The 63,059-nt window shown below is 45.5% G+C and overlaps 1 protein-coding gene across 4 annotated transcripts; it reads right to left on the reverse strand.

Moving 5' to 3' along the window:
* Nucleotides 1–54,215: 54,215 nt before the first annotated feature.
* On the reverse strand, nt 54,216–60,341 carry TMEM100 (transmembrane protein 100). 4 transcript variants are annotated; one of them, XM_016207197.2, is made up of 3 exons: nt 60,177–60,341; nt 56,288–56,443; nt 54,216–54,804 (listed from the first exon to the last, which is right to left on the reverse strand). In XM_016207197.2, exon 3 carries the CDS (start codon nt 54,737–54,739, stop codon nt 54,335–54,337), a length of 405 nt encoding a protein of 134 aa, XP_016062683.1. In that variant the 5' UTR covers nt 54,740–54,804; nt 56,288–56,443; nt 60,177–60,341; the 3' UTR covers nt 54,216–54,334. The 4 variants fall into 4 exon arrangements, with proteins under 4 accessions (XP_016062683.1, XP_016062682.1, XP_087681761.1 ...); XM_016207196.2 differs by lacking the exon at nt 60,177–60,341 and adding an exon at nt 60,066–60,146; XM_087825635.1 differs by lacking the exon at nt 60,177–60,341 and adding an exon at nt 59,700–59,793.
* Nucleotides 60,342–63,059: the final 2,718 nt, after the last annotated feature.

Raw genomic sequence — 63,059 nt, forward strand, 5'->3', positions numbered from 1 at the left:
GGAAGGGCTGAGAAGCACTAGGTTAGATGACCCTCTCTGGATAATATTAAGATAACACACTGATATTATAGCTCATGTAAACGATAGGTCTCGATTTCTTTATGAAGATTTCCATTCCTTAAGACCCCAGATAATCACAAGTAGAAAAACATGCCAACGTGAGGAAGGGCTGATCACAATCAAATTCTGTTGTGTGGGTGTGAATCTCGCGGCATCATGGGGAGCTCCTGCAGCTTCCAAAAGATCTTTCATCTCTCACAAGGGGTATCCAAGGAATTTGACATATACTCATGAGACAATATTGATGGCCCTTTTAAATGCAGTGGATATAAGCTCTTTTTCTAGAAGATAAATACTAGATATGTCCAAAGAGAAATGAGACCTTTCTTCTATTTCCTGGTCATGCTCCCTGAATTCTAAATGTGGTGTAAAGAGATGTTCAGAGCCAACATTAAAGGCATGAGCTGACATTGGAATCGCCTACTTAAAATTGGGACTATCGTGTCCACGCCATGGGTGGGAAGCGTGGGCAGCACTGGATATTGAGTGAGGGGGAGGCAGGTGCTCCCGGGGGCCCAGGTGCTTTAACCGTGGCAAGTTCCCAGTGTTGTGCAGTGGAGAGAGAATGGGCATAAAGACAGAGCTGGGAATAATTCCTGGCTCCGAGTCTCCCTAGTTTATACATCCTGTATCATCCCCTTCCCTCAGGAGTGAGTGGGATGGCTGAATATTATGGGAAATCACTCCTGTGGTCACAGTATGCTATACGGCACAATTAACCTTCGGAAAGGGAGATCATCCTCAGCATCGCTGATACGTTCATTTCAGACTGTGAGACCCCGAGTGGAGACCCCAACTACACTGTGCCTGGACTTCTAACCTACAGAAATGATGAAATAAGTAATAGCTGTTGCTTTAAGTCACTAAATTTGTGATGATTAGGTATGCAGTCATAGGAAGCGAATAGAACGTAGTTTTCATCTAAGCCATTCCAGGTTTGTTTTCTTGTCAGTCTCATTCCAGGTTTTAAAGGGTCTTTCAGAATTATGGGATTTATTCCACTCTCCCAGGTATAATAGGTATGTACCTGTTTCCATGCGTGTCTTTCCAAAGAGTTAGTAAGTTCATTGGTGGTAGGGTCATTTTTTTTTTTTTTAATATGTCTTACTGATTTCAGAGAGAGGAAGAGGGAGAGATAGGAACATCAATGATGAGAGTCATTGATCGGCTGCCTCCTGCACGCCCCCTACTGGGGATCAAGCCTGCAACCCTGGAATTGAACCTCGATCTCCTGGATCCTAGGTCGATGCTCAACCACTGAACCACGCCGGCTGGGCGGCGGTGGGGTCTTGTTCTCTCACTGTTCTTCCTCAAATGGTCCAGCGGAGCGCTCAGTACATATTTGTTGGGTTGAGCCTTTGTCCAGCATTTGGCCACCATCAAAGCGTTCCCAGCCCCGATCTCATTGGATTCTCACGGGGACTATGACATGGAGGCAGGGTGGAGGAGGGAGCCGACGCTCACGGAAGAAGGGAAACTCTCTTCACAACTCCCAGGCCCGTGTCATTTAGCCACCTTAGTCCTTCCTCCTTGATGAGTGTTAGGATATGAAGTGCTTGTACTTTGAGCAGAATTTTGCTGCAAAGGAAGGAACTTGAGGGGTCTGACGGAGCCAAGGCAAAGGGAGTAATACCCAGACCTTAAGTCCCAGACCTCACATTTTCCAGAGCTTTGAGGGGGTCACATACTTGTTTTCTACGCTCTATTTTTGAAGGACAAGGCAATCAAGGAAAAGGATCTCTGGCTTTATAACAACATCAAAATGAGAAGCACACTGTCTTATGGAATTATTTCAGAGGCGATAATCACATTAATATCTTGGCAGCTCACTGTGTTCGGAGCTTATTAAAAATGTTAGGGGTCTTGGCATTTTTGAAGTTGCCCCTGCTGGTCCTCATGGCCACTCGAAGATTCAGGACTTGAGGTTGGACATTTTGTGTTTCTTTGTGCTAAGACCATATGGAGCCTCCAGATGTCAGCATAATCACCGCCTCATTCATTCATTCATTCATTCATTCATTCATTCATTCATTCAAGTAAGTATTTGAGTGACCACAATGTGAAAGGCACAGTATTAAGCACCAGAAATATGGCAATACATAAAAATAGACATAGTCTCTTCTCTCGGTGAACAAATCCTGTCTGGAAAGCTGTTCTGGATTCCCACGGAGAATTTAGGAACTTCTACTCTATGCTCTTATTTACTGTACATATGAGACGGATCCATTATAATCTGTATCTCATAGTATAAAAGTTCTTTTGTGCCCTTGGTTTATAGCTTCGCTAGGTCAGCGAATGTACACTTCCTTCATTGTATATCTAAGATATTGTGCCTGCACAAAGAATGAGCCCCACAGATAGCTGATGAAATAACTCAGTCAAGGGAGAATTGACTCCTTTGGGTACCATATTTGTAAGTGATTGTCTTTGGAATTTACCAAACTTCGGGAGTCTGAGTAAGCTCCCTGCATTGTGTGGACCACAGTAGACATTCGATACGTATTGGTTGAATACATGCATTCTTCACAATCAAAGACATGTCATTTGTCCCAAATGGAATAGAAATCCTGATGGGACATCATTCCCAAAGGAGAAAACTCAACTACCCAAATCCCAAACAGGCCAAAGGCTGGTTGCCTAAGTCACCCCCGCTTTTTTTGCCTAGGAATCTGCAGATGTTGCAACAGCTGTTTATAATTTCAGCCCAAATCCCAAATTAGTAAGGCTAAGTGTGCAAACCAGCCAGCCATTACTCCTGGCCCCTTAAAGCATCTTAAAAAAAAAAAGTCAATGCGACATTGACACTGGTGGAGGCTTTAAATAACCACCCGCTCTGACCCTGGCTCTTAAGCCCGGCAGCCCCTACGCACACTGTGTCCCTGGCTCCCTGGGTAGCAGATAACTAGTCAACACATCCTAGGAACCCCTTTTAGACCTCAGGCTCCGTTAGCAACAACACAACAAACAGTTGAAAGGGCTTCCGGGTGTAAGCTGCTGGCCGCTTCGAGAATTGTTGCTAAAATAAGGGGGGAAAGCTGCAGGTGTTCCCAGCCTTCAGAAGCAGGAGAGACTGGGGCGCGTCAAGGCCAGGCGCGTGGAGCTGGGCCCGAGTGGAAGTCCCTAGGAGGAGAGCCATGGCTACTCTGCGACGGCTGGGCACATAAGGGAGGCAACCGATCGATCGATGTTTCTCTCTCACGTCGATGTTTGTTTTCTCTCTCTCTCTCCCTAAAATCAATAAAAACATCTATTTTAAAAGGGTGGTAAATGGGCACAACTGCTTTCTTTCCTCTCATAGCTCCTGCAGATATTTTACACGCACTGAGCATCTCTAGCGGAGGCACCATTCCCATCAGCATTTAGTCCCCTTGTGCATCACCGACGGCGGATGCAGTGAGTGGCCAGCAGGCTTCTTTGTCCCTTGGTCGCTTAGTGCCAGGACGCATGATAGCACGGCTCTGGGGGTGGGAGGGTTCAAAGGCAGGAGCTCGGGCCTGACTGAAGGAGGCTAGTTATCCACTTAGGGTACTCGCCTTAGCAGAAACCAGTCCCGGGAAGGCCGCTGCTAGGCCCCTCTGCCGGACTGTGCGTGGAGCGGTTCATCCTTAGTGAACCCGCGGCTGCTTCCCCCGGGAGGCTCCGAGCCCGCCGGGGCTGTGCGGAGGCTCAGGATCTAAGCAAGGGGTAGATTGCAGTGCAATTTAGGGTTCAGGGCTACTGCTGGCACTGCTCCCTCTACGTCAGGGCTTTGCGGGCCACTTTGAAACTAGCCACGTAGTTTTGCACTTCCAACAGTAAAATGCTTTATGAATAAAATTTTAACTTAAAGAGCACAAGCCTTATTAATACATCATGGATTTGGAATTTCCCATAATGGTGGTAAGAATAGGAGCACCGCTAACATGCTACTCGGCACTTTCGATAAGAACATTGATAAGCTCTGCTTACGAAGGTCATGAGGCGAACGTTAACGTGGTGGGAAGGAGGGAACGGGGAGGCAGGGAACGCAGGACCGGGTTTCTAATCCCAGGCCTGCCAACAGCCAGCCCTGAGCACTTAAACCCCGATCTGTTTCCTCATCGCGCTGTGAAAACAGGATGACAGTCGTTGTCCTGCCAACAGTATAGATTTGCAAGGTGGATCTAAGGAAATAGAGGACTTGGAAAAGCTTTGGGAAGTTAAAACAGTTTTTCAGAGAAGAACAATAACATTGGAGTTATCTGAGCCAGAGTGGCGAGTCCAGGTGACTGTCCTGTAGCAGAGTTTTTTCAAAGCGTGTGTCACGATCACGGCAGACAGACCTTGCCCAGGCCTTGTGCTTGGACGGGCCCTGCGATGCATCCAGTGACAACATTTCTAAGCGGTCTAGACAGAGTGCGGGGAGGAGAAAGGTGTGGCACTAGACGATGGTGGGGTGTAGATGCCTCTGAGCATCTCAGATTTCCCGAGATCGCTGGTTGGTCACTGGAGACATTCCTGTAGGATCTTCCAAGGGTGTTCACTGTAACAGTGGGATGCGCCCTGGGAATCACAGACCGTAGGGACCTCCCTGAAAGAGACCTCGCAGTTCAGGGCACTCATGCTGGCCACAGAAAACAAGCACTTCAGTCCATTTCTCCTATGGGCTTGAAAAGGCTCATGTGGGTACAGTACCAACCTTGGCTTTCTCAAAGGCAGGTCCTGGAGGGTCTTCCTTTACTAATCCACCAATTTTCTGTTACCTGTAAGTAAGGGTCCTGCCCATGCATGCCCATCCTGTGCCTTATGTGTGGGGATGGTATTTCACCCTTGAACTTGGTGGAATTCCCCTCCGGAGGCTCAATGGCTCATCTTCGGGTGGGGAGAATGGGCTTCTCTGGGTACCGCTCATTTCTCAGGAGCTCAGCCACAGCAAACACATTTCACAAGATGTACAGTAGGCCCGTGAGCAGAACTGAGGAGAGTAAAAGAGGTCAGGGGAGAGGGCCTTGTGACTGAACGGGATAAACAGACTCCTTCACAAGCCTTCTGTATCAGTCCTGGTTCTGGTAGAAACAGGGGGCACCCTCAAGGGGAGCAATTGAGGGAAATTTAATAAAATGACTATTTATTAAAGGGTGGGTGAAGCTGAGGGACATCATCAGGGAATGGGGAAATAGGCAAGAGCTAACAATAACTGGGAGCCATTCCCATGTCTAGAGCTGATGGGGTAAGAGGAGAGAGTGGTTACCTGAGCTCAGAGAGAGCTGGAGGAGAGAGACGTTCGATAGGAGCTGAGATCTTGGGTGGAGGCACCCAACGACTAACCCCCTGACCCAACGACGGACCAGGGAGTGGGGCTGTGACTGCTGTGACCTCAGGTTTTCTCACCCTAGCCTCCAGCTAGGCCTCCCCATTGGCTGAGCCCAACAGGACAAAAGACAAGGGCAAATGCAGAGGCTGCCTGTAGCCCCCAGAGGGTGGAGAAATGTCTTAGACAGGAGCATGGAAGATATCCAGCACTCGTTTCTTAGCTACAATACCCCATTTTAAAACAAAACACTCAATCGAAAACAAACGTAACAGTGGGAAGAGCATAGAGTCACCAATGAGAGGGGAGGGGAGGGGAGGGAAGGGGAATTCTAATCCCAGCCCTGCTACTCACTTGCTGAAAAGTCTTGGGTGGGTCATGCCTCCTCTCCGTTGTTAGCGGTTTCCCTTCCTCTTTCTCCAGGTAGCATGCTGATGAAGTGAGTTCATCAGTACAGATGTGTGGTGAGTGTGAGAAGGTGGCTTGAGCCCTTTAGTAATCAGAGGAGGGAGTGAGCAGCCATAGATGCCATAATCTAGAAAGAGGGAGGAGATGGGGACACTGAGATTCTTCAGAACCTTGTGGAGAAAGCTTCAGAGCAGAAAACCAGAATCCCGGGAATAAGCGAAGCCCTGAGACTCTCCCCTCCTCCATTGTCCAGCAGAGCCTGGGGGATGGTCGCTGCCAGCTGCAGATGTGAGCGTTGGAGCGAGAAGACAGGGGGGCTGTGTTTATACCCGAGTAAACGGAACACTGACTATTTTCATTTAGTGGTTACTTGCTGTTCTGGCCCAGTTGCCAGAAAGCATATTCGCTTCAATGACCATGTGTCCCAGACAGAGACTCTGTCTCTGTTTGCTGCCCACCCTTTAGAATGGAGGGTCCAGAGAGTGCGGGGTGTGCTCACAAGTAAAGGGAATATTCGAGACGGTATCTAAGAGTGAAGTGCTGACCTAAGTCACGTCTCAGGAGAGGAGTACGGGAGCGGAGCATGAGATAAGTAGAGGAGACAAAGGCGGAATATGCATTGCATTCCCTCCCAGGCGACGCTAAGCCAGGCCCGAGAGTGGAAGGGCAGACAGGTCACCGCTGACGTGGGATTAGGTGCATGGGGCTGCCTTCATTTCTTTGTCCTGGTACTCAGGCCAAGATTTGGAAGGGACAGAAGTCAAGTTCTGACTTGCTACGTTCAGAAAGTTAGAAGCCCAAGGGAAAAATAGTAGACAAAGCCAAAGGAGTTAAAATTTAAGATGTTGAGCATCTCAAGGTCCTGGTTAGATATAAAGTATTTTTTAAGACATATGCACTGAAATCTTTTCTAATTTGCTTATAGTCAAAAAGGATTCAGTAATACTCATTTGTATTTGCTTGCTGGCAGATGAGCCAGTAGCATTTTCACTGTTTTACGGACAATTAAGGTGGTGATACATGAGGCGAAAGCCACTGTAGTCTCTGACCACATTATGATCCATTTTAATTTCTCGAAAGCCAAGATATTTTGTAGAGGAAGGAAAGAATGCAAATATATAAAAAGGCAAGCTCAAAAGCATGGCAGCTGGAGTTTCTTGTCTTGATCATAAGTGAGGAATTTTCTGGTGATATAAGGAAAGCCCTCACGTGAGTAGCAAAAAAAATGCTCAAGGCTCTAGATATGCATGGTAACAACCAGAGGAAAAGAGAGGGGGAAAGGTGAAGAACCATGAGGCTAAATATTGAAAATCAGAAATCCAGTGAAACAGTACTGATGACAAGTTCAAGACCACGAGGGAAGAAAGAGGTCAAGCAAGACAAAGGGCTCGGCCCGATAGACACATTCCAGAGTGCCCAAGAGGTGACAGGAAGAAAGGGTGATGTTCTTCTTAAAAAGAATGGATAAAAATCGTGCCAAGAAATAATCTGCTGATGACCGAGAGCCTTTCTTCTTTCCAGAACTTGTCTAAGGTCACAAAGGGAGCAAAGAGAAGGGCAAGGATGATGTCATCAAAGGGCCACCTTGATGGAGGGCAGAGCCCACAGTTCCAGATATGAAAACCAGGACCTGACGGTCCATGAGGATGCACTTCAGGGGATGGATAGGGCAGAGTTTTGATGGAAAGGGGTATATATATTGTATCAGTTCCCTATTACTACTGCAACAAAACCCCAGTGGCTTAAAACAACACCAATTTATTATCTTATAGTTCTGGAGGTCAGAAGTCCCAAATGGGTCTCCCTAGATTAAACTCAAGGTGCTGTCAGGAATGCGTTTCTTTCTGGAGGCTCCGGGGGAGAATCTGTTTTCTTGCCCTTTCCTGCGTGTTGGAGGCTTCGTGACCCTTCTCCACTCTGACGTCTTCTGTGTCATAGCTCTTCCTCTGACTCTGACACTCCTGCTTTGTAAGGATGGTTGTTATTACAGTGGAACCGATTGCTCCCCCTGCTAAGATCCTTAGTCGCACCCGCAGCGTGCCCTTTGCATCTAAGGTAATATAGGTATCCCCAGGTTCCCAGGGGTCAGGATGTGGACATCTTGAGGGGCGGGGGTTAGTATTCTGTCTACCCCAGTTTCCTATTGCTGCTGTAACAAATTACCACACATGTAGTGGTTCAAAACAATACAAATTTATTTTTTTTTTACAGTTCCAGAGGTCAGAAATACAAAATGGACCTCATGGTGTTGGCAGGGATGCATTCCCTTCTGGAGGCTCTAGGAGAGAGCCTTGCCTTTTCCAACTTTTAGAGGCTGCCCACGTTCCTTGGTTTGTGGCTTCTTCTGTCTTGAAAGCCAGCAATGCTTGGTTCAATTTTTCTCACATTACATCACTCTGACACTGACTTTGCTACATTCCCCTTCCACTCATAAGGATGCTTGTGATTACACTGGGTCCGCCCACATAATTTAGGATAATCTCCTATCTCAAGGTCAACTGATTAGCAACCTTAATTCCTTCTGCAATCTTAAACCTTGCTGAAGGATGATTTTGAGCCAGAACTTGCCTGTGCAGCCAGCTACTTTGGTCAGCAAGGTGTTTAAAATTACTTAAATTAATGTAAGTGCAGACATGAGTTATGTCATGACCGGTCAGCAACATTCAGACATGGAAACACATGCATACTCATGACCGATCAGCGAGGTGTTAATTTTTCTTTACCATGTAACCTAACTTATTCACAGGTTCTGGGGATTAGGACATGGACATATTAGGGCTAGGGCAGCAGGGGGCGGGGGGAGGAAGAGCATTATTCTGTCTATCACATATACTATCTCATTTGAACTTCAAACCAACCCTGTAGAATGCTCTATAGGATTTCTAGGTAAGGAGGCAGACTCAGGGAGCACGAGTGCCTTACCCAGGGGCACAGCTATTCTCACAAGCAGACTTGGACTTGACCTCAGTTCTCTAGGACTTCAAAACGTGGCTCTTTCCACTGTACCACCGAGAATAGTGGATTTTGAATATGACTGGAAATATGGAGCATCTATCTGAGACTTAAAGACTGGTTTAAAGAAGACACATCCTAAGGAACAGGCAGGAAAGATTGTCTTACTGAGGAACTTCTAAGAAATCATGGAGAAGGGAAAAATTATAAGGGAAAAAAAAAAGCTTTTCATGGACAAAATTTAAGACCAGGCAAAAAGAACTTGGTGCCTTGTGGGCTCTGAGGTTTTTGATGATGTCATATGCCAATGTGGATTCAGAGAAAAGTCTTGTGATCAATATCTGCAAATTCCTAAGCTTTGGGTTTCCTTTCTTTGTTAGTGCCCGACTGCTATTTTATTTAATGTTGATGATTTAAATATATTTTATTATGTCTGTAAGAAGTCTCAGTTCCTTTTCAAAACAAAGAGGCATGAGTATATAAACCAAGAAAGTTATAATTGGGAGAGAGAATGTGAATGTACATTGATATTGTTTCATTAGCACGTCTGGGTTCAATAGTCATGGGAAGAAACTGAAGTCACAAAGGGCAAGAGAGAAAGCTGGCCAGTGGTCTTCCCCATCTGGGTGGTTTTTAGGTTTATCAGACCACAAAGAAGTGGCTTGTAAATTAAGGACAGGAATGAGACATACACAGGTTTGTCCCACACACGACATAGAGAATTCAATCTTTGTGGCAGTAACAGCATTTAAAACACAAGGGTTCTACCAGAGAATGTAGGATATAAGCTCTGTGAGAACAAAGCTACCGTCTATTTTGTTCCCCCCGGGTGCTCCAGGTCTAAAGGATAAACATTTATTTATGGACAAAAGTGGCTTTAAAAAATGCAAGCACACAAGAAATGAGGGGAAAAAATAGAAAGACCATAGAAATAAACTTTAAGAGTGTAGGTGCAAACAATTGGAGAGCAAGGCCGTAAAGAAAGCAGAAGAAAGCCGGCTGCTCAGAGGTTTAGGGATCACTGTTGGAGAAAAGACCCGGTTTGTTGATAGCATTGTTCTGTGGTCACATCCTTTGCTGGGATATTTCCTTAGGGCCCCCGCGGGCAGGAACGCAGCCTGGCCTGGCGTCAGCCTGTGGTTGTTCGTTCACTCCAGCATGAGCCCGGGGAGCAGGCACATTTGAGGTGTGACATCGGTGCAGAAAGACTCGGAATACGCCCGGCCCGGGGCAGCTAGGAGATCAGGGCTGCTAAGGAGGGACCGCAATTTGCAGGTAGGAATGCCTGCGGGGAAGGAGAATTCCTCTGAACTTTACAGGTTTTAAAAAGGGAAAGATTTATATTAGCTGGAGAGGAAGGTGGGTGGAGCAGGACACAGGGTACAAAACTCCAAAGCTAAAGTACCCGAAGTTGTCTTCACTTGGCTATTTGAGATGTGCATCTCCAATATCAAACCTTTCAGAAGAAACAGCCAGATAGGATTAAATGGGAGGATGTCTACCCCTTTGGAAATCGTACGTTTTGTATGAATATAAATCAACTTACATTTGTTGGTTCTCAGTCGGTCCTTGCTGACTGGAGAGGGGCAGAGACAAACTCTGGGGGTGCTCGACAAAGCCCTAGGCAGCGATGCTGACTGACATCTAAGAATCTGTGCGTGTTGTGTTTATGCGTGAACTTTTTTGTGAGTTTTCATGCCACTGAAAATCCTAAAAGGAAGCCAAGCACAGAAAACATCATTAAAACAACAGGAAGGTTCTAGCAGACCGAGGGGAATTCAATGTCAAGACTCTCGCGTCACTTTAACGCAACGGCATGAGGCCTGTGCGTCACAGCCCCCTTATCTTGCAGCGGAGTGAGATGCTCAGGCTCTTTGGCTCTGTCGTGTTCAGCCTGCTTTGTTCCCACGGCCTCCAGGCTACTAACCTCTGCTTAGTCTTGTACGTAGACATGCCAATCATTAGAGGAATTCTGCTTGGGGCTTGAGTTTTACAGGCCCTCCCATTTCCCCTTCCCTTGACATAAAAGAAGCCTAAACTCTGTACTTTGGTAAGATGGATCTGAGGTATCACCAGGGCTCTTGTCTTCTCAGTTGGAGTCTTCTCGATCAACAAACCCTTTCTTTCTCCAAACTCTGACATTTTGAGTTTGGGGCTTTTGAAGCACTGGGCACATGCACTTTGGACCAGTAATAATCTCAGGAAGTGACTAAGCAAGGTACACTATGACAAAGACTGCATGTTTCATGGAGAAATCACACCCCCAGGCACTGCTGATGGGAATGTAAAATGGTGTAGCTGCTTTGGAAAACAGCCCAGAAGTTCCTCAAATGATTAAACATAGAATTACCATATGGACACAGCAATTTCACTCTTAGAGAAATGAAAACATACGTCCACACAAAAACCTGTACACAAATGTTTGTAGTAACATTTTTCATAATACTCCGATGTTTGCTTGCCAACCAGGGCAGAGCCTTGGGGCTAGTTCTTACAGACATATTTTATAGGAACCCTTGGAAACCATTTGTTACAGTTGTTCAGTTGGAAACGATATATTTTTGGAGTCTCCAAAAGGAAAGGTCCCATTGGATATTAGCAGCTAGTGGGAGCCTGGAGCTGAAACTGGGTGGTTTTCCACGAATTCCTATGGGCCACTTCCTCTCTGTCCTGCCGTTTAGTTGTTGCTGTTGAATCAAGAGCAAGATTTGGACATCTGAGATGCATGCAGGACTTAACCATGGGAGGCTATATGCAATTTCTGTCTGAAATGCATTCTCCTGAGGAGAGGGTTTCTAACTCTGAGAGGGGAGTATGACTCTCCAAAACATCCAACAACACTGATTCAGAGCATGAGTCAAGACAGAAAGATCCTGGAACTCAATGATCTTTCAGAAAATTTTCTTCTTGTAGATTTTTTTCTTACAAACCTAGTTAAGAAACAAAATGAATTATAGCTCATAGGTCTTTTGGTGTTGGCTTCCCATTGTGTCCTTTAGTCATCAAAATTGTTTAAGGATTTGCTCATGTAATTTATGTCAACAAGAGTAACTAATTTCCGGTAATAATGAATATAATTTTTTCCGGGAGGATGCAGTAGAACATAGGACTATGATATCGCAGGAGACTGCAAAACAGACCTGGCAGTTTTTCGTGTCTGTGTTCACTGTTGTAGACCTACACACCATCAGTAGAAAGTGTTAATAAATGAGTAATTACCTAGACCATGATTTGGATTCGTAAGTTACCCAAGCTTCTCAAGCACTAAATACTTTTTTTTTTAAAAATATATCTTTATTGATTTCAGAGAGAGGAAAGGAGAGGGAGAGAGAGAGAGAAACATCAATGATGAGAGAGTCACTGATCGGCTGCCTCCTGCACGCCCCCTACTGGGGATTGAGCCCGCAGCCCGGGCATGTGCCCTGACCGGGAATCGAACCCCGATCACCTGGATCCCAGGTCGACCGTCAACCGCTGAGCCATGCCCGGCTGGGCAGGCACTAAATTCTTAGAAGATGTGTACTTTGCTCTTTTTCTATCTACTGGTTATGTACATAACGTTTACAGGTATGCAGTGGTGGACATGCTTAGAAGAAATAAATGATTGTCAATGGCTACTATGTGAAAAGCAGGACATTTTTTTTAAAAAGATACAAATTTATTAATTCTTGAAACATTCTGCGTAAAGGAGAACTCAGTTCTCAACTTGAATATAAGTATTTTCATGAAATGTAGAAAACCAATTTTCTGATTGGTAATCTGGGTGATTCAAGTAAAATAAGCAGTCATAGTATTGCCGTAACATCATTTATTCAGAGATTTGTCCAACATGTATTTATTGAGGGCTGCCGCGTCTTGGACCAAGGATAAAACAGCAAACAAAACAGAGGAGGGTCGAGAACCTGCTAGAAAGAGGAAGCTCAGAAGTGTTATTTCCCTTCCCTTGCTGTTGAATGGAATTGCCATGCCAAGAAAATTATTATCGGAGTTGTTACACCTTATGTAACTTGAGTGTAACGGGAAACGCTGATGCATAACTCAGGACTGACTTTCAGAGGAGGTGTCCATGAGTTTATACTAAAGAGAAAAGGCACAAAACCCTGAAGTCTTCCACGAGGACTGTAAAATGTATGGCTTGTTTCTAAGCCAAGGGCAGGCGGGACCTCCCTAAATAAACAGTCGTCTCATCTAGATGAAGAGAAGTCACAGAAGACGAAGTTCGCAAGCTTCCCATGACTTCACAGCAGGCTGACGCGTGACCTTCCACAGCGGGGGCGGGGACACGCTGTCACCTTTCCTCCCCAGCGATCCAGAAAGCGCACCCCACGCTACCTTTAGGGACTCTTTAGGGTATTGATAGAAATACTCCTCTCGGGCTGGAGCCAAGAAATGTCTGGGCACCACTGTGGAGAATGACCTGGGTTGGACCCAACCCTTTGTATTTTATCCAGATTAAAAAATAAAGGCTATTTATCCATGGGCAGTGTGCTTTCCCGCCCTCCCCAGCCTCCCTGCTTCCCTCCCTCTCTCCCTTCTCCACTGCAAGCTCCTTGTAGACACAATCAAGTCTGTTTTTCTCATCATAGTATCTTAGCACCTAGCAGAGGGCCTCGCATAGCAGAGACATTCAGTAAATACCGAATGAATGAGTGAGTGAGTGAATGAATGAGTGAGTGAGTGAATGAATGAATGAATTCAGCACATCCGTGTGCAGGGCCTGCTCTGCGTACAGGATGGTGCTCGGCTCTGGAGGTGGGTGGAAGGGAAGGCAATGCAAAGCTGCGGTAACAGTCCTGTGTGAGCAAGGTCCGTGCCCTTCTGCGTAGCCAGCACTTGACCTTGGAACCCAGTGCAGAAGCGCCAGGTTTGCTTTCCCTTCTAGCACGTTCTAGCTGCGTGAGCTTAGGGAAGCGACTGGAATCTCCCTGAGCCTCTCCTCCTTGGAATAATAGGAATAGGTAGGACCTACCGGTCCCACCTTTCAGGCTGGCTGTGAGGAGCAGTTGACTGACTGTGTGTGAATCCCTCTGTGAACTATTAAGCAATTCAGTTATTTTGGTCTAAATAGGAGATGAAACATTTGAAAACACTAATAATTATCAAAGTACTGTGATTATAGCCGGGTGGAAGTCCAGCTAAGATGCCAGGCACACAATTCACCCTGTAAAAATGAGAACAGCGCTGCAAACTCACCTTAGAGTCTTCCCTCGAAACTGATTCAGAAGAGTCCGGTGGCTTGCCCAAGGTCCCCCAGCTCGTGAGTAGCTCAGAAGGGACAGCAAGGTCTCCCCTTTCACTGAAGTCTGGGTCTATGCCACATTCACTTCAGTCAATGAGCATAGAAATATAGTAGCCCAAATATGGTAGTGTTTTTGCCATTGCCCTACCATTTCATTGTTTTATGTCCCTCTGATGTAAAGCTTTTCTATAACTGGATCATTTTTATTAATAGGCAAAAAGCTTTTTTCTCTCCTGACTTATGCCTGATGACACTCTTGAGACCATTGGAGGAAATGTAGAAAAGATGTGCTTTTATGTGTGATCTAGGAGGTGCCCCCGGCCTGGGCACAGTGTGTGCATTTTAACACCTTGCTTACTGCTCCTTCTTGGTGTTCTAGCTGCACCTCGGGAACATTCCTCCAGAGCAGAGACCGCCTGTCGCCAGGCTCCACCATGTCACCTCGGGGAAATTATTAATCTTTCTGGGTTTCGGTTTCCTCACGAGGGAGATAGGGGACCGAGGCGCCTGCCTCATCGGGAGAGAGGGGAATCAGAGCACAGTGATGGATGGGTGTGTGCACCTAAAACCAGACGGCGGTTCAAATCCCAGCTCTGTCATTTCCTGCTGTGGGGTCTTGAGTAAGGAAATGTAGAAAAGATGTGCTTTTACATGTGATTCACCTCTTCAAGGCTCAGTTTTTTCTCTTGTTCAAATGGAAATTATAATAGTGCCTACCTCCTAGGACTAAGATGATTAAATGAGATGGTATGGACAAAGTGCTCGGTACAAAGTTTGGTGCTGAGTGTGAAGTGATCAGTAAGAGATGATGATGATGATGATGATGATGGTGATGGTGATGGTGATGATGGTGGTGATGATGCAGAGAGAGCAGCCCCATCTCATGTTGGTTTTGTTGGTAAGCCATTCTCCTCTCTGTCCCTTTACCTAAAAAGATACAATGCTTTGCCTTTCCCAAGAAACAAGTATGGTCAAGAACCAAGAGTAGGAAAGCACCTCGAAGACACAAAGAACCACACAAATCCAGGGAGATTTTATTCTCAATGTGTCCTTCTAGAGTAGCGTCAGAGAACTCCTCTAGGTCCATGGTTCAGGGCAGTAGTTTGCCTTTGATTAATCAAGTTTTCAAGAAACACAATTCAAGCACAACACACCTCTCCCCAGAGACCAATCACTAACGGTCATTTGACACATTTATGGCGCACTTCCTTCAGAGAAAATGCTCACTGAATGTTTTACAACAAACCATTTCCTAGTCCTGGGGCTGAGCAGCAGCGACCCACAGCCCCCTTCACCATTTCAATGAGCTAAATGCTGGGATTTTTCTGCAGCCTAACCAACTCAGCTTCCCATCTCATTCCCAAAGGATTAGCTCCTTCTGCTCAAAGGGGCACACGTTCTTTTCGAGCTGGCAGAAGTGTACTCGTCCTAAAGATACATCAGATTGTGTGAGTTCTCTTTGGAGTTTAGCTCATTTACTCTTCAATCTGGACTCACCATTTGTTCTGAGCCAAGATGACCAGGACTCCCGAGGGTAAACCCAGGTCAGCCCTTGACCAGGAATGTCGCATCTCTGCCCTGTGAAGGTTCAGGGTTTAGGGTGCACTTAGGGGCCTCAAGGATGTAATATCTGGAGTCCTGCCTGGCTACTCTCTTCAGCAGGCCCTTTAACAAGCTCTTGGTGCTTCTAGCCAGTGAGGCCGGTCTTGGTGACTCTGGAGTCTCATTATTGACACCAGGGAACCTGCCTGCTCCTTCCTGCCTCGTCTGCTTCGGAGCCTGGTCAGGAGCCTCAAGACGTAGGCTTGAATCCTGATGTGAAGATTGCTAGCTGTAGGTGACGGGCAGGTGAGCTTAGCCTCTTCAAGCTCCCATTTCCTTATTTGCAGAAGGGGGTTTCATTGGTTTCCCCATGTGGCTGTTGTGGAAATTAAATGAGTACAGAAGTTGCTTTTGCAACAAATGGTTCATAGGATGGTCTCAAGCATTAGTTGAAATTGGGTACTTATCCGTTCCTCTCATATCTGACTCCTTATAGCTTCCATCTCCCCCAAATCCCTCTGGTCCTAACGCTTCTTCGTTATTTGTACCCCTTCAAGCGGGTACACTGACCTTTGCATCTGATGCCTGGGAAGTGGTTTGTCTCAACATTCTAGGGCTATGTCAATTAAAATAGGTGCAGTGCATTTTTCAAGGCTTCAAGGCTCATTTCTACTGGAAAACTCCAAATGCAAACAAGACATCTGGTTCTCACATACAGACGGTCTACACTGCATTAGCATCTTTGTCAAATAAAGCGAATGTGAATCCTCGGGTAGGCAGAGTCCACAGGTCCTCTGTTTTCTTGCTGGGGATTAGAGAAAATGATGCAGAAAGCAACAAGAGTATGGTGACAATCTTTTCTGAAGTCATACTAATTTGTGCTTCACCGTCAGTTGAATCCTTTGATTGTTTTAAGCAAATGCTTTTTAATTTTTCGCATGTGTGTGGCACTGTTTACAAATCTATAGGAAGCTCAGAAAAACCGTGGTGTAAACTCTGCTCAGAAGGGTAACATAAACCCTTTTGTAAGCCCCATCCTTTCTATATCGATTCTTAAACTATGGATTGCAAATCCTAGGGCTGGGCTTCCTAACTGGAATCGTGATTCCCAAACTCTGGGTCTGATTATCAATTTAAGATCAATTAAAATTCAATGAATATTTGTTGAATGTGTACTACTACTTAGCCATGGATTATGAATGATGAAGTCAGTTCTTGCCCTTTAGAAGCTTTTAGTTTAATTGGGGGAGGCAGACAAGTAACTGGATAATTATAATTCAGTGTGTTCAGTGCAAATGTCAGTCCTATAAAAGAAGGAATTGAAAACAGACACACAGGAATGATACAGTGGATTTTAGTCTCAGCTCCAGTGCCAGTTTCCTCCTCTGAACTCCCCCAGCATTTTATCTGAGCTTCCACGATGGCTCTTTTCTACGTTTGCATCCTTGACAAATATTTGTAGAATGAATGAACAATTTCCTTACCTTTTCCAAACACAGGAAGGCCACCCGTATCTTATAGCTGACTAGTTGCTGCTCGATATCTGATCCTGCACACTGTCAGCCAAGCTGCTAGCTGGGTGATAAAGTCCTTTGGAACCCCACCCCTTGGGAACTTACATCTTTGCACGACCCTGAAAAGGAGTAGGAATTTAATAAAGTGAGTAAATGATTAAAAATGCAAAAAAGAACCCACCCCTATAATTTTAAACATGGCTGACCTGGCCACACCTCATGCTGGGGCTGGGTGGGGGAGAGTCTAGGAAAGCCATCTGTGGCTAACGGATCATTGCGAACATCCATCCAAAATCAACCTGCTGCTCCTTCCCTTGGCCCTGGGCCCCTGTACTTCTCTTTGCTTCTCCAACCCCAATGTTTATTCTGGCTTCTGTCTGCTCCTGACCCTTCTCAGGTTTGGACACCTGCCCTATCACCCTTCTCTGACCTTTGCTCCCACCTTTATTCTCTGTTCTTTGTGTCCCCTTGACATCAGTGTTACCTATAGCTTCAGGTTAAGGACCCCCCATAAAGCATCTTCCTCTCCCAGATACACTCACAGGCTGGGTGGGTCCCCCTGCTTCCCCTTAGGGAGGAAGAATTTGGACAAATAAACGTATAACATATAAAATAAAAATATAACATATAAAAATATACCATATACCTAGAGCTGAAATATTATTTGCAGATTTTAGATGCAGAATATGCAGAGTATAAAGTAGAACACAACTGTGTGGAGATTTTAGAGACAAAGTGGTGGAGATGGGCCACTTAAGGCTATGTCCCAGAAATAAGGCTGAATATTTATTATGCTCTGTTTTTTGGTGGAAAACTATTACCCTGGATTCTCAGTCTCTCACTTCAGCTACCAATTCCCATGGCCACACCCTGTGAATCTGAAGTATCATCCAGAACTTGTTCATCTCTGGAGTTTTCCTTCCAAACGTCATAGTTTCTCATGTAAACGTTGCCAGTTTGCTGGCAGGGGTAAAAAAGGGCGTCTCGCTTAAATTCGCATTTCTTTTGATTCCAAATGAGGTTGATTTTCTTCGTGTTTGTTGGTCATTTTTTTTGGAGGGGGAGCTTATTTTCCTGAGGTGTCCATTTCTTGTAGTTGATCAGTACTTTCACCAACAAAAATGCTTTATTTACTTTTATTAGTTTGTTTTTATAAGTCACTTCAAAAACGTCCAGATTGTTTTTAATTCCTCTGACTAAACTTTAAAAAGTATTTCAAGAATAATGGAATTTCAAATCACATGCATTTAAAAATAACCATTCTTTTAACACTGGGCTCTGTTTTATTTTATGGGTCCTTTCAGGCAATTTACCTGTGGCTAGTTCTGAAATGAACCTTTTTCCTGTCTCTGGTGGTTATAAATATTATCTAGGGGCTCATAAAAATTTTTTTAGTCATTTTCATTAATTTTTATGTTCAAAATCTCATATCCCTGAGAGAAGTTGTCTGTCTAAGGGAAGACTATTATTATTATTTTCTAAAATATGTTTTTATTGATTTTTTAGAGAGAGAAGAAGGGAGAGGGAGAGATAGAAACATCGAGAAACATCATCGGCTGCCTGCCTCCTGCACGCTCCCTACTGGGATCGAGCCCGCAACCCGGGCATGTGCCCTGACTGGGAATCGAACCTGTGACCTCTTGGTTCCTGGGTGGGTGCTCAACCACTGAGCCACACCAGCCGGGTGACAGCTTTTTTTTTTTTTTTTTTTAAATGACTAATCAAATAAAATATGTAGTTAATGATGTGTATAGTATCACTGCAGACTTTGTTAGAACTACCTGGAGCTTTGAAAAGACCCAACTAAGTAAATCCAAAATAGACTCTTGGACCCCAAACACACAGGCAGCAACTTCTCCCAGTTCCCCCGATGGGAAGGCGGCAGGTCACACTGGACCTTAATTTATGCCTGACACCTAGTATCTTAATAGGAGGCCCTCAGTGCAGCCTTCCTGACCCCAGCTGTGTTCTCTCGAGGAGGGAATGCCTCCCCCGCCTTGGCCTCGCACTTTCCAGTTTGTTAGAGGCTTACCAGAGCAGTTTTTCCTATAAACAGTTCTTTCACTTTTGTTTTGTTTCACTGCTCATAGGATCCCTCCTCACGGGGAAGGCATCCAAACTGCAGACGCGGAGCTGGACTCAGAGAGGCCAGTGCAGCCCGAACGCGGGGGCTTTGTCCCTGGGAAAGCCCATCTGCCTGCCTCCCCCCGGCTTCCCCGGGGCCCCTCTCGGCTCCCCAGGCGAACGTCCACGGTGGGCCCCGCCGGGGGCCTGCCCGGCGCTCACAGATGTGTCCGAATCCAGAGGCGGCCAGGGCTTCGGGCTGGCGCCCCTGCCCAGCCGTGGCCCCGTGTGCTCACGAGCCGGGGCGAGCCGCGGTAAGAATCGGAGAGGGCGGCTGCTCCTGAGCGTCGGGAGCTCTTTCTGACGAAGCGGCCCAGGCGGTCCTGGTGACTGCAGCCACTCGCGGCGCCCGCAGAGGCCTGGAAGCCCCCTGGAGCTCAGAGGCGCCCACAGGCCTCAGCAAGCCAAGCGGGGGCGCCTCGTGGCTGCGCAAGGACATCAGCACTCACATCTGCTTAAGAGGCTTCGGGGCCTCTTGGTGGAGTCTCTGCCTGAAAAGTCGCTGAAGAAAATCCATGCCTGCCTCATTCTGTGCAAGCCCAGACCCAGCTGAGTTTGGATCCGGACCAGGAAGCACCCTGAGTACAATCTGTGGAGTGTCCAGAAAGGGGTGTATTGAAGGTCAGGAAATGGGGGCAGCCTGTCCACCCTCTTCTCGGCACTCAGGTGGCAAGGACTGGGGCCTCCTGCCTGCTCAGGATGCAAGTGGGACCCTTGGATGCAATGACCCCAGAGTCTTTTCTCTTCCTCCCCCTTCGTCTCTTGGCTTAAACAACAGAAATGTATTCCTCTCAGTTCTGAAGTCTAGGAGTTCAAGATCAAGGTGTCATCGGGGTCGGTTTCTTCTTCTTCTTTTTTTTTTTTTTTGAGTTTGGATGTTTTTATTTATTTATTCTTTTCCTTAATTTTTTTTTTTTTAATTCTAGTTTACATTCAATATTATTCTATATTAGCTTCAGGTGCACAGCACAGTGGTCAGACAATCATACGCTTTCCAAAGCCTTCTGCCCGATACTCTCAGCACCCAGCTGGCACCATGCACAGTCACCACAATATTATTGACTGTATTTTCTACAGCTGATTTCACATGATGCTCAGCTTTGGAGTTCCTGAACCAATGACAAAAAGACACACTCAGTTCCATCTTGTATAGTCACCCCCCTTCCATCGCTTCCTTCCCTTTGCCTTTTCTCTTCTGCTCCGTCTCCTCACCTCCTCCTACCATTCCTTCTCCGCTTCCTATCGCAGCTCCTCCATGGGCCTTTCCTCTCTCTCCTCCCCTTTCCCTGTTCCCTTTGCTCTTGCTCCCCAGAGAGCTGAACTTTAGCAGAGGTTGGCACAAGAGAACGGAATCTAGGCTGTCGCCTCTTCTTTTTGATCAGGGTCCAGAGGTGCCTCATGCCTGAGAGGCCAGCGTGCATTCCTTCGGGAATCATGAGTCTGGACCCCGAGATATTTCCTCTAGCCACCCCGCTAACATCATTTCCCCATGGAGAAGTTGGGCAGAAGCCACCGGGGAGTCCCGCTAGGGGCCATAGGAGTAGGCTTCAGAAGAGGGAGGGCATGGAAATCTGGAGGGAATCCATCAGCCTGTGATCTAATCCTCGCTTTCCGCTTGTGAGTCCTTGGCCACCTTCCCCCTGTGTGCCTCGGGGTTCTGTCTGCAAAAATGAAGATGCTGGGCTCACCAGTTCCTTTATTTTTTGGTCCCCTTTGTTAAGACATTCTCATAAAACTATAGGTGTTATCCCCCAAAGCACATGTTATCCTCTTTGATTAAGAAACAGGTTTATGCCCAGCCAGTGTGGCTCAGTGGGTTGAGTGTCATCCCATGCACCAAGAGGTCACTGGTTTGGTTCCCGGTCAGGGCACATGCCTGGGTTTTGGGTTCAACCCCCAGTAGGGGGCATGTAGGAGGCAACCAATTGATGTTTCTCATTCCTGTTTTTTTCCTTCTCTCTCCCTTTCTCTCTCTCTAAAAATCAATAAAAATAGATTTTAAAACAAAACAAATAAACAAAAAACAGGTTTATAATGCAAGTGGCCCTTGGAAACATTTCCAAGCAGAGAGGGGAGCAATTTCTGTTCGATTTTCACCCTGGGACTGTGGATTTCTGGTGTTAGCCCGCCTTCTCCCCAGCCACCCGCGCCTCTGGGTCCCACCGCAGTAGCCCGTTTCTCATTGACACCACCCGTTGGCTCTGGGAAACACTCAGCTCTTTCTCTCTCCAGCGTTTGCATGAGGGAAAAAAAAAAAAATCTTCTTCTTAGAAACTCAGAAGATTTGGAGGTTAATTACTGAATGTTTACTAGAAAAACAAACAAAAAGGCTAGTATTTCTGAATACAGGTTTCTGAGTATACTTGGGAGCCAAGTTTAGATAAGCTCAGCTCTTGCTCTAGGTTGTTTGGGGGCTGAATTTCTAGAGTTAATGGGATCTTCAGATACTCTCAGACGAATCACTTCCAATTTTATAGAAACTAAATTTCAGCGTTATCGTAATGGTTCTGACAGTCCCCAAAGCTGGTGTGGAGGCATCAGAGGGGGAGGGGCAACAGGAGCCAATCAAAGACGATCTTCTCTGTCCCTCCACTACCTACTCTGTTCCCCCACACCACGGCCTGGTCCCCATCTCTGAGCTCCCTCCCTCGTAGGAGAGGAGCAACGTCAGCCTCTCTGCTCAAAGGTCAGTGGAACCTCTGGGGATGGAAAGCCCAATTCAGGAACTCATTTGGGGAAAGACTCCCTGGTGGACTCATCTGTTTCCTTGTCATCAGGCTTGGTTTTTGTCCCTGCTCATTACAGATTGTTCCCATTGCCTGGGCACGAGCCAGACGTACGTGACGGGGTCTGGTACAGGCTTGGCCTTGCCTTTGCTCCACTTAGGTGGTCAGGGGCTGCCAAGAGCTGTGGGGCCAGGGGTGGGGTTCAGACATGACTCCCTCTTGGGGAGAATGGAATACAAAGTTAAGACAAATGACTTGTACTAGAAAATGCATTGTTGTTTCTCGGGAGGAAGGTTCTCTCTGAAGAAGTAAATGGGGATAGAAAACAGATGCTGCTCCTGATACTCTCGGTAGTAAAATGAGTCAGTCCAGTCTCTTCCTTTTAAAGTATTTCAATTCCAAAGTTTTTGGTTGATGATGCCTAGAGAGCACTGCTGACAGATACCTTTTTCATTTTTTAATCCTCAATAGAGGATATGTTTTTATTGTTTTTTAGAGAGAGAAGGGGGGGGAGAGACAATAAAGTGAGAGAAAAGCATCGATCTGTTGCCTCCCATAACCACACAGACAGGGGATCGAACCCACAACCTAGGTATGCCCTCTGACCGGGAATCAAACCTTCAACCTTTTTGGTACGTGGGACGGTGTTCCAACCAACTGAGCAGCCTGGTCAAGGCAGTGACTGACCCCTTTGATGCTCACAGCCCTGTATCCCTTCACAAATTATACTATTCCTACATTATTACACAAGAAGGTTAATGACGATAACCTTTGTCCTTGTCATTACGCCTGGAAATCTTTGGGATGGAATGGGGATCTCTTCCCATTTCTCTTCTCAGTGCTTTGTAACAATCACGACTGCTCCCCAAACCTTTGGAGTCATGTCAATAAATCCTGCTTTCCTTTCGCAGGTGAAAAAAAAAAAGGCTACGTGACTTTTTATGACCAGATGCTCTAGACCAGTGTTAGCAACGGGACACCATCCAAATCTTGAACTTTCTCAGACTAGCCTGGCTTTGAACCTCAGGATCTGGAAGGGTTTTAGACATAAATGTTCTAATTTCGGTCTTCCATTTGTAAATCCAGTGAATGACCCAAAGTGCATTTCTAGTATAAAATGGAAATTAAAATGACTGTGGGTAATATCCTTGGGCGCTAATGTGGGCAACAATGTCAGCTATTAGGAGAGCCGATGCTGAGAACATTTGGGATGTAACAAGGTCCCCTAAAGCCACATTTCTTTGATGCTTTTGCCGTTATTTGAGTAACTTCCTGTCGTCACTGTCACCCAGCCCATTAAGGGTCATTCTTCAAAGGCGATGCTTCTGGGAATATCTCCCTGGCCCTGAGTGACTCCTCCCCGATGCGCCCCGGGCCAGATGGTCAGATGGCCGCTTTACTACAGTGTGTGGAAATAGCGAGCTATAACCACCCTCATGAGTAATGACATGCCTGGGCCTGCTGCTCCCTCAGCTCCGGTTGCCACAGCCATGGCTCCACCATCGTCTCCATTTCAACCTCCTACCTCATCTGCCCACCACCCCTTCCAGTAACTGTCCTCTCCTCTCCAGCTAGAAATCTCTCTCATGCTCCCCCCCACCGGCTATCACAGAAGCGTCTTTCTACATTCATCTCAACTTCACAATGCCGATTCCATGCAAGACAGGTCTCCCCCAAATGCAACTATTCTCGACCTGGCAGACACTCAGATTCCCAGACCTAGATTCCTCCTTTTGAGATATAGGCCCCAGGGGAGATTGCCTAAGAAATATACCCACAGGCTGTTCTTTCTTTTAACGATCATACTTCTCTTTCAGGGAACTTTGTAAACTTTGCCCACAAATTTTCCAAATTTTATTTTACCCACCACGCAAGCCACCAGCCTATGTGAATGACACAGAGTTCATATTTCCATGAATATGAATACGGAATACTAATATGTATATATATAAAACCTAATTCCACTTAAATTAAAATAGATACAGCCACACATAGAGCATATATGCATATATAGCTAGATGTATATATTTATATATAAATGCATATTTATATGTAGATAAGATATATATGTATACATGGTATATCTGTGTATATTAGTATATACTTGCAAACCACCTGCGGCTGAGAGAAGAGGATTATGGTAGCTCAGATCTGGAAAGAGCCATGGCCATTACAAGTCCTTTTTTGCAGTCCCCTTTTTGCAGTCCCCTGACCTACTTGAAACTATTGAAAGCTACAAACCATCTTATCAGGAAAATAAGCATATAAGTGTTTGCCTATAATGCAGGAGGCTCACCGATGTCCTGAAGCCCAGCCATGGGCTCTAGGTTAAGGACACCTGTTCAGACCCAATTTCTTTCCTTCCATCGCCCTTCATTGTCCAGAGAGGAAACTGAGAAGCAGGTGGGTAAATATCACAGATAGCTTGAGACAGAGCTGTAACTGAGACCAAGGTCTCCTGACACCTAGTGCACTGCTTGGTTTAGATGACACGGCCATGAGGACACCCTTTGTTTAGTCTTAAGCTACTCTCAGAAAAGAAGTGAGCTCATTGTGCAAATGAGCAGTGAGGTGAATCTCCCTCATAATAATGTTCTAGGGGAAAATGGGCCAGAGTTGCTGGATGATAGATTGTGTAATATGCCTATTGATCTGAGTATTAGTCAGAGATCACCAGGGAACCAGGACCAATAGGATGTCCATATATAAAGAGTTTATTTTGAGGGTTGGCTCACACTATTGTGGAGCCTGACAAGTCCAAAATCTGACAGGCTAGAGATCTGGGGAAGAGCCAGCGTTGCAGTTCAAGGCTGAAGGCTGTCTGCTGTAGAATTCCTTCTTCCTCAGAGAAGGTCAGTTCTTGCTATATTAAGGCCTTCAACTGATTGGATGTGGCCCACCCATATTAGAGAGGGAGAGCAATTTGCTGTATTCAAAGTCCACCAATTTAAATGCTAATTTCATCCAAAAACACACCCTCAAAGCGAATACATAAAATTAACCATCACAGTCTTTTCTGGCTCTTTCTAGAAGAAAGACTTTAAGCTTGTTCAAACTTATATCACAATCCATTGGGATGTGTGTGAATAAGAAAAGCATTTTCTGGAACGAGAAGATGCATTTTTACTGTCTTTTGGTGATAAATCCAGAAATGTGTAATTTCTGATACCATCGACTACTCCCTAATGAACTGGACTGTACATATGAATGTTATAGTAAGGTTATACTGAAACCAGCAATTTAAAACACAAATGATATTAATTTGGAGAATTTCCTTGGGTTCTGGAAAATGTCCAGATTTTCAGGGCCCTAAACTTCAGATCCTTAAGAGTCATGAATTTTTTAGATAAACATGTACTGGGTACCTGCTATTGGCCAGGAATTGTGTTAGCAGTTGAGGAAATGTCACAGTTCTTATGTCAAGAAACTTGTGGTTCAATGGGAAGATGAGACAAGACAAATGCCCTCCGGTGAATGTTCTTAAAAAGGTTTGCACAGTGTGCGAATGGAAGCTCCTTTCCAATGATACCTCCCCTATGACAATGCATTTCTTCACTGTGGCCACTGCAAACCTTTGCTACCAAGATAGAGAGGCAGGGACCCCTCTGGCTTACTTGCTTTACTTAGCTCATGCCACCGCAAATCCTCTAACTCCAGAACCTGGTTTTCTTACACTGGTTTTATCGCAACAAACTTATTTCAATATTTTCCATTTGCAGGAAATGAGGAATGAGGAGTTTGGGTCCAGATTTTAATTTATCCCTTCATCTGGGGAGGGAAGGCCCGTGGACCGACTGGGGTCCCAAGAAGCCCAGCCTCTGGCATCTGCGTCAATAGAAGGCCCTCTAGGAAGGCAGCCGGGTAGATGTTGGATTTCTGAAATAAGGGCTCCCTTAACAAGGCCACTGTGTTGTAGTGTTATGTTAGCAATTATCACAGAGGAAGTTAGTCTGGGATTAGGACCAGATTTCCCAAAGCTGGACTTGTAAACACTTTGGAAGTAGACTTTCCTGTTGGTGATAGAAAGATTGACACTTAACGGCAGCCTTTTGTGCCACAACGACAGGTCTGATTATGCTAAAGCCTGACCTGAGCGTGCAAGTTGATTAGATTATGGTTTCGGGGGGGTTTCAATTTCTGGTTCACTGAGAAGTAGCTTTCAAGCAGAGGTCCAACAATCTCCCCTCTGATACTGCGGTGCTGTGCTCGCCCTGGGTCCCTGTAGCCCAGGGGAAGGTTCTATACAGTGTTAATTAACTACTTCAAGTTGAAGACAGAGAATGTAGCACAGGCCGGTTACGGAAAGCTCTATGTTTTCATCCTAAATCTAAAAGTTCTTCTGAAACCCATTGGACCTCTGCCCAGAAGAGTTTATACTCCAGTTCAGAATTTAAAAATTAAGCAATGAGTGTATTCACTGAATATTAGGAATGAGAGAGTAAGTACTTACTTATTATTACTTTTAAAACTCAGAACAGAATGAACCAAACCTTATTCTGTTGGAAAAAAAATAGTTTCTTCATTTCAAATAAGATCTAATATCTGGAACAGTTTAAAGTGGTAAGAAGGTTAATGTTGTTTACTTCTGAGCCAACAAAATAAAACATTGGAAAACAGCGGCATTGCCCAGGAGAGAGAAATGGGAAAGACGTCCAAATAGGTCAACCCCCACGAATATTGTGACCTTACCTTGCTGACTTGTTCTGGATCCCAAAAGGAGAGCTAAAGTCATTTATAAAAATATTTACCGTGGTGGTCATATTAATTAGAGAAGCTTTTGATGTCGTTCAGTCTATTATAAAAGAAACATTCAGATGTCATTTTATTTCAAGCTGGCTGATTATGTACAAAACCAGATTCGAGAGACATTCTGGAAGAGTTTAGCAATGGGTAAACACTGGCTACAATTAGCCAATTCTTTCAAAATATTGTGGAATAAATTCTCCAATGGTGAAACATGAGGTTGACGATGAAGTGGAGACCAATTTGAAGACAGTCATGATTCTAGTGTAAACAAGATTATTCCTAATAGTATTTTGAAAATCACTGAAATTAATAATAATTTCAAAGCCCAACGGACGTGCTCTTTTGCTGGGTGATGTAAGCAATAATGTGGGCCACTATTTGTAATTGTGTTGAAACAAGACTCAGTGATGACTACCTTGGCTGCTTATCCTTGGGAGTCTCTTATTGCTACAAGAAACAAGAAAAGGGGTGTCATGAGAAAGGAGAAATGAGAATGAGGAATGTTTTCCCTAGCACTGAGTCTCGTGAAAGTCTGCGAAGTGACTGCCTTTCTCCAACACCATGGCACTAAAAGTCATTTCACTGACCTGGCTATTGTGATTCAGCAGCTAAAATATTTGGGTGAGTATGAGCCTACAAATGACCAGATTTCTAGAAAAATATTAAATGGCTAGTAGATATACATAATAATATGATATACTTTCTATAAATTCTAATAGTATAGAAACTTAGAACTGTTCTACAGGCTTCCCTGCTTGTAGCCTCAACTTCTTTTAATCTCATTGGCTCCTTCCCTCAACTTATATGTTTAATTATGGTGTGTTTTTTTTTTTTTAAAGCTCCTTGAATACAGTTCATCAAAGACTTCCTAATTTCCTAATGCCAAAATCAGTCGGTTAGGTCCACTTTCCATTTTATCTCTAAGGTAGGAACACTACCAGTCTCCTCTTTTAAAAAAATATAAAATGTTTTTATTGATTTCAGAGAGAGGAAGGGAGAGGGAGAGGGACAGAAACATCAATGATGAGAGAGTCGTTGATCAGCTGCCTCCTGCTGGGGATCGAGCCCGCAGTCCGGGCATGTGCCCTGACCGGCAATGGGACCGAGACCTGCTGGTTCACAGGTCGACACTCAGCCACTGAGCCACTCTCTTCTTCTCCCTACTAGATTATTCCGTCTTCTGAATGGTCTCTTTGCCATTCCGCTTTTAAAATCCCCTCCTTTGAAACTTGGTGAATGTTCCCCCTGCCTGTCCCCCTGGCTCTGCTTCCCAGTCCTCTCTTTGTGAGCTTTTCCCTTCCTCCGTGTTAGATGTTAGTATTTCAGGAGGTTTCCTCCTAGTGTCCTTCTTAGGGACTGTGAACACTCTCGCTCCTCCCACGGCTTCAGCAGATACCTGTCTTCAGCCTTGGATCCCCAGGGTTCAAGAACCATTCATAAGTTCAACGATCATTCATCGAGCAACTTTTATGTGCTCGACACCGGGGATACAGTGAAGACAAGGTACCTGACTCCGAGGACCTTAAAGTTGAGACTGGAAACAGACACAGATAATTGATTTAGAGAGGGATACATGGAAAAGACAACTATTTGAGTACAGTGACCTCCCTCCACCTCCCATCTCCCTTTTGAACTTCACGTGTATATTCCCAACGTCTTTATGGACATTTCTCATATAGTTCTCCACCCCCTACTTGCTCCACACCCTAAACCTTTATCTAGCGCTGATATTTCTGATCTTGATTAGTAATAAAAGCATACATGCAGTTGTCTAAGCTCGAAGTGCCATGACCTTTTTCATCTATTTCCTCTTTATCACCCTTTACATTCAAATAGTCGCCCCCTAAGCATGTCTCAAATCTGTTCTCTCCTTTCTTGTCTCCATCACCTCTATCCTTCCCTTATTTTAAACTCTCTTCTTCTCTCTACTGGGTTATTCAATCTTCTGAATGGTCTCTTTGCCCCACCCGCCCCACCCCCAGATCTTCCCTTTCAATCCAAATTATCATTAGAAACAGCATTTTACATCTTAGAGTTGTTTTCCATTTCACCCACTCAGCCACGTCGCCACCTCAGAAATTGTTTGTGGGTCTCCTGTTAGGTGCCACCCACTGCGCTGGGCACTGGGCATTTAATTGTGTATAGAACCCTAGCCGTCTTTTTCCTTCACACCCGCCTTCAGTTATTCCATTTCAATCTCCCCCTTCCCAGCAGAACGACGCAGTTATTTATCTCTGCTGCAAACAGTCATTTCTACTTCACCCTCATTACCTCCATAACCCACTTTGTCCCCGTGACTCCACTGACTTGAGTTTGTCAAAGTCACAAAACCCCCCTATGCTGACAGTCCAGTGTCTGCATCCCTGCCTTCCTCTCACTCCACCTCTCATCAGGGTTCACTTCCACTGACCTCTCCCTTCTCCTTGGGAACCCCTTTCCTTGGCTTCTGTGACACCACACCCTCCCATTTCACTGGTTGTTTTCTTCCATCTCTTTTTCCAGCCACTCTCTCCGCTTGCTCTTTGAATGTCGGCATGTCTCTGGATATGGTCAAGAGCCTTCTGTTTTCCCCCATCTGTATTCAGATCCCAGGAGATCTTAGCCGCTTTCATGGCTTATCCGCCCTGTATCCAGTGATTCCACATTGGTGTTTCTAGTCCTCGTGCCTAACTTGAGAGCTGGAATTATATCTTCAGGGTTCGCATCTGCGCTTCGATCTTAGGGATTCTATTGACAGGCTTTGGGAATTGGCTGGAGATGAAAGGAATGAAGGAATGAAGAACTGAGAATGGCTTTGGGTCTGAGCAACGGGGTGATTGTTGTCATTCACAGAGGACATGTCCTAGAAGAGGAATCAGATGTTTTGTTTTCTTTAGGAGAAAGATCGCGAAGCCAGTTTTGGATATGTTGACTATAAAGTGTTCTATGGGACATGCAAGTGAGATATTCAATACAAAGGGTGGGATCTCAGCAAAGAGTTAGGAAAAAAACCCTGGAAAATTATCAACAAAATATAAAACCACAAGAGTGGAAAAATATGTCTTAGGAGAGGTAAACCGTGGAATTCAATAACCCAGATGGGAGTGGTTTTATATTTTTTAGACAGGCATTTTTAAATTCTGTGGATTTGTTTTCTTTAACTTCCAAGTTTCTCCCTTTAAAAAAAAAGTCCCCCTCTCCAAAAGGCAAAGCAAACAAAAATAAAAAATCTGACACCAATTTCTTTTCTAATATTGTCTTGAAATAATCTTATTTTGCCTAGTCCTTTCAATATCAAATCAGATCATCGTTCCCCCAAGGGGAGGAGGCAGACATGGAAATTGAATTAAATTCTAACAGAAGGAGCCAATGTAGTTCTCCTTCACTTATATACAATCTTATTTCACTCCTTGGTGACTGATACCTTGGATTAAAAAGAACCCCACACATCTGTGACTGATTTAAAGTGTTGTGCAACACACACTCTGTCCTGATCAAACCTTTTGTTTTAACTTCATGTTGTTTATAAAGGAGCTTTTCCATTGTTGCTTTTTCCCTTGAGAAAATGGTGGGGTGTACACGGAGACTTTGAGACAAAAGGGTCTAGCTTTCCATTTTGGTTCTGCATCTTTCCACTGAATAACTTGCAGTCTCTTCTCTTAGACATGATACAACAATTGCCTTCAGGGGCTGCGACACTCATAGGTTCCTGGTGCGAGATGGGAGCTAGTAGCCGACTAGCTTAGTTGCCCAGTGTCTACCCTTCTCCTCTTTTCTTTCAGACAGAGCCTCAGTTTTGTCCAACTCTAAGACTGAACCATCTGAAATGGCCTCTTTGTCTATTAAAAATGCTCCAATATTGGCAACTTTGTGTGGTTCACTCTAAAGCTAACAAAAATCTCTCTTCTTGCTTTTTTTACTGCCACGGGTGGCAGAAAGTTCTGCTCAATGAGCTGTTGAAGAAGGTACATGTGGAAGCATCCTTTTCTTGATAAAAAGGTGAAGCCCATTTTAATTTTCCAGGAATATGGAAGAACACTGTTGACATATTGCAACTGTAAGGTTGAGAGCCACACACTACAGAGAATGGAGCAGAAAGCTAGAAGGAGCCTTGGGCAGTGATAATTTTCTTGACAAATAAACCTCTTAATGGTTGAAGTCACGGGTTAGTTGGATTTTCAGTTGCCTGCAGGTGGTTGAAATCCTTTCTGATACTGTGCTCACCAAATGTTAGGTTCTCTTCACCTCTGTCCCTACTGTATTCCATTTTTTAAAATCGCAAGATTGCTGGGGCCCTTAGCTAGGGCTTCTTCTCAACTCAGTTTCTTTATCAGTTCATCTGTTGATGGGCACTTAGGTTGTTCCCGTGTCTTGGCTGTTGTAATAATTCTTCAGTGAATATGGGAGTGCAGGTATCTCTTTGAGTTAGTGATTTTATTTTTTTCAGATATATAGCCAGAGGCGAAATTTCTGGATCATATGGTAATTCTATTTTTAAAATTTTTTGAGGAACTTCTATACTGTCTTTCATGATGGCTGCACCAATTTACATGCCCACCAATAGTGCACAAAAGTTCCTTTTTCTCCACATTTCTCACTGACACTTACCTCTTGTCTTTTAAAACTTTATTTAATTTTAAGTAACCTAAATTGAATAGCCACATGTGCCAAGTGGCTGCATATTGGACAGTGTGCTTTAGAAGACCTCAACCAGATCAAGGCCCTCAGGTGCCTGCTTCCGGCGACCATGGCCTTGACGGCCTGAGATTTTCCATCGTTGGCGGTTGCTCGCCTGAGGCCTTGCTTGTGGAACTGGCTAGAAGGGACCAAGCTTTTCTGCAACACCCACATGTTTTTCAAACCCTGTGCTATAAAAATGACAGCATCTGGCTTCAGTATGTCACATATGACTCTTTTGTGGCATCGAAGCTGCTGGGAAATGATGGTGATAATCATGTGACATTTTTGTGGGCTACAAAAGGGTTATGAGACCATTTCTTGAGGTGAATGATTTACCTGGGAAAATTGGGTATTTAAAAAGCACAGTGATATGAAACTGCAATCAAATGAAAATCATAAAATCCCTAACACTTTTATATTTCAAAGGCTAAAATATCACCTGTAATTTTCCTTCTTCCAGCCTGGGTAGTAACCTCTTTTTTATTTCGTAATTAATTTCTGGATAGTTTCTGACACTACCAGTTGGATCTCAGCATCGGGAAGCAATTGATCTACTCAGTGGAATTTTTTTCCCTTTTTCTTTTCTTTTTTGCTCAATACCTCCACCCCTCTCTAAGCCCCCCCTCCCCCAATGGACTTTTTTAAGAAAACTATTTATAGTCAAGTCACCGGGACAGCTACAAGGCTACTGACAAACTTTCTTCAGGTAGTTGAATTGGATGGGATCACAGGGTGAATATGGTGATTGCTATTTTCTCTCTAATTTGACAAGAATTTTCAGCTGTTAGATGCACTGAGCCAGAAAGAGCACAGGTAAAGAACTGGGAAACCTGGTTTCCTAATGATTTGCTGTGGCTTTGGCCAACTAATTTAACCTGTCTCAATTCCAGTGTCATCATATGTAACAACTAGCGTAATGAAGACAGTCTTCCAGGCTTCAAAAGTTTGAACATGTTGATGAATGGTGCGTGCTGGGCCAGCAGCCACGTGGTCCTTTGGGTGACACATCGAGAGATTCCTGAAACTGTTGCAGTGGCCCGAGTGGATGGACTAAGATGAAAAGGGGGAGGAGGGAAATCATGAGGGCTCCTGGGGCCGCAGGTCCGTGGTTGAGATTCGGGAAGAGATAAACCGTAAGAGCAACAACACAGCTGTAGAAGTTCAAACACGCAGACTCCTAAAGTTTTTGTGTGTTTGACCTTGACAAGGAGTGTAGTGTCAGATGTGAAGGGGATGTTTGGAGAAGGGAAAAGAAGGATCATGCTGGAAAAACTGTGGAGGAGAGAGAAGGCGACAGGAAGGGAGAAATTAAAAAAAAGAGGAGCGGTCACAGAAGGAAAATCTAAGAAAAGAGAATGCCACTATTATTGTCTTTCATAAGTATCTTGTAACACAGCTTTGGACGTACATTAGTTCAGGCCACAACCTTCCTGTCTAGATTATTGCAATAAATTTCCAACTATTGTCTTTCATAAGTATCTTCTATCACAGTTTTGGACATGACATTAGTTCAGGCCACAACCTTCACAACCTTGTCTAGATGATTGCAATAAATTTCCAACTGGTGTCCCTCCCTTCAGACTGGCCCCTCCAATCCATTCTGCATATGCAGCCAAAGTGATTTCCCTAAAACAGAAATCTGATGAACGTGCCGTTCCCTTGCTAAAATCCTTCAGTAGCCTTCCTATTTTCCCCTGAATAAAGCCTAGATTCTCTAGCGTGGCTCCCCAGGATCATCGTGTTCTGACTGTTTCGTATCTCTGTCGCAGTGGTTGGCAAACTTCTTCTGTACGAGGCCAGGTAGTAAATATGTTCTGCTCTGCAGGCCAAACGGTCTTCGTGGCAGCTACTCAACTCTGCCATCATGGCAGGAAGACAGCCACAGACACTGTGTAAATGAATGCGTATGGCTGTGTTCCCATTAAACATTACTTAGGAAAACAGGTGGCCCTCCTGCAGGCCTTAGTTTACTGACCTTTGCCCTATTGTCTCAAGATCACCTCCCTCACCCAACCCCTTCACCCTCTCCACTGAAGACACACGGAATTACTTGCAATCGCCTGACCGTCCTCTGTTCTCTCTCAGTACTGTTTTTGCATACGCCCTTCCCTCAGCGTAGATCGCCTTCCCCCATCTCTTTGCCCAGCCTGTGCTACCAACACTGTGTCCCCACTCATGACACCGTAGAGTAATCGATCTGTGATCTGTTTCTATATGTCTCTCGTCCCTCACTAGATGGTAGGCTATGGGAGGCCAGGAACTGTATGTGTTACTCATTTCTATAATAACCAAAGTGCTCTTGGCCATTAATAGACACTGAAATCTAATTATTATTATAAAGATTTACTAACCAGGGTATCTCCTGCTTTGTTGCCTAGCTACAGAATGAACCCATGACACTGACTCTGATGATGAATTGATTTTGGAAGATCATAGGCCATATTTTCAATAAGTCCAGTTCCTAGGTAAGGAGTTTGACCTACAGTCCCCAGGAGGAGACAGTGCACTTAATTTGGAGCTCATTTCAGGAGAAAAGAGGGCAGCAGCCCTGACAGCATCGTGTGACCTTATAAAAGACCACACGTCACTCAGAGAGGTAGAGTGAGGCATGCACATGGTAAATTTAGCAGGTGGATTTGAAATCTGGACTGAAAAATACACGAGCAGTAATATGGTGACAAGGAGAGGATACACCTGCCGTGTTGTTTCCATTAGGGACAGAGACGTTTTAGCTGGTAGAACTGACAGCCAGAGGCACGCCAAGTAAATAATCTGCGTAGAAAGTGTAGGAATGGAAAACATTTCTGACGTGGAGAACCAGGCCCTGGCAGGGCTCTCTGCCTTGATGAGTGTGAAAATTACCCAGCAGATTATCTGAAGAAGAGGTGGCGGGGGGTGGGGGGCTACCAATATTTTGTTGGATGACTTCTGCGTGTCAAGCACTGTATCTTACCACTCATAATCTTCAGAGAAACATATGAAGCATGCCCCAATTTTATGGGTTATAAAAATGAGGCTCAGAAGGCTTACACAACCTTTACCGAGCCACAAATCTCTGTTCTTTCCAATGCACTAGCAGGTGCACGGTATCCAGTATCAAGCGTCCAAGAGAGGGAATTAAAAGGACTGAGCTAGTAATGCCTGCCCAACTGGATGGAGGGCATCTATCATGATGTGAAAAGAAAGAGAAGACTGGAGACTAAAAGTCCATACTTTGTACCTGCATTTTTTGTTGTTGTTGCTTACCAGCAATAATTTCCCTTCCTGTTCATTCACCTTCTTGACAGCGCTTCAATTTGCTGTTGGAATCTACTTAACCAAAAAGAAAAAAAAAGGCAGAACTGACAGGCTTTATGGAACATGCATGGAATAGAGTTCGTGATGTATAAAACACCTTGCCATTCTCATCAATTTTTAAAAATATATTTTTTATTGATTTTTAGAGAGAGAGGAAGGGAGAGGGAGAGAGAGAGAAACATCAACATGAGAGCAAAACATCAGTCGGCTGCCTCTCACACAAAGCAGACCAGGGATCAAGTCCACAACCTGGGGATGTGCCCTGATCAGGAATTGGACAGCCAACCTTTCGGTGCATGGGATGACTCCCAACCAACTGGGAGCCTCATTGATGAGCCGCATGGGCCAGGGCACATCAATTTTTTTAAAGCCCTGAAAATTGGGAAAAATAGTTGGAGATTAAGCCCACTTGTGGTTATTGAGAAAGAAATGCTAAGTTATGAGAAAAGAATCATCAAGATAAGTGAAATTTTGCTTCCTTAAGTGACCAGAGAGTAAATGGAGCAGATTAAAACTAAAATCAAAGGAGGTTCTGAAAGAAAAATGTGAAGGCCAAAACTATGAAGAGTAACAGAAACCTTACCACTTTCAGATGGTATCTGAATTACTGAACTATGGATAGAAATTCTTAGTTAACCAGTTTGCTAGCTTAAGTTCTGAGAGAAATTCAGGTGGACAGTAAGAAAAAACAGATAGAGCCTTGGCAGATGTGGCTCAGTTGGTTGGGTGTCGTCCCCTGCACTGAGAGGTTGCCGGTTCAATTCCCAGTTAGAGCTCGTGCCGGCTCAATCCCCAGTAGGGGGTGTGCAGGAGGCAGCCAACGTTACGCTCTCACATCAATGTTTCTCTCTTCTCCCCTTCCTCTCTCTCTAAAAATCAATAAACTATTCAAAGAAAAACCAGATAGATAGATAGACAGACAGATAGATAGATAGATAGATAGATAGATAGGCAAACAGAAAGACAGATAAAAAATTCCTTTTCAGATTGAAAAGATAGAATCAAATCAACATGAGGCCTCTGAGGAGGTTCTATAACATGAATGTTAAAGGACATACCCCTCGAAATGCAGCTGTAGATTGCAGGCAAAGCTGACAGTATTTCCAAGGAAATGACACTGCATAAGGGGTCAACACAATATTCTCTTGTTTAGAATGAGAATGTGAAAGCTGAAAGAACTCACTCACATAAACAACCCTGTGTTATAAAAAAAATTGGATAGACTGAAATAATAAATACCCTGGAAGCCATCAGCAAGTAACACCAGTTAGAACTCAACGTAATTTGAAGATAAGTGAAAAACAAAAATGTAAAGCACTTATACAAACAGTACAAAAAAGCTGTGGGGGAGAAACAGAATTCTTCCAGTGAATCAATGAACAGGACAGTATAACTTTGAGACCAAAAAACCCGAAAAGGACTTTACAGAAAGGAATGAAATGAAAGATCTAAATCAATGTATTCACCTAAGGGAACCATGAATTGAATGACTCAGTATTGCTATAACTTCTCCTCAAATTAACCCATAGAGTCCATACAATTCTGATTAGAATCCCAACATGTATTTTTGTGGAACTGACAAGCTTATTCAAAAATTTATTTGAAACTACGAAGAACCCAGAAGAACTAAGACAGTCTTTAAGAAGGACAGCATTGGACTACCATGTATGGAGACTTATGATAAAGCTATCAGAATTTAAAAAATGGGATGTAGGGACAAAGATAGAAAATTTATAAACAGGAAAACCCAGAAATTGACCCGCATATGACATGCACAGTCACCTAATTCAAGACAAAGGTGCCAGCGCAGTGTTTTGGGGAAAGGGTTGAGAGTTGGGTAAGTAGAGCAGGATCTTCCTAGGATGCCCTAACTGCCTCTCTTGTCACACCTTTGAGCCCTAGGAAGCCCACACATACCTTTGAATGGACCCTCTATGGGTCTCTTCAAGTTATCCTGATGTAAGTGGGTTTCCTGTCTCCTGCTGGGTCTCGAACTGGGAACCACAAGGCAGGTGTCACTCAGAGCATCCCCAACCACACAGTCATTTTCTCTGTTTTTGGGCAGAAACACCCTTTCAATAGCTTCACCTGCTCCTGTCTTCTCCTCTCCTGATGATTTTTAGGGAGAGATACAGCATTAAAACCAACCATGGCCGATAGAAATCTATACGTTACACACAACGAAAATCCATTCCTCTTTCCCTTTTATGCTCATCACTGAGGTTACAGGATGACACCCTCAAATCCAGAGGTTTCTCAATGGGTGTTTCTGTTTATGCCCTGATACATTTTCTAAATTTCAAAAGGTGAAATGGAAATTATTCATTTGTCTCGGATGAGACCACCCAGGTTACTGTGCTGTTTGCAATGTATTTAGCGGCCCAAACCTTTCCGAACACACATCCCGTATGAAAAGCCTGGGGCCTGTCCAACCCGCCTTCACTTCCTCCTTGTTGCTGCAGCTCGGAGGGGTTACAGCTTATCCGAACGCACCCAGTTCGCTCATTGCGTAACTTGGAATCCAGCCCTGGTTTCCTTGATCCTAATTTCCTTCTTTCCACTACACAATCCTCCTTCTTAAATGAAAACTTCCTGCCCCAATACAGCTTTAGATCCATGTTGCCTTGGGATAGAGCTCCGAAGAGCAATGTGCCAGGTACGTGCAACCTTGCTCCTCAATGTGCGGTCTGAGAACCAGCAGCATCGAAATCCCCTGGGAACTCGTTAGAACTGCAGACTCAGCCCCCACCCCAATCTCCAGCATCTTAGAAGTGTCTGGGGATTCACATGCATGTTACAGTTTGAGACAGTCTGGCCTGTGGCCTTGCTAACTTCAAATCTATGGATGACCCTGTAGGTGCTCTGTCCCCAGCATCCAGCTGGACAGGTAAATGCCCATTTTTCATCACCTGCGGTGGCTGTGAGACCTCTCACCATGAGGAAGAACTGTCTGGCACCTTTCTTCCCAGGACAGAAAGGTGACACTGCTTTGGCATGACCCCACCAGCCGGAGTCCTTTGCTTGTGGAATAGTCTTCCGACTTGCCCGGAGTTGGCTATCCTCAGGAGCTGGAGCTCCTTGGGAATGCATATTTCTTCTCCCTCGTTGCCTGAAACCTGCTCATGGAAAATAGGAAATGAAAATTGATGGAGATAGGGGTGGCGAGGGGGGTTGGAACCCAGGTGGAAAAAGGGAAATCGTTTGGAAATTAAAAACAAAACAAAACATGAATCCAGGAGTCTGGGAGTTGAAAAGGGAAGTTTTATATCATTCTAGCCGGTTGATGTCATCGCGGCCAGTTCCCTGACCGACTGGAGAGGCCAAGGGGAGGGCGCTGTGGAGGCGGGAAGGACCTGGACATCATCATTTGGACTGAGGCTCGGCCTTATGCGCGCAGGATGAGGTCAGGGGGAACAAAGAGACGCGTCTGAGCAAGAGCCAGGCCGTTTCCCTGCGGAGATGAATCTGAAGTCCCAAAGAGGGGCCCACAGAGAGTTCAAAAGCTCCGTCACCCCTTCTGGGCCGCCCCTCCCTCAATGTCTTTCTGTGGCCTCCCAAGCCCAGATGGCACAGCAAGGCCTCCGGGCTCCTAGCTCATCTGCGCTCAGGAATGGGAGGGTTGGGGCCGCTGACACACACCAGTATCCTGCAGCCGATTCTTTCCTGCCTGGCCTGGCTCGCCTCCAGCCCGGCATGACAGGTGGATGAAGTTCACGAGAAAGCTGCACAATGGGCCAGTTTTCCAGGAATGCCGCTGCTGACCAGATCCACAAACGAAGCCGTCCCCTCCACCCAGGCTGAATGGAGAGCCAGCTGAATGGGGCAGTTGGCCTTTTTTTTCCCGCCCCCCCCTCCCCTCTGTCTCCAGTCTGGATCCTGTGATTGTTTCAGCTGGTACAAGCAACTCCCTACTCAGCCTCCAGGGTTTCAAGTGCTTCTCCAGGGCTCTGTTCCCAAAACAATGACCTGAGATTGAGAACTGGAGGGAAGGACAAGTGCCACTGGGGAGCCTGAGAGTGAGGGAGTGTGAGGGCCTCCCACTGCTTTAGCAAGAAAAGTCTTAGGGTGGTTTAGTCATCTGAGTGTGGGAGGGGGGGACTGGGGAAGAGCAAAACCAGACCACAGCTTCCATTGACCATCCAGTAGAATGCAGAGAGCCAGAGTCAGTGCAGAGAAAGAAATGACTCCTTTTGAGGCTGGAGATTCTAATCATGTCTGACCTTCTGATGAGCCTAACTGGCTAGGGCTCCATTGATTTTTAGAGAGTGGAAGTGAGGAGAGAGAGAGGAACCTCGATGTGAAAGAGACACATCAATTGGTTGCCTCCTGCATACTCCCTGGCCAGGGCCCAGGATCGAACCTGCAACCCACGTGCATGCCCTTGGCCGGGAATCGAACTCGCCACCCTTTGGTGCATGGGTCTATGGCCTAACCGTGGAGCCACATTGATCAGGACAGGACAAATAATCACTTAACACTTCTTGTCAACAGGGTATTGCTTGAGGCTCAGCGGTTGAAAGCAACCCTGAAGCTGCCACATAGGGGCCCTTTAACAGAGCACCTAGCGCAGACTGCACTGCACCGAGAGGAAGGGCAGGAGGGGGCCATGGGAAACTGCGTAGCAGCCCCCACCCCCCGGAGCTCGCAGGCAAGAAGAACAGACACGCCGGTGGCTAAACTGCAGTGTGGTGTGGCTGACATCGAGATGGAGGCACACAGATGCCATGGCAACAACAGGAAGGAGACACAGGAAAAGATACAAATGTCAGGGAAGGGAGAGCTGCACTCTTTCCAGTTCTGGGCAAGCAGAGCCAGAATGGGATGGGCCTGGCCCAACTGGATTTTAAGGCAGAAAACCTGCTAATAGAGCCGGCAGTCGGAAAGGATGACTTTGATGTAAGGTGGTGCTCAGAAATCTAAATTTTTTTTTAATTTTATTTTTGTTTAAAATATTACAGATGTCCCTTTAACAAGTGCCCCAGGGAATTTGGAATCAGATGACCCCTAGACCATAATTTGAGAAAATTTGACTAGCCAGCGCACTGACTTAAGGAGAAAATCAAATAGGAGAAAGTTGCTGTGTCTTTAATAGAGTCGGTGCTCAAGATATACATCTCCCAGGTTGATTGGATGATTGTTTACAAATAATTGCTCCAAACCTTAATAGTGTTTGTGTATAATACTCATTCAGGGTGTGATTACTGGCACTATTTCCTGACCTGGGCCGTTTTTTCCAATGATTTTCTAAGAGTCCTCTCAGGCTTGCCTCGTGAACGAAGGCGAATTCCCTGATTAGATAATCATCCTTGCAAGGGCTTTCTTCCTAATCACAATGGTAGGAGAGATGTTGCCAGGCCTTCCAGGAAGGGAGAGACACCCAGTTGTGACCCAATAAATTGGCATCCTCAGTTCTCACTCCACCCCTTCCAGGAGGAAAGGCTCTTATAACCCTGGAAGGGGAGGGAGCAGAGAGGTGACTGACCATCCAGGGCTGTCAGGCCAAATCACGTCTCACAGGCTCCCCACCCCCCTTTTCTTTCCACTCGGAGACTTTTTCAACTGGAGGGTGCCCTAGGCCCTGGGGTGTGTGATAAAGACAGGGTTTGTCTATAACTAACTAAAAATGGAAGGTTGGGCTGTAGATTCTCAGAACTTGGGTCCCCCCTCTCCAGCAGTTAACCCGCAGGCAGGTGAAGCTCCCAGCAAAGTCAACACAAAACCCTGCGGCTGGCTGAGGCTCCCTGGGATTGCAAGCATGCTTTCCACCCAGGCAAAGCTCCACTGTCCCGCCGCACAGAGAAGGGGTCTTCCAGGGGGATCTCTTCCTTATTTTGAACAGTTCCAGCTTTCAGACCAGTCTGGGATCAGCTCACCTGGGTAGGTAGATGGAGTGGCCGCATTCCACCCCTTTCCCAATACACTGTGAATGGCAGTGGCCTGGACTCTCCTGCACAGTCCAGGGAAACCTCATTGTACCCCACTGCTAAGGTAATGAGACAATAGCCAGAGATGAGCACTGTTCGTGTCCTGATTTTTCAGAGACCTTCAAGTTTAAGTCTCAATGACTTATCCAAGACCACTCAGCTCAGGGTGAAGCTAGGATCAGGTCATCTTGCTTCAGGTGTTGAGCACTGAACTGCCTCAGAGGTTCTTTGTTTCTTGCCTTGAGACAGCCCACTTGCCTGTTATATTCCATCCTGCTCCTCCTGCCAGAGGTAACCTGTACCCCAGCCAGTGGGCCCTGCGCGTTTCCCTGAGCTCGTCCCACCGGCTCTCACACAGTTCCTTTCCTTTCTCTTGTTTTCCCCCTCAACTCCAATTGCTCTCATTCAAATCTTGCTCCAGCTTCAAAGTGTTGTAGGAGCCCCTCTCATCAAAGTGAGCTCCTTTGAATCTTCAACTCATTCTGATAAAAGTAATAACATTTTGCGTCACTCACATTTGTTCCTGTTTCTTGTATTTTTCTTACCGTGGCGTCATGGTCATGTGTCTTCTTGCCCTAAGAATCCTTACATCACAAACTCCTTGACCTCAATGATGATTTATTTTTCAACTTTTGGTTTCCTGCAGCATTTACCACAGTGCTTTGTACATAGTAGGAGCTTAAAAAAAAATCTCTTGAGTTGAATGTATGCAATCCTGAAATACACACTTAGTTTTCATTTATCAAATATATCAGATACATCACTTAGTTTTCATTTATCAAAATATAATTAAATATAGAGGGGGAGTTAGATGCTGCAAAGGACTCACCCAGTGATGAGTCCTTATGCAAGTCAAACAAAAACTCCTTAAGCAGCATCAAAATGGATGTCTCTGTTAAATCTGAATTTCTAAACACATGGGAGCTGAATCGCTACCGTGTTCTGAATGTCCTGCTCAAAGTGTTCTCCACATCCCGTAGGTGAAGTAGAGGCTAGTAGAAGGCAGAGCTACAGAGGTTAGTCTATTCAGAGGCTCACCCCCAGGCTCCCTTGCTCTTTGGTGATTCCTGACTGGATTGGGAATTTGAGGAGGGAAAGGGCAGCCCTCCGGGGAGATTAGTAATAAGGTCTGAAAGATGAAGATGAAAGAGCAGCGTTGGCTGCTGACCCCGTAGTAACCGGCAGAGGCTCTCTGATCTCCAGGCTCCTCCATACCCCCGTAATCTCACACTGCGTTGTGCACTCATACTTGGGGTCAGCACCCTGCTCAGTTACACCCCACCCTTGTTTCTCCAAAGCTTGGCCTTCTGCAAGACTATAGGTTGCTGTTGATCTGTGTATAACCCGCTATCCAGCCATCAGCACCACCAAGAAATGTTTTACAGAACTAATAACCTGCCACCAGTGTTCAGTTAGCATAAAAGTGCAGAGAAAGTTTGTTGAAACTTTTCTTAAAGTACGTGTCCAAAAGGAACTATCCTAATTGGTCTTCTATAGTGTTGAACTTCACTAATGAATCTTCAGCCACGTCATAAACCTTATAAAAATTTGCCTTGTAAATCATCTGTTGCGTGTTGTCTAGAATTCATTCCGAACTAAACAGGTGGTGAATGGGGCCTGGCGGGAAGGTACAAATGAGCCTAAATAGGCCTGGAGTTGATAGCTGTCAGTGAAGCTGGGAGAGGGGTTCCTAGGGGTTCCTTCAGCCATTCTCTCATTTTAGTCTATGGTTGCAATTTTCCTTATAATTTTTTTCTTTCAAAAATCTACTTTGTCTTCAAATTCTGCCCTCGCCCAATTCTGGCATGGTGGAACTTCTTTAGAAGGTAAGGCTCACTTAGCCGGGTCATCTCCCTCCTCTGCCTTTCTTCTTAGCCCAACTCGTATCACGCTCTCTCCTCGCCCTGGCTTGGAGAAGCAGGTCTGTCTGCTTGGTGAATCTCAAGTATTACCCACAGGGCGGCCCAAGAATCTTGGGCCTTTCCAGCCTGAATGCTCAGACTCCTTTCGTAACCATTTAAAAATATGCTATGGTAGCAGGAGTTCCAACGGGGGTTTTATTTTTACTGGGAACTTCAAATACTGCCGCTGGGCTGCAAATAGAAACCAGGATGGTGGCTTGTGTGCAAAAGTCGCTGCCTTCTTTTCTCTTCGCTCATCCCTCCTGTCTCTCCCCTTTCCCTCTATTGGAAAAGCCTCTATTGGTGGGCAGCCACCAGCTCAAGGATACAGGAACTCCCTGGTGTCAAGTATTTCTAGGATCTCAGTTAGCAAAGCCGTTTGGATTGCTGTGAATGACACAGGAAATCGGTACCTGTGTCCCCTTTCTGGGAGACGTAAACTATATTCTTGGTCTGGGGGGAAGACATGCTTAGAGCCCCAGCGTGAGACCCTGGGTGACAAGGTGACACTCAATTTGTGCTTTGCAGGTGTTTTGGCACCAGCCAGTCACACGGAGTGTTTCTTAAATCAAACCAGCGGGCAGACTTGCCATCTGACCCGCAGCAGAGTTAGCCTCCCGCAGACCACGTCCAAATACGATTCCGCTCAGCGCGCGGTTCCCTCCAGCATCAGTCCCTGGCGGGCGTCCCTTGAAAGCTACTCTCCCGAGGCGTTGCCTTTCCCTACAGCTCGTCTGTTTCCACGAGGCCAAAGAGACTCCTTGAACAACCAAGAAAGCTGCAAAGTATAAAAAAAAAAAAAGAGAGAGAGAGAGCAGTCCAGCTGGTTAGAACCCTGGGCTGTGGGGGACAATGTTGGCCAAAGAGGCTGGATTTACAACTGTCCATCACCCCTCTCATTTTGCACAGGAAAGACATTTCTTTAATCCACCTGTTCAATTATTTATCATGCTATGTGTTTCCTCTTAATTGTCACTCCAGCAAAGCCTTTATGTTGTAAGGAGACACCCTAGAATTTTTTAATGACCTTAGGCACAGTGATTGACACCAGATCCTGGAGTCAGATGTTCCCAGTGACGCAACTTGCTCTTCCAGTAGCAGGAAAGCTTCCTGCCATGATTAGGTTGGAACCGTGAGGGTGCGAAAATGTGCTGTCAGCCTTCCTCTGATGCAAGCACTTTTATTATAGAGTCTCACTGCAGGGGAGGGAGGCAACGCTCGCACATCTTGCCTCCGAATCTCCCTCTCTCTCTGGACTAGCCGCTCTGCACAGAAAGGCAACCTGGGCTGGACACGTGAAACGCCGACGGTCACAGTCACGCCGTCTCCAAATGTACAGTTTTTCTGACCCCTCCCTGCTTGTCTGTTTCTTTTTTCTGGGTTCATAGGACAATGTGATCACAGCGGGTCTATGACTGGCAGGCTGCCAGTCCCCAAACTCTCATTAACTACCCCAGTCAAGCAAAACAAGAAGCGATCCATTCTGTATTTGAACTTGAAATGGAAAATCATCTGTGTTTGCTTTTCTCGATAGGAGGCTGAGCTGGAGCAAAAGTGTAATTCTATTTTTTTTGGACACGGCCCGCACTTCCCAATGAAAATGCTTGAGAACCTGAGAGCCGTGGGTGTCAGAGCCACTGTGCCCAAGGCTGGAGGATCTGCTCCGTGTTAGAACAACACGGGGGGCCTTCTCAACACCCCCTGCTCGGGTTATCTCCATTACTCCTCAAGGTTCCTGTAAAAGCAGTTTTTAGGATGTGTCTGACTCCTGAGTGAAGAGCCTCAATGATTAATGATTCATTAATTTACCAATGTTGTACCACAACTACTGCAATGAGTCCGAAACACACATAATGCTATAGCCCTTGGAAAGCTGTGATTCTCTTAGAAAGGAAGGGGAAGCCAACAGAAAATATGTTGGGCTCCCATTACTTTTACACTTAACACTCTGACAGGTATTTATTCCAAATGACCATAGGCATTTTGGTCCCATTCTGTCTTAATATCAGAGGTATTGAAATCGATCCAAATATATGAGGTTAATACATAGATTGGGAAGTTGACCCTTTAGATTTCTATCCTTTGTTAGGATTATGCCTGAACTTCCTCAGCCAGACTTATCTTAATGCAATCACAAAACATTTCTTTTTACTCTTTGAATTTCCATCGCCTAGACATGCTTAACACATTGCACGTGCCCTGTAAATACGGGGCGATGAGAGAGCGAGTGGATGAATGGAGAGGAACCCGTCTCAGGAGGGAGCTGGCCGGAATCGACAAGCCCCTGGCATTGCCGTACACCAGAATCAGTCAGCTCTTTATTTTTATTTGTAATGTTTCTCCGGGTACCGCTTTATTTCCCCCTTTCACTCTAAGTGAATTATTGCTAATTATCATACTTCAAACAATATAGGGGAGTCTTAAAAGATTGTCTCCTTTTCCTTGAAATAACAGCCCAATGATGTAAACACTTAACAGTTCACCGTAAGTTCTGTAATTTTTCTTTATTTAAACAAACTCAAACACACTTCCAATTTAGTTTTTAAGAGACATATTATAGAATCGATATTAGTTGAAAACTTGCTTTTCCACATAATATATTGCAGATGCTCTTTCAAATTAATGTTGGCACATCCAATATTTGTTTTATTTGCTACGTAGCATCCGTAATATGTGATGCGCAGTCATTCATTCAAAGGCTGTTTCTGTGTCCGTGTGTGCAGATGCTGGCAACAAAGAAATAAGTATTCCTGTGGTTGTATTACATCTATGACCTTCAGATAGGTTTCCAGAAGTGAAATAAAGTTGGAATGAAGTCCATACACATTTAAGTTTTAATAAAATATAACCATATTACCTGATTTCTCGCCCTTACCAACCCTGCATTATTGAATCTTCCACGTTACCATAAATCCATGGAGAAATAAAAAGGTATCATTGTGGTTATTAACTTGCATTTCTGGGACATTTTGCTCGTTTCTGTTTGTAAGGACAGATCCTGGGTCCCACTCTGAATCTACTGAACCAGGATCCCTGGGTCAGCCCTGAGCATCTGGGTCTTTATAAAGCTGCCAGGTGAGGCCAACGCAGTCAGCATTTGGCAAGGCGTTTGGGAATGACTGGACTGGCTGTCTCATGACTGAGGCATGAGCTCTACTGAGGTGTAAGCTTCTGTTATTTAAAAGAAACAAACACACCTCAAAAGCAACAAAAATTGGTTAGAGAAAAATGTGCATTGCATAAACATGTTATATTTTCTGCACTATTTAAAACTACACATTTTATTTCAGATGTTGATGAAAATCTCAATTCTCTACCTTAACTTTTTTTAAAATGTGTGTACCCTATCAGGAAGGAGAATAAAGCATAGCTATAGGTATGACCAATTTCATGACTTGTTACACCATCGTTAGCTGTGAGGCCAAGGAGCATAGAACGCCGAGGGAGCGCATTGTGTGGGAACCGCCAGTCCCGGGTGAGGCGGTGGCCAGATAGAACAGAGACAGAAGACCTGAATCGGGCTTGAGGCTCATTTCTATCATGTATGAACTGCACAAGCAAACCATTTAATCTCTCCAAGGCTAACCTCGGTGTCTTTATCTAAAAATGAAGGCAATAGTTCCTAGAGCTCTGGAAGGAGAAAGGCAATGCAGGTGGAAACTCCATGTCTACATCAAAGCACCAAGTGGCCTCTCTTAGGGAGCTCGACAGCCTCAGGATTATTTATGAAATAAGAGAATTTGGATATGGCTACAATGAGCATAACTTCTGATTGAGAAAACAAAACACTGATGGGTACGTGGATTTGGAAGCGGTAGGTTCCTGCCAGATATGGCCCAATGAAAATTTCTGCATCAGCTCATTTTCTCTCAGTGTTTGCATTTTCACTCATGAGGTAAACTGCCATTTTTCTACTAATATCCTGTTGAAACTGATTTTTGTGTAGTTTCTGTAGTCCTATACATCCTGCAAACTCACTCGAGGCATATATCAGCTAGAAAAATTAACTTACAATTGACTTTAAGATAGGTAATAATATGGCTAGCTAATGTATTGAGTCCCAGTCATTGACATAAAGTGGTTTCTATCTATTAACTTAATGAATATTTACTACCACCCTATGCCATTACTACCGCAGGTGTGCCATTAGTCTTCCCATCTTGTTGATGAGGAAACTGAGGCAACGAGAAGTTGACTTGTACAGAAACACACAGCTAATAAGCAGTAAGGATGAATTTCCCTAGAGCCCATACCTTTAATCACAGTGCTTCACTGTCTGCAGGGAAGATAGCTCTTGTTATGACGATGAAGACCAAGAGTTTAGTTATGATTATATATATATATATATATATATATATATATATATATATATATATAAATATATATATGCACACATATCCTCACCTGAGGATATTTTTTCCATTAATTTTTAGAGAAAGTGGAAGGGAAGGAGAGGGGGAGAGAGAGAGAGAAACAGAGAAACATCGATGTGAGAGAGACACATCGATTGGTTGCCTCCCGCACATGGTGGGTTGAATCTGCAACCCAGGTACGTGCCCTTGACCAGGAATCAAACCCGTGACCCTTCTGTGTGAGAGCCGGCACTCTAACCACTGAGCAACCCCAGCCAGGGAGATAATATTTTTTATTTCTGAGCCTCGTAGTGCTCATAGATTGAAGTGAAGTGTTTCTGCTCAGTTAGAACCTGAACATTTGATTCTGTAGTTGTAGGTTTGTGCCCTGTGCCTGTTGGAGTCATGAGTCTCTTTGCTTGGACAGAATTTTGCAATTGATAAATCCCCTTAAGAAGTTCTTTCATTTTAGCCTTACAACGATCCAGGGAGGTGGAGAGGCTGAGGGCTGGCTTTCCCCAGGGCCTGTTGTCATTCGCCCATGGCATTCCCTCTGGGAGTGTCCCTGACTGCTCTTCCTTACTCCCTCTACATGGATGGCTCCCCTGCCTGTCCTGGTCTTATCAAGTCACCACCTGCGGGAAGGCTTCTTTGATTACACCTAAAGTGTGTTAAGCTTTCCTGCTATGCACTTTTGTCACACCCTGCCTCTGGTTTCAGGCGGAGGCTGGCTGATATTCTGAGTCTTGAATTTTCCACACAGGAAACTCAAGGAGGCAGAGGATGAGAGCATTAGCTCTGGTGGCAGAAATGCAGCCAAGGTCCCGAGTCAGTCCCATGTTCACTGAGAGCAGTGTCTTGACGATTGTAAAATGCTACAAATATATGGAGGTGATGATAAGAAGACCTGGCTTCCGATGGCAAATAATTCAGTCGTCATCTGTGGTGGAGTCCTGATTTCTCAAAACTGTTGACTCCCTCTTGACCCTGTGCTGCTCGGCTTCTGATAATACATTTACTCAAGAATCGGGTCTTGAAGGATGACCGGGTACCAGGGAGTAGAGAGTGATGGTGAAGCGAGTGGGTTCTAGAGTTTGATCTCATATCCCACTCCACTAGCTGTGTGCTCTCGGCGGGCTTAATCTGTGACTCGGTTTCCTCATCTGTAAAATGAAGATAGTACTAGTACCTACCGCATTGGATTGTTGTAAGGATCAAATGGGATTATTCCTGCAAAACTCAGAGTATGATGTTTGGAGCCCAGCGAGGGCTTGATAAATGCTGTTAGCACCACAAGCTGAACGCCCAGCCTCTAGTCTGGGGTCCTGGTCTCCAGAGAACACTTCCCTGAGGATTTCTCTTCTGTCGCTTTGCTTCTTCAAAGCCCAGATATAAATCTTCTTTTCCCACTCTAATTTCTTCTCCAAGCCCTAGCCCGTTCTGCCCTTTTGCAGCCCAGGTTTTGCTGCTGCATCTCCTTCCTTAAATATATATGGTACTTGAAAAGTAAGTGCTACACCGGCCAGATGACTAAAATAAAAAAGAAGGAAAGTATAAAAAAAAAAAAAAAAAAAAATCAGTTTTTTTTTTTATGGGATGCATCAGCTCTTCCTTGTAGCGCCTGTAGGAGAATTCACTCAGGCAGTTTCGAAGGCTGTCTGGCGGTGCAGCTAAACGCACACTTACCTTTTAGTGCAGGAATTCCGCTCCTGGGTCTGTACTCAGCAGAAACGTGTACGTGTGTGCACCAAAAATCACACAGGAGGGATTTCACAGTAGCCCAACGTTAGTTAGCCAGTGCTGGAGAACAGGTCACTCCCGAGCTGAGCAACTTAAAGCAGCCAACGCTTATCTCGTGGTCGCTGTGGGTGGGCGCTGCAGGCCCTGCAAGGACCTCGCTGGACGCAGGGCCGGTTTGCCCGCTGGGCGCAGTGTGCCCAGTGTCTAAGGCCATAATACTTGTCAGTACCATTTCCTTCTTGCTCTATTTTTTTTTTTTAGTGGACAAAGGGTCCATGGGACAAACATGCCTAGGGCTCACCAGTCATACAGTGCTGGGTGGCTCTAGCTGAGGGTTGTCAACAAGGCTTCAGTCAAGCCGTCTGCTGGGGACAGTCATCAAAAGATCCCACTGTGGGAGAATCCACTTCCAGGTTCACTCGGGTAGTTGCTGGAAGGTCTCAGCTCCTCTCCCTGCCTGGCTGTTGGTGGGAGGCCTCAGTTCTTCACCACATGGGCCTCTCCATGGCTGCCTGAGTGTCCTCAGAGTATGGCAGATGGCTTCCCCCAAAGCAGAGAGAGACAGAGACAGAGAGACTAAGGTTAAAGCCTCAGTGACTTTATAACCTGATCTTAGAAGTGACATGCTATCCATACTACCTATCACTTCTGCCATATTCTGTCTGTCACACCAGCCAACCCTGAGGTGATGTAGGAGGGCTGTGAATACTAGGAGGCAGGGACCATTGAGAGTCATTTGAGGGGCTGGCTACCACATGAATGATTTTTAATAGTTTGGGACTAGTAGCTATCCAGATGTCTATCAACAGTCAAAAAGATAAATAAATGATGGTGTATGCCCTGGCAGGGTGGCTCAGTTGATTGGAGCACCGTCCCATGCACCAAAAGGTTGCAGGTTCGATTCCTGGCCAGGGCACATACCTGGGTTTCAGGTTCAATCCCCAGTCAGGGTGCATATGGGAGGCAACCAATTGATGTTTCTCTCTCACTTTGATGTTTCTCCCTCTCTCTCCCTTCCTCTCGCTCTAAAAGTCAATAAAAACATATCCTTGAGGGTTAAAAAGTAATAATAAAAAAGAAAAGATGGTGTAATTTGTACGATGGATTCTCTACAGCAGTGAGAATGAACCATTTATAACTATGTGCAACAAACAATATGGATGTACCTCACAAACATAATATTGCCTAGAAGAAGCCAGACACAAAGAATATACACCATATAATTCCATTTATATAAAGTTAAGTAATAGACAAAACCACTCTTAATGTGAGAGGTGAGGATAGTGGTTTACCCTGAAAAAAATAGCTACTGGATGTGGATTCAAGGGGCAAGGGGCGGGGCGTCTTTTGGAGGCTGGCAATGTTTGGTTTCCCAATCTGAGTGTTACTTCCACAGGTTTATTTATTGAGCTGAGCACTTTTCTCTATATATTCTACTTTAAAAAGAGTTTTTCAAAAGTAGGTGATGGATTACCTTTATTGTCTCCCTTTCCTAAAGAGATATCCTGGAAATGATACCGTAGGTTATGACTAAGCGTACATCTGGGATAAGTGTAATATCTGGTCAGCATGCTGGCCCTGGCTCTAGACTAACTTGCTGTGAGACCTCGATGGAGTAGGTCACTGACGCTCTCTGAACCCTAGTTTGCTCCTCTGCAGAGCTGGGTGGACATTAGCACTTCCAGCCTGAAATTGTGGTGGAAAGTATGGAGTAATATCAGGTGCAGTGGAGTCTGTTGAGCACAAGATTAAGTGTTCAAGTTGGGGAGTGATGTAAAAATCAAGTATAAACAAAATTCCCTTGAAATTCCTTAGATAAGCCGTACATCACTGGGGTGCCCTTGGGGGTTCAAAAGCCAGGAACCAGGAATTTCTTTCTTTTGTTTCTCTTTAGATCTCTGCCCTGGTCTTCCTTTCTGTGGGGCAGCCCAGGAAAAAATTGGCTTTAATGGCGGGGGGGGAGGGGGATTTCTCACTCTCCTGATGTTGCTGTTTGTTGTTGTTGTTGTTGAGGGCACCTCGTTGAATTTCCATATTGAATCTGCCTTTGCAAGGACTCCAGTATACGTGAAAGCACTGCAGCTTATAATTAAGGAAATGTAAGTTATGACTCATCTTCGGAACAGGTGCTTTCCCCAGTTTATCTTGGGTCCAGAGAGCCTTGTGGATAATGTCAAGGTTAAACCCGGGAACTGAGTAAAGCCTCTGATCCACAACAAGGGGTTGCTTGATGCTAAACGACACATTGGAACAATGAGTAGAGAAAGGAGCTGAGGTCAACACTAGATATTAGTATAAGCAGCAATTTATACTTTATAAAATAACTTCTTAAAAATTAACCTTATTTTAAGGACCAGGCTTCACTTCTCAAGATCATCTGACTAGTTCAACAGAAGAGCTGGGATTCATAACCGTATCTTCCAAGTTCAAAAACATAATCCTTCCTGGGTGACTGGGATATCTCCTCCCCTTCTCCCCGCCCCTCCCCGGGCTCCTCTCTCTCCCTCTCTCAGCGGCGGTGGTATAAACAAGTAAGTTTGAGGATTTATGACCCGGCTCTCCTGGGCTCAGCCACCTGCACAATCCACCTGACCTTGACCACCTTCTCCAGGCAAGACTACCTAGATTAACTAAGACAGTGAGGTGGAAAGAGCAGGTTCACCTGTGTGGCTGTGGTTCTCGCCTGGACAGAGACCTGCTCCACGGGCCGAGGTTAAGCATCGTTCCTGTGCATTCTGGGGTATGTGGGTTTTAGGGAAAACCTGCTTGGTGATACAGCTAGTTTCTGATGCTCCAGGATAGGGCCAGGTTATCATTTTAATACATATATGCCCCATTATGCTTATGAATGCATTTCATATCTGCTTACTGCTATACAATAAAGTCATTTATAAAGACAAACCTTGCCCGGTAAAGACACGTTGTGAGATAATTGTGATAGCATAATTTAAGTCTGGGTTTGACTAGGACTATCTCTGCGCGTAGGACTGTCTGTTTGCAGGGGTGTGTACCCTTTAATGTGACCAAAGGCTCCATAGACAGGGCAAGCCTTTCCCATACTTTCAAGGAGAACCCAGAAATAGCCACTGTGAAGTGGTGTGTGGGGGGGTACAGGGGGGTGCTCAATGGAGAATCTTCGATGAGTCCTCACATGCCGGAGAGAGATTTTCTATCTCCAGATACGATCCCACGTCCGCTATTACAATTTAAGTCATTCCATGGTGTTTCTTTTTGGACTCAGGTAGCCGCACGAGGCCCCCTGGTGGCCTGAAATAATTCATGAGTTTACTTTTCAGGCATTTTGAAGGGCAGATGTGGCTGGAGAGGTTAGTACAGGGTAGAAACAGCTCACCTAGACCTGGTGTCGGAGAGTTGAGAACTAGAGTATTTTCTTTAGTGATTAAAACAAATGGACTGTAGTTCTGGATAAACCACTCACTTTCTGATTTTTCAGTCCTTAAGTTCATTTAGCAAACACTTATTGAGTACCTACTCTGTGCAAGACATTTTATTAGGCATCATACGGGGTAAAAAGAAATAAAGACACATCATACACTTCTGAGGAGCTTCGGAAGAGGAAAACATTTATGCCACCATCATGGTGGAAAAGTCAAGGTGCCCTCAAAGAGCAGATAAGTAGAGACTCGAAGGAGTAGATACTTTCAGATGAAAGGGAAGGCGTCTAGGGAGAGGGTGCATTTAAGCTGGGCTCTAATGAGAAGTGGGATTTGGATATATTGGGATGGAGAGGGAAAGTTTGGCATTCAGGGGGAGGAAAAACCGAAGTTTGAACACACATGGAAGAAAACCGAAGCCTGACCCAGGAAGCGCGACTCGTCTGGTTGGCTGAACTCATGAGTTTTTGGGTTGCGGCGAGAGTGAAAGAAAGCTGCGTACATCTGTTTGGATCAGGCCGTGGAGAACCTTGAACACTTGCCTGGGAAATGTCTTCATGCAGCAGCAGGGAGCCTTTGACTATCTGTGAGCAGAACAGAGGCGTGTCCGAGCACAGACCCCCCTCCAGTTGAAACAAACACTATGCCGCACTCTTGTGTTTTCCCCAGAGGAGTGTTGATCTCTCTGTGTGTTTAAGATAATCTGGGCCGTGCTCTGCGTAATCAACCGCTCCAGACAGTCCCCACCACCTCACCTTCAAAGCCAGGAGCAACGAAGCCGTCAAGGCCTCTCCCTTTAGCAGAACTACCTGAGTACCAGGAAGCAGTCCGGGCCAGAGGGGCCTGCCATAGTCAATTCAATCCTTAACAGAAGGCCTTTCATCCAAAGGCCTGTGCTAGGTTTGTTTTGTTTGGCCTTGTTTCTCCAAGGTTAAGAAAAAAAAAAGGCTTCATACCTAACTATCTTCCCGCTCTAGTTAAATGTGGTTTAAACTACCAGGAATATTTCTGGCCAGAGTTATGGAGTCGAGTCCTAGCTGTGTGTGGAACAGCTCAATGTTCACAGTTTTGAAGCAGTAGCCTTAGAACTAACACAGTTAAGCAGCCCGAGAATCTATACAATGCTTGGCATCTAGGTGGTGCCCAAAAATATGGTAAGCAAATAGTTAATGACTGATTCTTCAATAAATATGTGAAACACATTTAACAACACATTATAAAATGCCAGACCCCAGGCATTGATTTCCTAATTGTAATGGCATAGAAATCTTTTAGAATCTAGTAAAAATCATTAACAGTGTTTTTCAGAAGTCATGAGAAAGAAATCATGTATAAAAAATTTAAATCTTTGCCCTGGCCAGGTGGCACAGTGGGTTGGAGCATCATCCATACACCAAAGGGTTGTGGGTTCTGTTTCCAGTCAGGGCACATACATAGGTTGCGGGTTCGATCCCTAGTTGGGGCATGTACAGGAGGCAACCGATCAATGTCTCTCACAGTAATGTTTCTCTTGTTCGCTCGCTCTCAAATCAATAAAATTAAAAAAGCATGTACTTAGGTGAGGATTAAAAAAATGTTTTTAATAATAATAATAAATAAAATAAAAATCTTCTAGTTAAATTAGGAAGGTGCAAACATGCCCATTTGTGAAAAATGCAATGGAGACATTGCAGATGAGGCGAGGAAAGGGGGTCATTTGGAACCGCAGGACAAAAACAGCCACCTAAGAGGTTTCAGCAGCAATAAGTATTTATTATCTTAAGTGAAATGTACATTAAACCTTTATATAAAAATCATCAAAAGTGCTATACTGGATTATTTTAATATTAATTTAACCCCCTCTCCTATGTCATCTAGTAGCTACACACTTTACCTCTTTTTACTTCTGACACAACAATCTAAAACTGTCCGATGTTAAAACATAAAAAATATTAGTTTATTCTTCAAGAGAAAGTACCACCAGTCATGAGTTACTAAAAGTAAAAAATAAAACAGATGCCAGACAATCAACTTATCGAAAAAAAGAAATTATCATAGCATTTCGTAGAAGTACGCCAAGTCCAAGGTCATCGAGGCTCTGGGCAGAACATCTCTATGGTACAACTTCTCAGCCGGGTGGGTTGTTTCATTCGGAGGCGGGTCACCAGGACCATCCGTCCGGTTCGTTTCTCTTCTTTTCTCGGCTACTTTCCAAGGTGATCCGAATGTTGTCTAATGCTGCGCACGTCCCATGACCCCGGCAAGGTTTCATGCGGAGCAAAGGCCGATTTTACAATCTGAGCAAAAGCCCTTAGAGCTAAGTTTGTCGTTTTAGAAGATACAAGTCGTTCCTTGCACAGGAGAACCCCTCCCACCCTCTCCCCTCCCACCCCTCCGGTCTGCTCCCCGCGCCAAGTCCGTTCTCTCCCACACAAGTTCTGGGCGAACCGGCTGACGCAGGGGGAGCAGGATGTCCAGGCCGCACCCCCGCTTGGTCTCGTTCAGTCCTAAGCAAACAAGCTCCTCCGATTTGCCACGAGGGCCGTCTGACTCTCCCGCCTCTTGACTTTCTTGTTCCTCTGTCTCAGCTTCCAGCACAAGGCGCTGGAGGCCAGCAAGAAGAGTCCCGACGACAGGAGGACCAGGCCCAGGATGGAGATGATGGAGCCGTGGGAGTTGAAGCTGTAGGCCACTGCGGTGACCACGATGCCGGTGATGAGGATCACCACGGCGAAGGGGATGATGCAACGGTAGCACGAGAGCTCGGCGCCCCCCGTGGCGGCCATCAGCTGAATCTCGCTGACCAGGGGCACCGCCGTGATCACCACCTCACTCTTGGGGCTCTTCTCCGTTGTCCCCGGCTTGGGAGGCTTTGGGGTTCCCAGGGTCTCCTTGACGGGCTCTTCAGTCATTTTTGCGGTGGTATTTCTTAGCTGAGTTCACAGACTAGGCCTGGGGGCTCTCACCAGGGTGGAGGCTGTGGAGGAAAGGACAGGACATGTCAGCCAAATGCACGAGAGTGATCCCTGCAAGGAAAAGTGAAGAGCCAGGGACACACCACTGGGTTCTTTTCCAGGAGGCACAAATGCATGCGAAAAAGCAACCATCATTTCTTTTTCTGACTGTTTGCATTCTTTCTGAGTTGGGCAGAAAGCAGATAACCATAAAGAAAGGGAAAGTATAAAAAGCAGGAAGCACTTTGCAGCGTTTAATAGAGCCCGGTGGTCTGCAAATGTTTTACTAGGCTTTCTGCTTTGTCTATTGCTTCTCTTTCCTCTAAACACACCGAAAAGCCTCAGTCCTAATCCACAGACCTCATTCAAGGGGAGGCTACGTTACAAACAATACCTCGCGCACAGTTCTTTCCACGACTCATAGCAACTTAGACGCTGCCAATGTTTCCGGGCATAACAGGCATTCTTTCCAAACTGTCACCCATTCACTGCCCATTGAGTCAACGTCAAGACCAGAGGCCAGCGTACAAGTGATGCTCTCCTACATCAGCGGGACACTCAGCAGGTCTCTGTTGTGTAACTTGTTAAATACAGTGCACGGTCGTGCGTCCTGGGACCCTGGTGTGGACTCAGGTCAGCAAAGTTTCAGCGACAATCAGGCTAAGATGTGTGGGTCGCAAATGTGGCAATAGCCTCCAAACCCATTTGAAAAAGAAAAATTAAAATTAAAATGGAAAAAGAAAAATTAAGAAAAAAAAATTCAACAATTTTGTAGAATATCATTGTATGCTTTTTTTACATTAAATAGATCAACTATTAGAGTAATTAGCTGTCCATTCACAAATTGTCCATTCAACTCAACACGGGATTTTGATAGTATGTGTACCATGATATGTTGGGGAAAAAAAAAGCATTCTAGGTTTTCAGGAAAGTTTTACAAGTTCATTTTGTCCCCATGCTCTTGGGTACAAGACCAGCTGCAATGCACCTCTGCAAATATTTTGAATCTGAACATTTCTGGACAAAGCCGGAGACTCCATCGAAAGCAGCTGGTTGAAATCAGCAGTCTCTGAGAAATCAGACTAAACTCTTGTCTGCTGCTGCAACATGTTAAGTCACTCTTTTTTGTTCTTGAGAAGCCATCCAGCAGCTAATTTATTGTGTTTAAAGGAAGATACTGGAGGCTCTTTCAATGATTAATACTTTAACATATTAAGCATCCACAGAAAACAAATTCAAGCTCAAGTCAAACCTCACAAATTCCTTCCTGCGCTGGCAGGTCAAACAAAATATCACTCCCCGTGCAATGAAGCTACATATATTAGAACTACTTACTTGCATACAATTTTTTGTCACCAAATGAATCACTGCTGTCCAATGACACCCTGGATACTGGCTGAGCCAGTAAAAGGATATTTGAGATTATGCCTGAAAGAAAGAAATCTTCACCCCAAGGCTGAGACGTAAGCTGATCTGAAAATTAAGATCTGTCCCCAAACGACTTACCGTTCCCCAGAGAGAAGCAATCCATTACCAGGGAAACCACTGGCCTTGGGGGTGGAGGGAGAGACACATCAGTGCTTCAGCGTCTTCTGGTCAACGTCTGGGAAAAGAGCCCGTGACAGCATGTCTGTCAATGAAATAACAGGACAGGGATCTCCTCTGGGGGAAAAGAAAAGAAAAAAAAATCCTGAATGATACGGTTGGCTTTAGATCCTGGAGCTCTTTCTTTCACGCTACCTCTGTTCCTAAATGACGCCTGTCTTTCCCTCTCTCTCTTTTTATTTCCTCTCCCTCCGATGGCTCCTCCCTGTCATTTTTTTTCCCTTCATTCTTTTCCTTGCCAGCGGACTCCGAGTTTTGGCTCTCCCAGCTCTGCTCAGGGACATGATAAGTCCGAATCGTTCGAGAGTCCCCAGAGACAGGAGCCAGCTTTTACTTTATTTCTCTCGCAGCCTTCACTAAGTAGACTGCTTCGCATTACTCATTTTTTCCCTCCGGCCAACCACCAGATCTTCCTCCCGCCCATCAGGCATTTTCCTAAGAAAATCCCCGAGTCAGCTTTGCAGACCCAGCTGAGGGGACAGAGCAGAAGCGACAGACACTTTTAGGGTGGCAGGAACAGCTGCGATGTCATCGGGCAGCTGAATTCAGCCTCTAAGCCAGCAAAAAATCTGTGCTCTTACGTTTCCCCAATATTCTTTCTTTATTTGCATGCGCCGGCCATCTGAAGCTTAAAAGCCTCTTGGTTGATGTGAATTCATTTAGAAACGAAGTGGGAGATACACGTTTGCAGTTCAAAGGGAAAACCAGGCATCTCAATCTAAACACGACTCACTATCAACTGTGAGGAGGTAACTTGGGCAGTGCTGAGATTATTATCATCATTGTCATTTACAAAGCGCCTGCTTGGGGGCTTGGCACATGCAGTGTGCTCCCAAGAACATCAGTGCTCACTGGTTTACAAGTGAGTTCCTGACTGAGTTTATAAATCGTTTGCAAATGAAGCTCAGAGAGGTTAAGTAGTCTGACAAAGGTCGCACAGAAAGAGGGAACCCCTTGCTCCTAACCCTAGACTTGAATGAGCACAACAATCACATGGGGAGCTTGTTAAATGTGGATTTGGATTCATGGGTCTGTCTCAAGGTCCTGCCCAGTGCCCATCTGCTGCTCCCCGACTCCCTCTAAGAAGCAAGGCAGTTTAAACATTCAGATACCCGCGAATGTTTGGGAGGCTTGACATCCTCTCAAACAGTAAAATTACAGGTCAGCTTCCTACCCCTCTCCCTAAATGGCCTTATCAGTTTATACTTTATTGGACAAGCTGTTTAAAAATTTTAAAGCCCCAGGTTATCTTTCTGAAGAAAGAAAATGAGACAATACTGGGAAACTATTCTAAGCTGGTCCCTATCCTATCACAGCTAAAAGTTGTCCATATTCTATTTTTCAATCTATACGAGTTTCAATAACTTCTTTTTAATTGAGCCAGCAAACTTGCACATCTAGATTAAACCTCGGAAGAGATTTTCCCCCCTTTGTTCTAAATCTCAGGCTGTTAGATTTCTCTAACTGCTGGCAGAGGGCTTGGCCGGCTGCTCCCAGACACCTCACCTCTGTTCCGTGGCAGCCGCCTCCTTCCAGCCTCACCTGGCAACAATACTGTTAGACCGACGTGAGCAGAGCAAGGGCGATGGGCCAGGTGCAGAAGGTCACGGGGCAGAAAGCCTCAGATGCCTAGCAAGGGCCCAAACTAGCAAAACAAGGACCTCACCCTCAGGGTAACTATCCTCTGCAGACTTCTCATATGGCTAGTTATGCAGATTAGACCCCCTGAGCATTTCCTCCCTAAAGATAACATCTAGGCCTCAGTTGTATTTCAGCTCCAGGCCCAGAAAAGCAGCAACACCAGAGAAGTGGCCACTGCGGCTCCCTCAGGACCAGCTACATTGACAAATGACCCCCTGTCCTGGCACCCACCAATCAGTGGAGATGAGATCCGAAAGAGCACACCTGGAAAGTTGATGAATATCTATTAAGACCCTCCCCTGACACCTCCCCTAAGGTTTCCACCTGCAAGAGAGAGATAACTAGGCTCAGGACAAAGGACCCAGCTGGGCTTTCCCCCAGGGGAGCACACGGGTGCCATTCCTTTTCCCCTTCCTTCGAAGGGATCCCACAAGACTTGCAACCAGGGGAGCAATGGGCGGCAGCAGCCCATCCCAGGCTAACCCCCTGAACCTGTCTCCAAGGCCCCCTTCTCTCTGACTCCTCAGTGAGCCCAAGCAGCCCCGCCTGGGCTCTCCTGTTACTACTTCTATGCTCTTCCTTGTTTCACTGTCCTAAGTACATTTTTGCTGCCTTCATGGGCCCAGTCAATACCCTTTGGCTCAGTGCTGTGCAGCCCTTCCCTTTGGATGTCCCTCTCCCCATCCCCTTTTTTAAAAAATAAATTCAATTTTTCTTTACGCACCATCTGAGACGGCTATTTAGCCTGCCCGCACACCACCGACCCTAACCTTTCAAATACCTTGATGATTTTGTCATAAAGGGAGAGGGGGAGAAGTCCTTTATTTCTAGAATGGAAGCCAGAGAGGGCTTGGGCTTCTTCCTTTTGAAACATGAAGTTGACAAGTCCCTGAAGGCTGGCTGGGGGGGGGGGGCAGGCTGCTGAGGGGGGTGACTACCTGGAGGGCCGCAGCTGCCACCATCCTCACCTTTAAAGGTGGGGAGGAGGGGACACAACCATCACCTAGGAGGAGTGCTGTCACTCGCTGATGACCATAAGGAATACTCAGAAGCAGGCATTTCGGCGCTGGCCATCATTGTAGGATAGTGATAAGGGGGGGCCGGGAGGGGTCGCTGGCTACATAAATTGGAGACTGTTGAGAATCTCCTTATAAGAGCAGCAGTCCACCCACCACCAACTGGGGCCTTTGGGGGCAACCCCTCTCTACTTCCTAGCATGGGCTGCCTTCCCCCCAATAGCCCGATAGCCCCACTGAAGGTCAGAATATCACCTTATCCTGTGGGAGATCATGTTCCCCCATTAACAAAATCAAAGGTCCATGAATCACCCCGAGAGAAGCCAGAGGCACCTTTTCCCAGGGTCAGCCATTGGCTGAATCCAGGAGGGACAATGAGCGTATCTGTGTGTCACCCGGAGCGTGGGCAGGTCTGTCATGACTTCCAACACCAGAGCTTCCTTCAGCCTTTTAGGCTTCAGGTGTCACTTTGCCCCCTAATTCTTCTGCCCGGACACACAGCTGCACATCTCCGGAGTCCAGGCAGGTCCTCGGGGATTTGTAGATAAACACGAAGAAGCAGAAAGCTTTGGGATGAAGCAGAAAAGCTGTCCCCAAAGACTAAGCACGACCGTTCTACCCACGGACACACACGCAGTTGTAACGGACTTTTTTACCTGTTCAAACGGAAATTCAAAGAGGATTCCTAGCGATCGGCGCCCGGTGTCTTGGACTGTTTTTTGTCTGTCCGTCCCCCTTTTTCCACTCCGCTCCTATAAGACATTCAACACCCCTGGGGATTCCTGAAGGGACACCTGCCCCCAAATGCAAAATCGCATCGCCCTGCAGCCAGCCGCCTTTCTGCAAGCCTTTTTTTTTTTTTTTTCAGGAGGGAGAGCCGATCTCTCGGGGTGTTTTTAAAACACATGCCTCCAGGAGTTTCCTTTAAATGTGGACAGCTTCACAGAAAGCTGCCGAAGCGCGGGTCGCATCTGTCACCCCCTCGCCACCCGTCCGCCCGCAGGCGTTCAGCAGATCCTTACCTTCCCCGGCCGGAGTGGAACTGAGACAGCTGCCAGCCGGGCCCAGCGGCGACCCGGGGAGGGAGTCGCAGCTCCCGCCCCAGGGACCGTGAACAAAGTACTCGGGCTTACCCACAATTAAGGGACCGGAGAAAAGTTGGCGAGAGGAAATCCCTGCAGCGCTGCTGTATTTTGTTCTACGGTTCCCTCCAGGAGAGTGTGACCCACGTTTTAGAAAAAAGGGAACCAAGTTCGAAAAGAACGTCCTCCTGCGTTTTTCTCTCTTCGTGGGCTCCTGCCGGCTTTCCGTGTGCAAGGTTTCCCCCCCCAAAGGCCCCAGCCCGATGCTATGGATCCCTCTTTGGAAGAACACGGCGGGCCTGCAGGAAAGATTTTACCCGCTCCTGCTCTACGCTTCTTAGGGGGCTGTGGGGTTTGGAACGTGTGTGGGGGTGGGGAGTGGGACGGTAAACTCATTTTTTTGGCTGAACCGTGCGAGTAATAAGAGGAGTAAAGAAAGAGAAGGGTTAATGGTGAAAATGACATTTGGCGCTTGGAATAGAGTCTGAGTCTGAGTCCCAGTCAGAGTCAGAGTCAGAGTCAGAGGAGGGGTCTTCTCTGGGCTGCTCATCAGAGGGGCACTTCCACCCCAGGAACACTTGCTGTTCCAGAGGGACCTCCCCCAGGCTCGAAAAATCTCCTTTTACTTAGAAACAAGACTGGACACAAAGTTATTTAGGTGAGGGGATACAGAAGGGTAGGAGAGCAGGGACCATGTCGAGGACCAGGACAAAGAGGAGATTTTTGCCTGTTTCCCTTCAGTGGAAGCCAAAGGTTCAGTCTCTGGGTTCGCAAGGGGGGCATTCTGACTTAGCTACGGATCGTATGCTTTTTGAAGACCTGGAAATTGCTCCTTGGGGAACAAACACACCCTGTGAGGAGCGATGCCATGTGCATTCGATTACTTGCTCATATTTACTTTCAGTTTGCTTTTGCTTGGTGTGGTTGAGTTGGCCAATGTCCAGCAGCCCTGAAGATGCCAGTTCCTCCCGGCCCCCTGCTCAGCCTCTGCGAGCCTTTGATCTGGGCCATCACCCAGGCCAGTTAGATTCAGCGAGGTGCAGGAAGCTGGCCAGTTTTCTCCGTTCCAGTGCTTCTTTGAAGGGTGTGTCTGCGTTTATGTTCTGAAATCATGGACATTTGGGAAAGTGATCTGTGCTTGTGTGTTCGTTTTGGGTAAGAGGTGTGTTATTATTGCTTCTCCCCACCCCACCCCAAGGCACTTTGCTTTGAGATCTGGGATGTTAAAGAGAGATGTGATAGTACCAAGAGGAACAATGGGTATACCTTAGATATAAAATATATTTTACTATTTTCTGGTCAATTTCCAGGCACCAGAAACTCATAAAATTTATGTGGCTATAGAAAGGAAAGCGACCATCTTTTAGGTGCACATCCTGGTCACCATTCTCTGACATCTTGTTCTGAGTCACTATGAAAGATCACATAAACATAAAAAAAAAAGCAAAACAAAACACAGAGTCAGTGAAATCAAAGGACACAGTGGGATCTTAGCAGGGCCTGAGTAAATCATCTCTCACTTCAACAAGAACTGTCATTCTGGCCTCAGATGAGAAAAATTGGTTTTCTTGTTTCAAAATCTGAATATATGCTGACAATGCTACACTCCTGATACATCCCCAGGTATCTTGCATAATCCTTTATATTTAGGTACATTATTTTTTGGAGGCCCAAGATGAGGAAGATGAAAGGTAAAGAGTTATAGCTAATTGGGCTGACACTCTCAGAAGACAAGGGCATGGCACTTTGGTCAGCCTCTCCCAGTGGGCTATGAGTCACGTATTCAGGGGCCTGTAGGATGCCCACCACACTTGCCTTTTCCGGGGAAAGGAAGAGAAGGGACAACCATGACCTCACCCCTTTGCCACTCTTGACACCTGATAGTATGCCTTTCTACAGAAGCAATTAGCCTCTGATTGCAATGTCACTTGTCCTGTCCATAAAATGATGTGACCATTGTGTGACCTCAGTCCACCCCTAATCAGCACATCATTTCTAGGTCTCATCATCAATTTGGTGCTGGGGATTTGAAACCACCCTGCAACATATACATTTTTCTAAAACACTAATAATCTATGACATCCTGCAAAAGTCAGTTAGCTTTCCTTTGTTGCATACTCCTGGATCAGAATATACCTTCTGACCTGATCTCCCAGTTGTATAGTTCTGGTCTTCAATGACTCACACAGGATGAGTGTAACAGGGCTGGCCCGCCTCCAAATAATAAAAAACGCAGTTGAAACCATAGATTTTAAACTCTGTGCTTGAGTAAGAGGAACATCCAGCATATTTTCACAAGTAGTTTTTGCTATGTCCATTTTTTTGGAGAAAGAATGGAGGTGAAATGATGTCACCATTCCTAGGTTTAACTCCAGGGCCCAGACTCCTTCCTTCCTTCTGAGTTGACCCAGCTGATGTGCTCAGTTTGAAGAGAGAAGGAGCCGTGTAACGCAGATCAAACATCTAATATGCAGCCCCTGTAATACAGGCCTATCTCAAATATTTGTATTTTAATTTTATTTATGAAGAAACTAAAACTCAGCAGGGTTAAGTACTTGCCTGGAATCCACAACTAGGAAAAGAGGCAAAGCCAGGGTTCAAGTCCAGGTGCCTCTTCTGTATTGTACTAGGGGGACTCTGCTGCTGCTTCTTATTTTTTATTAGATTAAGTGTTATTAGGAATATCCTAACTTTAGCCTCAGTCCCATTTTCTTGGGTTGAGGATGACATATTCTCACTAGGTTTACTTTTGGAAAAGTGCTCTGAAAAGGGGGTACCTTTTGCTTCTAGGATGATGAACCCTGATGTTGCCTCATCGACATCTGGATATTGAAGTAGGGCTGCGTTACTAAGCGGATTTGGGTAGGACCGAGACACAGGCCAGGCACCAATGGAGTCTGTGGGCGGTACCGTGGCAGTAGGGACATTTCAGAA

This window comes from Miniopterus natalensis, chromosome 17 (assembly GCF_054644295.1).
Source record: "Miniopterus natalensis isolate mMinNat1 chromosome 17, mMinNat1.hap1, whole genome shotgun sequence".
NCBI lineage: Eukaryota > Metazoa > Chordata > Mammalia > Chiroptera > Miniopteridae > Miniopterus > Miniopterus natalensis.

What these genes read in the sequence shown, in the direction of transcription:
- TMEM100 (XM_016207197.2), bottom strand. Translation starts at nt 54,739, where the DNA reads ATGACTGAAGAGCCCGTCAAGGAGACCCTGGGAACCCCAAAGCCTCCC.